The sequence below is a fragment of the Pelmatolapia mariae genome, linkage group LG6 (genome assembly GCF_036321145.2).
Source record: "Pelmatolapia mariae isolate MD_Pm_ZW linkage group LG6, Pm_UMD_F_2, whole genome shotgun sequence".
Lineage (NCBI taxonomy): Eukaryota > Metazoa > Chordata > Actinopteri > Cichliformes > Cichlidae > Pelmatolapia > Pelmatolapia mariae.
This window is the reverse complement of record NC_086232.1, coordinates 33388853-33459338: the sequence shown is the minus strand read 5'-3', so window position 1 is coordinate 33459338 and position 70486 is coordinate 33388853. Positions and strand designations below refer to the sequence as shown.

Here is a 70486-nt window from a genome sequence, read left to right as displayed (position 1 = left end):
TTATTATTATTAAACTGTTTACATCACTTGTTGAGGTTTCACATTCGCTGTATTTCCTCCATGTCAGGTTTAATGTTGAATATATCATCATGGACAAAATGTTTGAAGTTATAATACAATATTATTATGTGTCTCCTCGATGTTTTTGCAGTGATACAACTTCCTCTCCATGCAGGCACAATGCTGGTACATACTGTCGCACTTTTTAGGGAAATGAGACCCCAATATAAACCATATTAACCCCCGCCACAGACATACTATACACACACATACACACACTGCAAAGGGAAGCGTCTAAAGTCACGGAAACGGTGACATAAAAATACGAAGTGTAATATTTTGCAACATGAGTATCATTCCAATAAAGTTTTACTTGTAAAATTCTCCTGAACTCCCGCGTCCTCATTTGGGTGTGGAGCTGAAACGTGAAAGTTGCACGTTTGCCGAAAAGTGAGCGGATGCTGAGGTATTTAAAGTGTTCTCGGTGGGAGGTTGGCGTAGCCTTGAGGTGACATCCATCACTCCCGCCTGATGCGGGGTGAAGCCGTCATCCACCCATCTGTTGACCGCGCGGCTCACTCTCATTCGCCATAACGCTCAAAAATATAACACGCAAATACCCGGGGTGTCCTCGACGGAGGCTGCATGCGTGTTTCTTTGTGCTGAAATCCACTGTGCTGCTGTAAACCGTAGGCTGATCAGAATAAGACTGCGAACAAAGAACGTGGCTCTGAGCCACGCGAATGCGAGTCAATTCCACCTTAAATGCAATTTGCGTCTCTGGCGGCAGAGACCATAGGCGCCATCTTCGGTCCACCTTAAGCGCACAATGTGGCAAACGAACGCAAGCGTACCAGCCAGGCTTCCGTCCTCATTCTCCAGCCGGGGATCGCACTTTGGCTTCCCAGCTTTGACACAGCGTCACTTGTGAAACAACAGAGAAGGAAAAAAAGACGCACTCGGGCCAAACCCCATCCGCACCAGCAGGAGAAGATGTCCGAGCCAAACAAGTACCGAGAGTGGATCCTGGAAACAATCGACTCTCTCCGCTCGAGAAAAGCCCGTCCGGATCTGGAGAGGATCTGTCGAATGGTCCGGAGACGACACGGGTCAGACCCGGACCGAACCAGGACAGAACTGGAAAAACTGATTCAAGAGCAGACGGTGCTCAAAGTTAGCTACAAGGGGTCCATATCGTACCGAAACGCGGCGAAGGTGCAGAGGAAAAGCAGAAAGAAGAGTGAGTTTACGGCCGCTGGCAGCAGCAGCAGCAGCGCGGAGGCAGCGAGGGAGCGGACCAAACACGATCATCTGAACAACAACGGCGACAGTGCGCACAGCTTCACGGACCAGGAGGAGGCAGAGGAGGACTCGGAGCCCAGCCCAGATCCACACACTCAAACATCAGGCAGCACCACCGGCAAAAAGCTCAAGCCTGCCTCCAGCCCGAGTAGCGGAAACGGGTGCCTCAGTTGTGGCGCAACAACGGGCTGTGCTGTCGGGAGCGGCTGTAAAGAGGAGAAAGCGAGTGCACCGAGAGACAAGGGATTAGGACAGCAGGCGGCGGGGGACTGTCCGTCGCCCGGTTTCGGCCACAGGACAGGCGCACACAGCGGGGCTGACGGCGGCAGGACGGCTCAGAGCAAAGCCGATGCAGTTAGCGCAGAAAAGGAGTGTGCTGTGTCCCGGGCTGACACGCAGAGCAAAACTTGCCCTGGGAGCGTCAGCAGTGTCCATCAGAATCAAAGGCAGAAGCAGTCTGTGCCCCTCAAGCCCAAACTTCGAGTCGGAGGAGGGAGCACCAAAACAACGGGGAACCACGCCAACTCGGACCTGGGCGACAGATTAGTCGCTTCTGTTCGCAGCCTGTCCGAGAAGAGCCTCCGAGGGGGCTCAGCCGCTGTGACCAGAGGCCACATGAAGCCGCTTGGGCTGAAGGAGATCCTGGGTTATCTGAGCAGCCAGGAACGGCTGTCGGAGGAAAAGCTGACCCGAGGCAAAGTCAAAGTGGTCATGGAGAGAGAGGTGGCGAGGGGCAGGCTGCGCAGGACCCGCTGCGGGAACATTACTCTCCCTCTGAGGGGGGTGGTGGTAGAGGAACCGATGCCGAAGAATGCGTCCGCTGACAGACTTGCAAAGAGCGCACTGCAGGACAAACACGCTGTGAAAAAGGTGGGCAACGCTAACTTAATATTTTCGACACGTCTGGACTGTGCGGGGCTCAGCGAGCAGCTTTGGCTCGATGGATTGCCGATAAATTAATGATCGCGGGTTGAAACCGCACGCACAGCATTAGGACGCGCTTCCGTCGCCCGGCGTGTGCTTCGTTTTTTCTTCTTCTTCTTCTTGTCAAACCTCAATGTTTCAAAAAGTGTTTAAGGGGATTTGAGGAAATGCGTTATTGTCTCGGCTGCTTGTCAGCGGGATGCGACCGTGCCTGTGTTGCGTTTGTCCTCTGTAGCCTCGCCAAATGCGTGTCTCTGTCTGTGTGTGTATGTATAGCTCAGCTTCCTGCACAAAAGGTGCGGGTTACAGAGAGGAGCAGACAGCTCCGGAGCGGCTTTCCCCGGCTCCCAGGGCGAGAGCGCGCACCAAAGAGCGTCTGTGCGCGGCGCGAGCACGAGCACCTACAGATTTCGATTCCACTTCGCTGTTTTCGGGTCAATAACATCTGATTTCGTTCCTATAAACTTTAGCCGTGCACACCGGCGCGCGGAGTGTCTGGGCCTGCCGCGCAGTAGGCGGTGTCTGTCTAAACTTGAGACGTGCCGCTGCCGCGCTCCTGTGAGCGCTGCTCTGTCGCGCAGGCCGACGGAGGACTCAGCCCCATCGGCCGGACATCGTGTTTACTCATATAATAAAAGCGCCATTCTAACGTTTTTATTATAGCCTTCCCGTTCATGTCCCACCACCCCTCCCGTTTCTTGCTTCATTAAGTCCTTTGTGTCATTTCTGACAGCGCACTCTCCTCCCTCGCGCTCTCTCTCTCCCCTCTGTGTGTGCGTGCAAACTTGGCTATAGTAGGCGGCTATCGTTATTTCTGATGTCTTTCTCCAAGTGGGGGGTGTTTATGAGCAGCACTGTCTGCCCCGGAGAAGCTCAGCAGACCTGATATGCTCTTATAACCCTCAAAACTCAGGGAGCGATTAACTTAGCTTTAAACTCATCTCGAAAAGCAGTGCACCCCCCACCTTTTTTTGATTGCGTTTCTTCTGATACAACTTTATGTGTGCTTGCAGCCGCCGTCACCCTCTCTCCAGGAGAATGAGCCGATGGAAACAGCCAGTGAAGAAGAGGAACGGGAAGACAACGAGGAAGAAGAGGAGGAGGATGATACTCGGAGTTCTGAGGAGGAGGGAGGACTATCCCCGGTAGCCATGACAACCGAACCAGTGCTCATTGAGAAAATCAGAGAAGATGCTGAGATCCAGAAAGCATCAAAGCAGGAGAGCCCCCAGCAGGAGCAGCAGGAGGGAGGCAAAGGTGTGTGCACTGAATGGCTGTGTGTACTCAGAGGCAGCCTCATTAAAGAACTAGTAATATTCTCACGGTTGTATTAAATAGCTCTTTACTGACCACTGCTGCTGCTTCTTAAAACCTTTGAGTGGTTATTTGTTTTTTTCTTTTCAAACAGATTTCCAACTTTAAATTGGACTTTTTTAAGTTTTTAATTTTGCTTCAACAACAATTTCAAACTCCAGACTAATACTAATAACTAATAACTAATACTAGTAATTATTTAATACTTGAATAATTTTTCCTTTCTTTATGTTTTGCTATGAAAATGGGAATGTGGGCAGCAACTTATTGAACTTTGCAGACATATATAGAAATAGAGTTTGTACAGTTCTGAGGCGTTTCAAAGTAAATATTTGGCTTGACCACCTTTGTTCTTCAGCACAGACTGAACTTGCTTAGGTAAGCATTCCTGTTATTTTTTAAGTAGTCTTCAGGAACTGTTCTCCAGGCTTCCTGAAGGGCATTTCAAAGCTCTTCTTCAGATGTTGGCTCCCTTTTGCTCAGGTCTCTGGCAAGATGATCTCACAGTGCCTCAGTAATGTTGATGTCTTTATTTGAACCTGTTGCTACTAATTTTCAGTTCAGTTCTTATGTAATTTGCCGTGCATCAGCCCTTTCCCTGTTTTTCTTTCTTAAGATAAGCTTCTTGATAACCACCCTTCCACTGAGACCATTTCTTATGAGGTTTCACTGGGTCAGTCCATACACATTTTCTTTAATAACACAAAGAAACTGTGTTATCTTTGACATATTTTGTGAATTCAGCTAAAGGATTGGGAACGCATTATGTATTTTTGCAACTGGGTGCTGGTAATAAAGTGCCTACACATACAATTTATACATTTTTTACACTTAGGTCAGTGTTCTCTGTGTCCTCTGTGAATAGCCAGTTACCAGGACTGGACAGAAAATGAATGAAAAAGCAACCAATGTCCAAAAGAACCTTCAAAATACCTTCCTGGACTCAAGAGCATTTTAATAAATCAGAAGGAAGTCTGGCTCCTTGGAAGTAAAAAATATAGAAATGAGGAGTAGCTCAAGACTTTTTGACAGTACTGTACACAGTAGATTACATAAATAGTTGCTCCTATGCTACCATTAAACTATTTTCAGATATAGAATTTCCTTTCTTCAGTCTTTTTACCTTGCTTTGACTCAGGTTTGCCGGTGCTTGATTTCATCCCCGACACACCGGTTCAGGGAGCCTCGCAGTCACAGAGTAATGGTCCAGTCATGGAAGAGAGAGCTGGTTCCCCTGATCAGATACCAATGGAGGTGCAAGTGAGTGTAAGTACATGTGTCATCCACTTAGTTTTTGTTTTGTTCTGTTTTTTCAATCATTCAAAATGGTTTGACTGATAGTACACAAGTATTATAAGTCAAATATACTGGAGGATTAAATGTGAAAGTATTCTTTGTGTAGTAATGCTCTTTTCCTAGAGGAGTGGTCATTAGTGAAAATCCTAAATTACAAGTTAAATGTTTGCAAAAAACAAAAGATGTGAATTTGGACTATTTTAACCATGAATTGACATCTACTTTTATCCTCCATGATGCTGCCTATATGATGTCAACAACTCAGTGTCTGTATCTGCCGAAACCTTCTCAGACTTTTCAGTTTTCCTGGTCAGGAACTCGTTTTTCCGATTATTTCAGAAGTGTCTAACTGCCAACTAACATAAATATCTAATCAGCCAATCACATGGCAGCAGCTCAGTGCATATCGGCCTGTGGAGGACGATATGCACTGAGCTGAAGTTCAACCAGCTGAAGTTCAAGCTGAGCTTCAGAATGAGGAAGAAAGTTGATTTAAGTGACTTTGAACCGGGCATGGTTGTTGGTACCAGACAGGCTGGTCTGAGTATTTCAGAAACTGCTGATCTGCTACATAACCATCTCTAGGATTAACAGAGAATGGTCCAGAAAAGAGAAAATATTCAGTGAGCAACAGTTCTCTGGGTAAAAATGCCTTGCTGATGCCAGAGGTGAGAAAATGCTATCCCTTTATGATAAGGACATACCCACCTTCTGAGGATTACGTGCCATATCACAAAGCTCAAATCAACCAAAACTGGGGGGTATTTTCAACATGACAATGACTTCACTCAATTTGAATACCTTAATTCATCGACATCTTTCGCATATTTGATTTTTCTCAATTCCCTTAAAAGCGTTTTTTCAGCATCTCATAAGAAGGAAGGAGGAATCATCTGAAGGCTGAATCAGAGTTTTGTACTTACTTGGCTGATCTTAGGTTGTTAAGGAAATTTCTGTATGTTATTAGTCTGTTTAACCTCCTAGGACGTCCACATATGTGGACATCCCATTTTGGGTTATTTAGACCAAAATGCTCAATTTTGCTCTACAAGGGCCTGATATCCACTTACAAGGACATTATACTGTTGCTGTTCTATCGACATTTTAAACAAATATCCTCATATGTGGCTCTCATTTTTCTTAGAAACAAAAATCAGGTAAATAAAAATCTGGTAATTCTTTGTTTTTACATTCATCGGGTCCCAATCAGCCCAAATATCAAAGAGAAATTAAAAATGCATGCCGTGGAAGAGTTCGGGTCTTAGGAGATTAAATATACAAGCCAATTATTTTATATCAGAGTAAGGAAAGCTACTACTACTCCTACTACAAATATCAGTAGAAACCTTGAAATAAAAAACACTCACAATATACTTATAATAATAAATAAATCAAAACAGGAAATCCCAAAGTCAGCCTAACAAATAATCAAAAACTTAGAGCACAAGAATGGAAACAAACATTTAAACCCAAAAACTCAAAATCCTGCAACCAATTACAGAAAATCCATCTCATGCTTTTCCCCTGTTTAACCTATTAAACCAAGTTTAGCACACAGTTAGATCAGTTCAAGCAATATTCAGCTACTCTTAATGTTTATGTCCCGGTATTAAGCAACAAATCTGAGAGCAAACTTTAAGAAAACTCAATAATATGCACTAATTGTTTTCATTTAATTTATCTTAACTCATCAAAGAACCGTCTCAAATAAATATCTATCCATTCCATCTGTCCGTCCGTCCGTCCATCCATCTGCTTATCTAATTCAGGGACACTAATAACTATAAAAATAATAATTAAAAATATTAAAGATTTCACATTATATTTTTTCTGCACTGCTTTTAGAAGTTATTATTTAAATGGTTTTGTAGGTCTTATAGGTCTAACTGTCACAATGTAATTCATGATTGTGAAGTTACAAAACTTGTATAAAAATGTAAAAAATTAAACCTGATTTTAAGATAACCTCCTTGGGCAGTTCTGCACCACTTCCAACATTCTTGTAGATCATTCTGAGAAAGTTTTGTTACCTTTAATACTTGTGCCGGCGACACATGCTGGATTTCCAAAAACAAAATTCCACTGAGCCAAATCTGATGAGTAGATTTAAAAATAAATCTCAGGTACACAATGGCATGTTCCAAGAATCATCTTATTTTCCATTACTGTTCTCCATCAAACATGTCAGGGCATTATAGTCTGTGTTAACTGAACCTAGAGAACAAATTGTTGCTCTTAGTGTTGAAAAAGCAACAAACCTGCTTCTAGTTGGGTTCCTGATCTGATGAGTCACTTTATGGTCGCAAACTGTGGCCTCTTTAACTAAAACTGCTGTTTGGTCACTGGATTACAATCAGAGAACCAGCTCTGAATGGGAGTGATTATCCTTGAAATGAAGGCTGCGTCAATTTTTGACATAGAAGTCAGTGTTTTGCTCTCTGCAACAGTAAAATCTTAAAAGTGCAAGTTCTCCCTTTCACTGGAAAACCAAATATTACGTTATGATTAATGTTGAATGGCCAAGCTTTGTCACACTTTAGATAATTATACAATCAGGAAATGTCTTACTCTGTACTACAGGATATGCCCAATATGTGATTAAGAGCCTGATGCTGATTAACGGGTTATTAAGGAGGAACAAAATATTAAAAAGGGTGTAAGTACAGAATGAGCTAGACTGACATCTCTCTGACCCTTTCATTAGTTCTGTTGTCCTGATTTGGATGAGGGAGTTATACCTTTATCATGTTTTTTAACTTACGCAAAATAGTGCGTTTAAATGAGTATTCCTGGTAAGAGTTCTGAATGTCAGAAAAGAAGCCTCTAGCAACACTTTACATTTTTCAAGAGGTTCAAATAAATTATAAGAAAATGTAGCAGGCAGATTACTCTTGTTTAGTAATTATTTGATTACTAAATTACTATTATGATTATGATTACTATTTGATTACTACTAAAACTATGATCCACACTGATCTAGAAAATGTAATCAGAGTAAACAGCAGTTTATCACACACTCTTAACATTTCTCCAACAACATACCCAAACACTGAAGCCGTGTGCATGCTGGGCACTTTATATGAAAATGATTAAAATAAATAATTATTACCCAATAAAGACTTTATTAGGTATCAGTGGTATATATAGTATATGAATGTTGATATACACTGCTTCAAAATGTGTTAGACCACCACCCAGTGTAAGGTTTATTAAAGGTATTTGTAACTATGAAAATCTTTTCTTATGTTTCTATAACTGGTTAATCCACCAGTGTGTACATGCTCTTTAACTGAATTTTTAATTACTGTTGTTATCCACAAATTTTAAAATTTACTGTTTTACAAATGCAAAAAAAAAAACACTAAAGTAAATTATCATTTTTTTAATTAAAGATGCCAAAATACAGCTATTCACTTGCATTCCTGAACAGAAAAATTAGTTAATCAATTCCAGCGTGGCAGCACAAATGTGGTTTGCATAATGTGTGTATATACCTTTTTTTGAACATATACCATGCAATGCTCAACATAGCACTTATTATCCAAGCACTTCTTATGTATTGTGTAATGACAATGTCAACAGAGGAGTGATTTCAAATGCAATTACAGAGTTTTGTTGGTTAAAGTAATGAGAGGTTCAGATGCTACTGGTTAGTATGTGGAGGCATCCATTTATCTCCAGGAGGCTTTTCTATGCTTTCAAAAGTCGGGCTGAAAAATCCTATTACAAAAGCTGTCTAAGGGAGACTTCAGTTCTCCACCAGGGTGACTCATCAGCTTTGTCAAACTTCGCCCCCCCCACCAGTCCACTTCATACCTTTGCACATCATCATTTTTACTCCCACAGCAGATGGTCTCAATGTCCCACTGTGGTTTTGTCATGATGCATCTTCATGCTGCTAGCTCCTCTTGTCCTTCATTTTAGGCGGAGGTCATATGACTCTCTCTGTATTGCCCTGACATTCCCTCTTTGCATTTAATTTAACCCCCGTCTTTCTTTCCTCTCCATGCACAGAATCAGACACAACATGATGAAATAAACCACAGCTCCTCAGACTTTAACAGTGAGTTTCGTTTCATTGATAATCTCAAACTGAGTGCATGTTCGGGTTTCACGACAAGGAATCATACTTGCCTCCTTCGTAGATTTGGAGTGCAAGACAGAGGTCGGTGTGTCGTCCTGCCTGCTAACACCCACAGCCTCCCCGAGAGACTCCAGCCGATCTGAAGAACGAGGGATAACCGTTAGCAGTGGAGTGTGAGTACAGTAGAGATGTTGCAGATACTGATGCATGCATGCACACAAGCGTTAGAAAACTATGAACAAAAGTCAACAGCTTCTTTGTGTGAAATTCTGACGATACATACCAATATATATGTTAAAAATATCAATTTGGTGCTGATACAGATTTTATTTCTGCTTTGCTTTTTTGTGTGTTTGCTCCCTTTTTAATGTTTGCTTTTATGCTAGCAAAACAAAGAATTCCACAAACTATTTAAAGTTTTTCAGATGTTCATCAAACTGTCTTTCAACGCAAACATTTTCTCACTTTCCTGAGTTTTCCTGCCCACTCTCTGCGCTGTCCTGCCAAGTAAAAAAAACAAAACAAAATTAGACTGAAACTAAAACCCACACACTCACATTTACACCTCCCATTATTCTCTTTACAGGCTCTGTCTTATCTTGCAGTTTCTTGAAATACTTTGGAGTGATGCGTTGTCCTTCTCTGTATGTTGTCATTTTCTTCAAAACAATAATAATTTGAAAAAACAATCAAATCTTTCAAACAAGAAAACTATTCCTAAAGCTAAAAACTGTTTAGATAAAAAAAATATGAATTACAAAAATTTAATAACTCTGCAACAGATTTCTCACTGCAGTCCTGCACAGACCAGTGTGCATTGTAACATTTGACTGATTAAAATTAAATAAATAAAATTGAGTTTATTTCATATTTTGATTAATTTTAAATAGACACCTGGTCTTTAGCAGGTTCTAAAATTAGAACGTCAGATGAGCTACAAAACATGACATATTATACTGTGTTATTATTTATATCATTTATAACTAAATACAGAAGCAGTGTGTGAAAAACTAAGTAAACCTTGATAGGACTTAACAGGGTAAGAAGCAGCCAAATGCACTTGATTAACTAATCATCAGCAAGCGTGACTTCCTCTATAAAAGCAGATTTTTAGCAGTTTGCTGGTCTGGAACATTCAGGTGTGTGTTAACACAGTGCAAAAGAAGAAACACAGCAGCAATGATCTTGGTGAAGCAATTGCTGCTGCCCATCAATACAGAAAGGGTTATAAGACCATTTCCAAACATTTTAATCAGAATCAGAATCGTGTTTATTGGCCATGTATATGTGCAGACACATACAAGGAATTTGGTTCCGGTAGATGGTGACTCTCAAGCACAGCAATGTAAATCACACACACACACACACACACACACACACACACACACACACACACACACACACACACACACACACACACACACACACACACACACGTGTCTATATATACATTACACATGCATACACATACATACACAAAGCTGTGTAAACCAACTATAAATAACCAATCTAAACTTATATACATAGAATACAGGATGACAGAAATGAAATGAGGTGGAATGAATACTACAGAATGTACATAAGGTCCAGTTGCAGTCTGGCAGTCCAAACTGCCAGACTGGACTGCCAGACACATGAAAGTCCATCATTCAGCATTGAGAAGACAGCTGTCCATCTTCCCAGCTTGTTTCTGCTGTTTCTTGTTGTGTACATATTATTTATTAATGCTATTTGCAGTAAACTTTTGCACAATCTTAGTTTTATATTTTTAGGGTTTTTTTTTTTTTTGCTTTTTACTGTTCTCTACATAACATTTTTTGCACTACCTCTCATTATAAGACCTTCACTATGGGCCTCTGTCTGTGTAGATGTACCAGTAAATTCCTTCCAAGGTCAGACCCTGCAATGCTTAGAGAAATTGCAAAAAACCCCAAGAACTCCGTCTCACATTTTACAGGCCTCAGTCAGCATGTTTAATGTTAAATTCATTACAAGTCAATTAGAACAAGACTGACATGCGTGGATTGTTTGGAAGGGTTGTCAGGAGAAAGCCTCTTCTTGTTAAAAGAGAACATGGCAGCGCAACTTAGGTTTGCAAAGTTGCATCTGGAAAAATGACGAATCTAAACTGGAGATGTTTGGCCATAATGCTCAGTGTCACATTTAGAAAAAAGCAAACAGCGTATGAACACAAACACCTCAGACCAGCTGTCAGTACGGTGGTCAAGGGGTGATGAATTGGGCTTGGTTTGCAGCCACAGGACCTGGGCATCTGTCAGTCATTGAGTTGAGCACGAACTCCTCTGTATACCAAAGTATTCTTGAGTGAAACATGAGACTGTCTGTTTGACAGATAAAGCTTTTCCCAAATTGGATCTTGCAAGAGGACAATGATCAATGAGAACAGCAGCAAATCTACAACAAAATGGCTAAAAACAGAAAAGAATCAAGGTGTTCCAATTGCCCACTGAAAGTCTAGACCTCAACCTCATTGACCTCAACCACCTGTGGTGGGACCTTAAGAGAGCTGTGCATAAACAAATCCCCTCATTGAACTGAAGCAACGTTGTAAAGAAAAGCTGGCCAAAATTGTTTGACAGTGATGTGGCAGAGGTGGTTCTACAAGGTGACATTTATTATAATATATAAAACCCTGAAACTCAAGGACGGTGTACTTTCATTTTCACATGATTTTACATGTGAAGAACATCCTACATTTGTTTAGTGTCATATTTGATATTTGCCCATATTTGATGGACTCTTTTCAGACAATATGGATGTGACCACCCATAAATTAAAACTAAACAATTGTACTTAACCTGTGAGATCTTAGCTTCAATCTGCAGACAGGACACAAAAAAGTTATAATATTTTAACAGTTGTGTGAGTTTAATTTCAACCTTAATATCCAACTAATCACCACCAAGCACTTAATCACAGGATATTGTGTAGTGCAATATAAGCTCTTCCCTGATTACATTATACACTTAAAATAAAGTGAGACATATGATTATACCAACCGTGACACAAAAGTAATCACTGAAACACAGTAAGTCAATGCATATTATACTAGAGGGGAATGACTTCTGCAAGGTTAGACAAAGTGATCCAGATCAGCACCAAACTCTAATAGGTTTTTTTTCTGCCCCCAGCTCTCCACCAGTTTTATGAAATGAAAAAGCATTGATGGTTTTTCTGCAGTCATGCTATGCACTATAGAATTTACAAAAGAGAGGAAAAATAAATCTGGCAGCACTATAACTGTTAAAATTGACTATTTCAATGTCTCCTCCTGCATGTTTTCTGTTTGACCAACTTTGTTATTTTTGCAGGCTCATGAAGTCTGAGGGCATCAATGGGAGCCCAGTAAACTGGACAGTGTCAGATGTTGTCAGTTATTTCACAGCAGCGGGTTTCCCTGAGCAGGCTGCTGCATTCAGGACCCAGGTAAGGCTGTGATCTTCCTTAGTTGCCACTAGAGTGCACCATACAGAAGCTCAATGGCTTGCGGTTCACTTTAAACACTTGTAATCAACATGCACCTGCATGCGCTGTTTTGCTCTCTTCATTAGGAAATCGATGGAAAGTCACTTCTCCTCATGCAGCGTAATGATGTTTTGACTGGCCTGTCAATCAGACTTGGCCCCGCCCTCAAGATCTATGAACGTCATGTAAAGGTTCTGCAGAAAACACACTTTGAGGATGACGACTGCTAACAGCATGAATCAAATACAAGCAGACTGTTATGTTTGTATCTACATATAGCTAACGTAGTATAAAAATGCATGCATGATATACAGTACAATACACTTCACTTTTCATCTCATGTCACACAACACATGCAAACACAAAAACACAGGTACACACACACCGTTGTTTCTTATCCTCCTGCCTCTTGACATCAGATATGAGACTGGATTTTCTAGACAACAAGGATTTTCTATCAGAGCACAAGTGTCGGAGGGAGAAAGTAGAGCAGAGATTTTCAAACAACCATGCAATTTCTCCTTTAAGACAAACAAACAACAATTAAGCACTTTGCAATTGTACTGATTAAACTGTGCAAAATGTTTTTGTTTAAGCTGTCACTTCATGCTAACTTTTATGCACATTTTGAAAGCCGTATGGTTTTTTTCTGGGACTTGGGGAAGGGGTCATTTGCATTTTTGGGCTATGATCTGAGAATGTTCTTGTTGGTGTGTACCTTTCCTTCTACAAATAGACAGAACATGTTGAAAAGGACAGCAAAGAAATTAGAGGTTGACCGGATTTGAGACATTCCCAAAGCTGAAGTAGGCTGATGATGGCTGGCATGATGAACCTTTATATTGTTCTCTATGTTTAAAACAAATCCTGTGCAGGGTTATTGAAATTTTGGAAACGGTTGCTGGTCAAAGCAATAAACTGACTAAGATGTTTGAGAGGCTTTTGAACCATGTCAGCTTGTCAGCTGGTTGATTTTGTGTAACTTAATATCTCATATGGAAAATGTATTTTTTAAATCTGCTTGGGGCTATGCATCACCACCTCATATGCTGGTTTTACAGAGATACACTTTGATATTTGCTTTACATCAGACTTTACTTCTTTAATAGACAGCTAAAATCGCATGTCACATAGAACTGTTTAACTGTCTTATGTAGGTCCAATTTTATAGAAATTATATGTAAGCTGAGAGCTTTTTTCCTAAACAAACTAAATGGATCGATCTACTGGGAGTGATCCACTCATCAGTGATGACTTACACAAAGAGTGTAATTTTTAAGTGTATTTAAAAGTGTTTAAGTGTATCTTCAGTTATCATGACATCTTGGACCAGAGTTAAGATGTTGTGGTTTCTTGAAGACAGTTCATCCTCAAATCCAATTAAAGGGAACTATTTAGTACTTTATTACTAAAAGAGATATTGCAGCTCAGCTGAGGGGGATAATAGTCGCTCTCTTTGTAGTCACATTGAAAAGATTGATGGGTGTAGCTCAGTAGAAAGAAAATTGTTCCTAACAGAAACTGCTCACCCAAAAGCAAAGTGATTGGATTTTTTTAATGTTATTTTCACCGAGTCACTGCTGAGTTATTCCAAATGAATGACATTTGGACTCTGGACGCCTCCTCACTGATTTTAGATCAAGAAATCAAGACATGATTGAAGTGCAGGCCTTCAGCTTTAACAAACAAATTGGAATAACAGCTATTTTTGTACATAGTCCTCAGTTTCCAGAGGCTAAAAAGTAATTGGACAACTGACTGACAGGCACCTCTATGGTGATGCTGTTATCTTCGTTATTTCATGACAAAGTAAACAGATAAAATATTTGTTGCTGATTCCAAGTACCAAGTTTGCATTTGGTAACTGTTCACTGGAATTCTCATTATGAGGTCCAAAGAAAACTGAAATATTAATCAACCACTAATTAAGTATTTCTAAAGTGTACAATCGAGAGATGCCTTCATGAATGAAAAAAGGGTTTACAACAAAGTTCAAACTGCTTGTTATACACAAGAACAAGAAGGCTAGATTACACCAGAAAGTATCTAAAGGAGCCTGCAGAGTTCTGAAGAAATATTGCAAAGAATAACCAGAATGATGGAGACAGAAACATACCATACCACATCATCCATCAAACATGGTGAAGGCATGTAATGGTATGGACATGTGTGGCTGCCAACACAACTGGCCCTCTGGTGTTTATCAATATTGTGATTGCTGATAGAAGTGGCAGAATTAGTTCTAAAGTGTGCGAGGCATTGATCTCCGCTGAGGTTCAGGTTCAGCCAAAAGTTCGAAACTGATCCGAGAACCATTCAATTTGAAAATGGATAGTAAAGAAATGTGATATTCTTCAATGGCTAAGACAGTCACCTGACATGTTTTTAGTTATTAAATATAATATCGTCCAAATATTTATGGTTTTAGACACCAGAGAAAAAAAATATTTCAATTGGATTTCTGTATGAACTTCTTCTTTAATATGACAGCATACGTCAGATCATCATGAATCAACCACTAGCTTTAAATGTAAAGTCTTTTGTATGGTATTTTCAGCGTACACGCTTAATCGTTGAGAATGATTTAGCTCGATGTCTTGAAGACACTTTAGTGCTGTTCAATCAACACCAGTGTAAGATAAAAGTAAAACAGAATGTAGCAGCAAAAGGTAGCATGCCTTACATTAAAAAACAAACAAACACACACACACACACACACACACACACACACACACACATTTTATTGGCACTAAATATGTCTTTATTTAATGTAGGTTATTTATTTGTGTATTATATGTCAGTTCCAGACACATACTTAAGGTAATATTAACTTTGTTAGTTGCTTCTGTTAGCTAGTTACACTTGGCAGTTACTTTTTAATATTTAGTAAATAGATTTTAATTTTGTCATCCATAACTAGGAAAAGCTTGAAGGGACAGGCAGCTGGTTCAATCTTTTGCCTTCCTGGGTCTATGAAAAGACCTGATTGTTACTTTTAACAGGGAAAGTGCATTTTAATGGACGATGTAAAAAACATATGATAAAAAAATCCCAAATTTGAGCAAGAAACACTAAAAGCGCTTTACTTACATAACAAAGGCTCAAGTCTTATAGACATGCTTACTTCTTTTGTGCCTATAGATATTACTGATAGTCAGCATTTAAGAAAAAATACTGCTTTTGTGGCCTATTCAATTTAAAAAGCACCTAAGAAGCATCTAAATATCTCTGTGAAACCAGCTGCAGAGTCAAGTTCGGCTAATTGAACTGAAATCAACCGATAAGTCACCTCTGAACTATTCATGCTAATGTGAGTGTATATATATATGTATATGTATATATATATATATATATATGTATATATGTATGTATGTATATGTATATATATATATATATATATATATATATATATATATATATATATACATATATATATACATATACATATATATATATATATATATATATATATATATATATATATATATATATATATATATATATATATATATATATATATATATATATATATATATATATATATATACATATACATACATATATATATATATATATATATATATATATATATATATATATATATATATATATATATATATATATATATATATGTACATATGTATATATATATATATATTAAAACAAATCCATTTGGCTGATTGTTAATAACTAGGATTACATTCTTTACTGAGAAATGTTATGGGTAAGTCAGTCAATCAAGTGATCTCATATCACCAGCATTTTTTAATGGCTTTTATTGACTGATAACGACAAAAGGCGACCAAATGTGTCCAGTTGTTGCATAATTTATTTCCATCTGTCCTGTAACAGCATACATTCCATGTTTATGATACAAACAATGTAATTTTGTCTCTTTCTCTTATTTTTATTTCTTTTTTTTTTTCAGCATATCCAAAACATTTCAATGTGCACTGATGCGTAAATCAGATTCAGTGTTTCTTTGTGCATTTAAACCTCCTCTACCTCTCACTGTCTTTCCAATAACTGTGTTTGAAAGATTATTACCATTAGAAAGAAGAAAGTGTTCGATGTGTTGTTAACATCATTTCCTTCTTGTTCGTTAAATCTGTTGGAGGGAACAGCTCGAGTCCTGATTCTCACAGGGGGAATGTACAGTATGTTTAAGCCCTTGTCGCTTGTTTCCTTTCATTTGTTCAAACAATTTAGTAATAAAACATAAAAAATAAAAATAATCCACAGTGAGCGAATGCTCAGTTGTTTGCAAGCTGTGGTGGTGTTTTTGTGAGTGTCCTTGAGAGGGTGTGTCTATGTATGTGTGTACTAAACATAAATACACGAACGGCCAAGAGCAGCCGGAGCACAACAGCAGCTCACTTCAGTCACGGTGACAAGGAGTCGAAGGACAATGCTGTGTTTTAGAAAAGAGAGGACTCGTCCAGGAGATAAAACAGACGATATGTCAGTTCTTTTGAAAGCAGAACTTATTGTGACCCATAAATATTTCACAGCGTTTGAGGCTCGCTCAGCTCTTGCTTGCATTTGTTGGTTAGTAGCAGGAGGAGGAGGAAATATCACACTGTATCTGTTCTGGGACACTCTCCAAGGTAAGTGTGCATGGGAGTGTGTGTGAAAGTGTGTGTATGGGTCCACCCATGTTGGGGTTATAATAAGACAGAGAACTAGATGGACATATTTATACCTCCGCTGATAAACAGGCAGGCAGCACCTCCTGTAAACATGCTGCTTTTAGAAAACAGAGGAAAAGACAAAGGACTCTGACTGCTGGGAAAATATCTGAGCTTCAGAAAGACTAAAACCTGAACAGCGCTGGTCAGATCAGAGGGAAATCTGAGCTCTTTGGTGCTGATTAGAACTACACAAGATCAACTTTTGAATCTATGAGGGCAAACACCTACAGAAGACAGTGAGAGAGTGAACTCTGAGGGTGAAAAATTGAAGGAAATCTAAAGTGTGACAGGACAAACAGGAGCAGTCATGCCAGGCTCAGGAGGAGCAGAGTGAGTGAAACAGCTGCGTATGCACACAGTAACTTTGTGTATGCATGCATGTGTGTGTTTGTGCTTAGTCATGCATGTTTCAATATGCAGTAAAATATTTTAAGGAGTAAAGACATTTTATCCACTATGGATTTTTGTGTCATGAAACTTTGAATAATGAGAAATCACAGTGCAGCTGTTCAAGATCATAAAAATGTTAAAACTCCTGTACATTGAATTATTGATAATCAAATAATATTTTCATGTTTATGAAATCAAATAGTTGCTATGTGCAGAGCCACACAGATTCTAAATACAGCACAGAGTCACATGAGGAAATTAGAGCTTCACGTACATGTGAGAGTGCCATAATGCGTCTCTTGTTTGGAAGCCCAAAGGGAGAAGATTACTCCACTGCTATCCTGAAGCAGAAGCATAGACCAAACAGGCTCATTGTGGATGAGGCTGTCAGTGAAGACAGCAGCATTGTCAGCCTATCACAGGTGTGTGTAAGGTGTAAATATAGCCACACGGAGTCCTGTTTGTCTTCTTGTTAGACTGTAAGACTTATGTGTGTGAGTGTGTGTGTTTGCATTAGCAAAAGACAGAGGAGCTCCAGCTTTTCCGAGGAGACACCGTGGTGCTGAGAGGGCGGAAACGACGGCAAACAGTGTGCATCGTCCTGACGGATGACACCTGTGGAGATGAACGAATTCGGATGAACCGTGTGACGCGCAACAACCTGCGTGTCCGGCTTGGTGACGTCATCAGGTGCAGTGGACCTCATGCCTGTGGCTTTGAGTGTAGTGTGGAGCTATGATTTTACCATAATCCACAGGTGTCTGCTGATGTGCGTGTCATTACAGTATCCATGCCTGTCCTGATATCAAGTATGGGAAAAAGATCCACGTGCTCCCCATAGATGACACCATTGAAGGCCTATCAGGGAACCTCTTTGATGTTTTCCTCAAACCGTACTTTCTGGAGGCTTACCGGCCTGTGCACAAAGGTACAGCAACACCTCAGCTGCTAGTTATAGCACAATAAAATCAGCTGAGGTCACATTATAACATAAAACAGAAACTCAAAGAGCACAAGAAGCTGCTGTGAATGTAGTGGCTTCTCCTTTTCATTGTTAGGTGACATCTTCTTGGTGAGGGGAAGCATGCGAGCTGTGGAGTTCAAGGTGGTGGAGACGGACCCCAGCCCTCACTGCATCGTTGCCCCTGACACAGTCATCTACTGTGAGGGAGAGCCAATTAAGAGAGAGGTCTGTGAGAGATTAAAGAGTCTGCTTTGTGTGATGTTAGTGTGTGTTAACATTTAAAGAACTGTAAGAAAACCCTTTTATATCAAAATTCTCCTATCTGGGGAATTATTGCAAGAAGTATTGCACCAGTTTGTTCCAGATTGTAGAGCTTATACTCTAAAGTCCTTTATGAAACTGCAAATTGCATGTATCATATTGGCAATGTGTTGTTGTACAAGAAATAAATAACATTAATCAGACTGCATTTGGGCTCATTTAAAATTAAACTAGTAAATATTCTTCTCACAGATTTGTTAATTTTTTGTTAGTTCATTGTATAAACTGTTGTTTCATTTGTTGCATCATCAAAAATAGACATATACTTTCACTTATTTCCAGCCACGACTCACTTCTCTCACATCTATATTAAATTATATTACAGAGCAACTCCATGAATCTCTGTGTTTGCTTGTATTGACCCCAGTTTTAGTTATTTTGAACTAACAATCTCCAAATACTTTTTAGAATAAACATTAGATGAAGATTGTCACTACATGGGGTTTATTTAGGTTTCTGCAGTTTTTTTTAGTGTGACATTCATTCTTCTTTCATCCCATCTGATTTCTTCCAGTTCCAGTAAAAAGAAGTCTCTTTTGTAGAACCGAACGTCTGACTAAGGACAAATGACTTTCTTGTTTCAGGATACTATCAAATTTATAAAAGTGGCTTAAAGGGACCTTTGACGATGCAAAGATATACGTGCATGCTGTTATACATAGCCTGTTCAGATAAAATGAACTAATATGGATTCCTGAATTCTCATTACTAAAGTCTGAATGTTCTTCTAGACTTCGGTAATCCAGTTATGACAACCTCAAGCACCCAAAGAAATCTCATCGCCTCATCTTTTAATCATTACATACAGTAATAAACTGTCTGGCTTTCTGGTGCATGACAGGATGAAGAGGAGAGTCTCAATGACATTGGCTACGATGACATTGGAGGCTGTCGGAAGCAGCTGGCCCAGATCAAAGAAATGGTGGAGCTTCCTCTTAGACACCCAGGACTGTTTAAGGCTATCGGAGTTAAGGTATCATGCACACACACACACATGCAGTTCAAAAACAAATTATCATCCCAGCCACCAATAATAGTGATTGTTTCCATTTTAACATGGCATCTTTTTTGCATTACTTGGTGTGTTCTTCCCTTCTCTCTCAGCCCCCCAGAGGTATCCTGCTGTACGGCCCTGCAGGAACAGGAAAGACCCTGGTGGCCCGAGCTGTAGCAAATGAAACTGGTGCCTTCTTTTTCCTCATCAATGGTGAGACTTTTGTCTACTGAGGCCTGAAAATGCCCAAATCTAAAGCACAGAAGGAAATAAATGACTTTCTGCAAAGCAGAATATTATGCAAATAAATGCAGCAAACAAACAAAAAATACTAGTAATAAATTAATTAAAACTTTGAGTTAATATGGTTTTGCATTTCTTTACTTTTGTAAAAACTGTGCTCCAGTTCTTTTTCTGTTGAGTGTCTTGTGTCAATTAACCAAGAGATGTAATACGGATTGAACCTTCTTTGAAAGGTAAAACAGAAATGCACAGTAAATAGAAAAAGGAAAAACAACAAACGTTTTACACAAAAACTCAAAATCTTTAAAAAAATAAACAGAGAGAAAAATTAAAAGGGGAATTTATTTATTTATTTACCTTTATTCAACCTGGAAGTTCTACTGAGATCACATCTCTTGCCAAGGTAGCAGTCATATATTAAAAATCCATTAAATACAACATAAAGTGCAAGATCTGCAACAAACTAACAACACACCAATAACTGCAACAAAAAATACTAGTGACCTTTCAAGAAAAACTTGAAAGGTCACTAGCTTGAGCAGTCAGCTGAATAACGAGAACCTGATTAGAGGTTATAGTGGTAAATAGTGGTTCTCTTGTTCTTGGCCCTGTGCAAGAGATGTTTGTAAAGTATCATTCTGTGACCAGGTCCCGAGATCATGAGTAAGCTGGCCGGAGAGTCAGAAAGCAACCTAAGAAAAGCATTTGAGGAGGCGGAGAATAACGCCCCTGCCATCATCTTCATCGATGAGCTGGATGCCATTGCTCCCAAGAGAGAGAAGGTAAACATGAGGGGACAATTCAAGAAACCTGTTTCTGCTTGGTCAGATCAAAGTGTCTGCAGAAAACTGGCTTTGAGCAAGTCTTTACTATCGGGTCATTCCATCGCAAATCAGCATGGACCTGTATGTGTGTGTATATATATATATATGTGTATATATGTGTGTGTGTGTGTGTGTGTGTGTGTGTGTGTGTGTGTATGTGTGTGTGTGTGTGTGTGTGTGTGTGTGTGTGTATAAATGGTCTGTCAACCAACTTTCAGGCATTTTTTTGCACATTGAAATCTAAATCTACTGTTTGGATTTCTGAATACTGGCTAGTTAAAATATGAAAAAAGTCTAGTCCCATGTTTCAGCACAAACTAATAAAAACTCTTCACATTGCAAAAAATAATTAGTTAGTTTCAATGTGCGTGGAAAGGGCCTGAAGGTGGGTCAATGGACCTTTTTCGGACCATTACAATTTTAGGCAAATCCGAGTTGGTCAAGCAGAAAATGTTCTAAAAATTTGCTGATTTAAGACGGGAGTGACCTAACCCCCTGTTGTTCTCCTGTGTCCATGTAAATAACAGTTAAATGTTTTTGACCACGTGTGAGCCTGTGTGTATGTACAGACTCATGGTGAGGTGGAGAGGCGTATAGTGTCCCAGCTCCTGACCTTGATGGATGGCTTGAAGCAAAGAGCTCATGTGATTGTCATGGCTGCAACAAACCGACCGAACAGTGTGGACTCGGCTCTGAGACGCTTTGGTCAGGAGAACCACACACACACGCACACGCACACGCACACGCACACGCACACGCACACACACACACACACACGCATTTACAAATATTGCAATTTCTTTCCAGGCAGGTTTGACCGTGAGATTGATATTGGAATCCCAGATTCGACTGGTAGATTGGAGATCCTGCAGATCCACACCAAAAACATGAAACTGGCTCAAGATGTCGATCTGGAGAGGGTGAGCCAGTGGAAAATGAATGAATGCTTTAATATAAAATTAAAACTGAAATGGTGAGTTAAATAATAATAAATAAATCTGCTATTTTTTCATCAATCATCTTAAAGGCTCAAGCAAAAAAAGCCCCCAACTTTTTAAATTGTGGAGTTTGTGAACATTATACCAAAGCTAGTGGCTTCATAGTGTAGTAGTTTACACACAGTTACCAATCAAATGAAACATCCCTGAAGGGTGTAAAAATCTGCTAAATCACATATGTGGAGCTCTCTGCCGTGATGAAACCTTGTGACTAAGGGAACAGCTGAAAGCAGCTAGTCTGATAACAAAATTAATATCTTATAGCACTGTACTGGTAACAAGTCTAAAAATTAGCACTAGAAAGTTAAGGTGAGCATTTTTTGCAAGTAGAGCAACAAGAAGCACATCCTGTACCAAGGCCAGTGTCCTATTTTGCAATTATAAATAAACTAATCAGGATGAAAATGTGCATTTCTCTACCAAGGATCCACCTTGGCCCTCCTGCCCTGGCAGATGAATAAGGATCATTAGGTGCAGTAGGTCTTTTTGATATTCTTGTAATACAGCTTGAACTTATGGCAAGAGAGTATCATTTAATTAGAGTATTCCCCATAAATGTAAAGACTCTGATGATTCGTTATAACAGTTTTTACTGAAATAAAACTGAAATTTTAAATGGAATTTGTAATTAAATATGAAATCAAACATTCTGACAATGCCTCCTTTTGTTGCTGTAAGTTTTGCAATTTGTATTAGACTGTATGCATTATAATATCAATTGTAAACATAACCTTCTCTGAGAAGGGGCGATATAGGAATCTATGCAGCAAACTAATGATATTTATTCAAATTATTTTTTTTCAATTATTTTTTTTTATCAATATAGGGTCAGTTTAATTTAATATAGTTGAATGTTAGGGTGATATAAGCAAACTCACCAAATACTTAAACTTCTGAACCTTAAATTTTGTTTTCCTTTTAACTGATTTAATACTTTTATGTGCTATTTTCTTCTTCTGTAAATCCCTTTGTGATTCTTGTCAGTAAAAAAAATGTATATGAATAAATATTATTTGCATGCTTTATACTTAGCATGTTAATATTAATGTGATTTATTTAAAATACTCCAGATTGCCACAGAGACCCATGGCCACGTGGGTGCTGACCTGGCTGCTTTGTGCTCAGAAGCTGCTCTGCAAGCCATCCGGAAGAAAATGACCCTCATAGATCTGGAGGATGAGACCATCGACGCTGACCTGCTCAACTCAATGGCTGTCACTATGGATGACTTCCAGGTACAAAAGACATAAATGCACATGAATTTAGCTCTTTGTGTTGGTAGAACTATAAGAATTGAGTGAAAGAACAACATATAACATGAATGTGAGATGCATATCAATATTTCTTGAGGAATTAATAAATGAATAGATATGCATCTCTTTACCAAACGTCGCCCCACTTTAGTGGGCTTTAAGTCAGAGCAACCCATCAGCTCTGAGAGAGACGGTTGCAGAGGTGCCTCAGGTCAACTGGGAGGACATCGGCGGACTGGACGAGGTCAAGCGAGAACTCCAAGAGCTTGTCCAGGTGGAAGAAACATTCATGCATTAATTTTGCCACAATACTACAAACACAAGCTCAATCCATAATCTGTGAATCTTCATCTTGCTTCACCATAGTACCCTGTTGAGTATCCTGACAAATTCCTGAAGTTTGGAATGACCCCATCTCGTGGAGTTTTGTTTTACGGCCCTCCAGGCTGCGGGAAAACCCTACTGGCTAAGGCCATCGCCAATGAATGCCAAGCTAACTTTGTCTCGATCAAAGGACCTGAGATGCTCACCATGTGGTTTGGAGAATCAGAGGCAAATGTTAGGGATGTGTTTGATAAGGTAAGAGTGGAGAGAGAAAAGTGTGAGCTTGATACAGACTAAAGTACTCTATCAAATCTGTAGTTCTGGCTTTACACTTTAACCTTTCTTGACCTCTTGACCTTTTCCTTCTGCCTCCAGGCCAGACAGGCAGCCCCCTGCATCTTGTTTTTTGATGAGCTAGACTCCATCGCCAAATCTAGAGGAGGCGGTGCAGGTGATGCAGGTGGTGCAGCTGACAGAGTCATCAACCAGATACTCACAGAGATGGACGGCATGTCGGACAAAAAGAACGTCTTCATCATCGGTGCCACAAACAGGTGCCCACATTTTTGCGTGTCTGTATTGTACAGATGTTAATAAATGAAACTCTTTACCGACTTTTCTTCTCACTTTTATCCTTCCTCTCATCATCCCAGGCCAGACATCATAGACCCAGCCATTCTGCGGCCAGGTCGTCTGGATCAGCTCATCTACATCCCGTTGCCTGATAAGCCATCTCGCACAGCAATTCTTAAAGCCAATCTACGCAAATCCCCTGTTGCAAGAGTTAGTGATACACACATACAAAAACCAATTGCTCTATACAGTTAGATTCATAAGTTTTGTAAAATTACACAATTTTGAAATTTTACCCATGTACACCACCACAGTGGATATTAAACTCAATCGATGTGTGATTGAAGCGCAGACTTTCAGCTTTAATTTAGGGTGTTTAACCAACAGATTGCATTAACAGTTTCAAAACGGCAGCAGTTTTTATGCATAGTTCCCCATTTTCAGAGGCTCAAAAGTAATCAGACAAACTAAAATAATTTTAAATATAGGAACTGCTATTTGCTTTCAATGACTGCCTTAAGTCTAAAATCCATGGACCTCGCCTAATGATGTGTTTTTTCCCCTGATACGCTTTGCCAGGCCTTTGCTGCAGGCTAAAAAGTAATTGGACAATTAATCCAGAAGCAGTTATGTGGCCAGATGAGTCCTGCTCCCTGAGTATTCCATGACAAATTAACCAGATAAAAGACCTGTAGGTGATTCCAAGTGGTGACGCTGCAATTTGTTCACTGGAGCCATCAATATGAGATACAAAATGAGACATTGAGGCAAGTGAGGGCAGCTATAATCAGACTGAAAAACAAAATAAACCAAAATACATCAGAGAGAGCAAAAACTTTAGGAGCAGCTAAACCAACCATCTGAAGCATTTTTCAAAAAATTGAATTGAACAACAAATTCCCTGAAAAACCAGAGAAGACATATAAAGTGGATGATCAGAATGATTTCCTTGTTTGAGAGGAAAAACATCTTGATGCATTCTCAATCATCCAGGAAAGTAAATCTCCAAAAGTTGATTCTGTTCATCTGGACGTACCCACAAAACGCTACGTCCAGATGAACAGAATCAACTTTTGGGGAGAGGAAAAACAATTTCACAACATCTAGCCAAATCAAGAATACTCTAGAAGAGCATATTATTGCAAGTCTACAATCAAGAGATGCCTTCATGAATGGAAATCAAGTGAGTTTACAATAAGGTACAAACCACGTATTACAATCCAGAATAAGGTCGGATTAGATTTTGCCACAAGACATATAAAATCCCATCCACTTCTGGAAAAAAATATCTTGTGACAGATAAAGCCAAGATTGAGTTGTACCAAAATGATGTGTAGAGAAGGAAAGAAACAGCTCCTAATCAAAAGCGTAACACATCATCTGTAAAACATGGTGGAGACACCATTATGGCATCGGCATGTACGGCTGCTACAACTGCGACTGTAGTGTTTATAGATGATGTGATTCTGATCAAAAAACCAGGATGAAATCTCAAGTGTCTCCTCAGATTCAACTAAATGCTGTGAAACTGATCAGACAGTGCTTCAACCAAATAAAACATGCTTTTCAGTTACTGAAGACAAAACTAAAGGCACAAAAATAGCAACTGAATGTGGCTTCAGTAAAGGCCTGTCACAGCCTCTCTAGAGAGGAAACACAGCATTTGATACCCATTGGTGCAAGAGTTTGGAATTTTTCCTCATTATTCTGAAAAATCCCTGTATTTACAGTTATGTTAGTTTGTCAAATGAATTTGAGCCTCTGAAAATGAGCAGACTGTGGATAAAAATGACTGAAATTCCTAAACAGCTTCAACTTTTGTTGAATCCCTTGACTTCAATCACATCTTCACTGTTTGATTTAAAACCCACTGTGGGAGTGTACAGAAACAGAAGTTATTTTTTACACTGTCTTAGTTTCTGTCTTTTACTCTTCCTCTTGTCTTCAGGATGTGGATCTTGAATACCTTTCTGGTATCACAGATGGATTTTCTGGAGCTGATCTGACAGAGATCTGTCAGCGGGCCTGTAAGCTGGCCATCCGTGAGGCAATAGAGGCCGAGATCAAGGCTGAGCGTCAGAGGCAGAACAGACCAGGCGTCCCTATGGTCAGCTGCTCAAGCTTGTTTACACCAAAATATAATGTATTATAGAAGAAAATGCTAATTGGGCTTCTCTGGCTTTCTTTTATTATCTCTACAAATCACATCTCAAAGTTGTACCAGGCTGTGTGTGCATGGTACAGACAGAGACTGTGGGAGATAAAACGTTCCCTAAAGGGCGGCTGTGTGTTTTGTAACTTTCAGCCTTTGGACTGGGAACACACACACACACACACACACACACACACACACACACACGTTCAAAGTGTATTATTTTTGCATGAAATCCTTATCTGGGTTTTTTTCTGACTGCAGGATGAGGACTTTGATCCAGTCCCAGAGATCAGGAAGGACCACTTTGAAGAGGCGATGCGATTTGCCCGTCGCTCTGTTAGTGACAATGACATCCGCAAATATGAGATGTTTGCTCAAACTCTGCAACAGAGCCGAGGTTTTGGAAACTTCAGGTGCACATGCTTATCAAACATGTAGTTGTGGACAAGCCAGTCTTGTTTTAGTTGTACTTGAAACTCTTTTCTCCCCACCCAGGTTTCCTTCTGCTACTGGTTCCCAGTCTGGAAGTCAAGGCTCTGGATCTGGGAGGCCGAGTCTGTACAGAGATGAAGGCGATGATGATCTCTACCAGTGACAAAAACTGCAGTCAGCTACTGTGTACTGCTTCTCTGGAGGAATGAGACAGATGATTAAAGGAAGTAAAAAATTGTAAACAAAAAAAACAAAACAAAAAAGAAAGGAAAACTTTTTCAAAATTTTAATAAAATCATAAAACAAGAGGGTGAATAATAAATCATTTTCTGTATGACTTTATCAGTCTCTCACATCATTGGGAATTTTGGCCCACTCCTCTTTACAACATTGTTTCAGCTGTGCACAGATGGCATTACTTTTGAATACTTTGATACACAGCAAACTTCATGGGTGTCCAGGTCCTGTGGCTATAAAACAAACCCAAATCATGACCCCTCCACCACTGTGTCTGTCAGTTGATATGATGTATTGGTATTTGATTTGCTGTGTTTGTGCAGTATGGCTAAATATCTCCAGTAAAATCTGTCTAAGGATATTGTTCTAGAAGTCTTATTGATTGTTTGGATGCAACTCATGAACGTTAACATTTAACATACTAACTGAGGTCACTGTAGAGTCGGAGATGTAGCTCTTAGGATTTTATAGTTTGTCTGAGCATTGCACGGGTGAATTTTTTGGGTGACTGGTGTCACCTGAATGCTCATACCTGAATGCTCCAGACCAGCAGAATAATATTTGTTTTACTGTCCCCACGCAGTCAATTTATAAAACAAGTCTAAAATCTTGTTACCCTAACAACATGCTTTGGTTGTCACTGTGATCAGTTTGCACTTTTCTGTTTAACAGTTAAGAAATGAATAAAAACTTCTTCTTCTTGAAAATTTGTATTTTATGAGTAGCGTTAGCAGCAGTGAGTCTCTATATGACAAAGCTTGACTCAGCAAGCAGAAGGTCTTGGATCAAGCTACAAGCTAAATACAGGCTTATTTTAAATTCCTTTCACGCTCACTGGGAGCATCATGAAGATGTTCACACTGTGCTGATAAGTAGTATACTGAACGTGATTTGTACTGTGTACCAAATATTATCATATAAGAGCTTTTTCACACAAGTGATTTTGCCATGTTACAGTTTAAATGACTTGCATTTTTCTTTAAATAATAAAATGAATAAGTTGAAATGTGGGTTTACATAAATTTTACTTGCCCGAAGGAATTTTCTTGTGCTCTTAAGTAAAAAACAAAACATGTGTGCAAACACACAAGCACTGTTGCTTCACATCAACACTGGTTCATTTGTACAGTTGTTGTTAATTTATTTATTAAATGATCAGAAAGCCCAGGAAAATGATCTGCAAAAACAAATCTTTACTGCATACAGAGTGGCTGTACTTAAGTACATAGTCACCTCCAGAGCCCCATTCTTAGCCAGGAAAAGCCCCAATTTAGATACATTTTCAGGGTCTTTGTTTCATACACCATCACTCAAAGCTATATAGTTAACTAACATGACCATAAAAATAATAATGAATTAATTACAATTTAAACATTAATAATATTAGTTATATTAATCATTAATAATAATGAAAATGTAAGCTAGTTGATGAGGTTTCAGCTCTGGAAAAATTAACTTTGTCTTAATGTATGCTCAATTATCCATGTAAGGAAGTCCCAAAAAGTTGACTCTGTTTTTCTTGATGCAGCGTTTTCAGTGGGAGAAATGTTTTGTTACTCACAATTTCTTCAGTGTTAGACTGATTTATTTAATTTAATTTAATTAATTACAAATTTGAAACACTAAACTATGGTATAATTATGGAGGACCACAAGAGCCACGCGCATCGAAATAAAAAATTCTGTGCTTAATTTTAATAAACTGATTTTTAAAATGCTTTTCAAGTCTTCATTTCAAAAAACATTTTCAAATTGCACTTTAATAAACTGCATTTCAAAATCCTTTTTTGAATTGCACTTTAATAAACTGCATTTCAAAATCCTTTTTTGAATTGCACTTTAATAAACTGCATTTAAAAAAAACATTTTCGAATTGCACTTTAATAAACTGCATTTCAAAAACCATTTTCGAATTGCACTTTAATAAACTGCATTTCGAAATCTATTTCCCTTTCCTGTTCACTCAGGGATTAACATGTGGATTAGCAGTTGGATTAGCAGTTGGATTAACAACTTCATTTTAAAAATCCTGCTGCTATTCAAATTAGCCACACCGTGGGATGTAAGGAGCTCTCTGATTGGTTGGTCAGACACAGGCTGTCTGCCAGCCTGGATTTTTCTAGCTCATAGCTTCGCCCTGCTATGAAGCGTGTGTGCTTGTACAAAGGCCATTCAGCCTCGGGATTTACACTCGGCTCGACACGGATATGTGAAGAATGAAGGGATCCTGCAGCGAAACGGAGAGCGCAACCTCTGACTGAGTGCCTGTTTACGCAGTCTGACCACCTGTTGAAGGTAACGTGCTAACATGGCTAAGGCTAGCATCACCACACGTAGCCCCGTTATTTTAAGGTCATCTTAGCTTATGAAAGTTTTACGTCGCAGCTGTACGAGCTAGCTACGTGTTTTGTAAGCTGCTGTGCTCTTCACAAATAAAGCTGGAAGCAGCTCAGACCGTTAGAACCAGCACTGAGGCCTGTTACATTTATACAGTGTTAGAGCAATGGCTGCAACCTACAGCCTTTAAACTAGCGATTACAATGCTGACAGTAAACTCGTCAGTCCAAATGTTACCACATTACTTTGTGATACTTAGAGTTAAAACAACTGAGACAGGCTGATTAAAATAACAGCTGTCAGTTCTCTCATTCCTTATATCAAGACTGGAGATCACACTACTGATTTCAGTTCATTTAATATGTGAGTGCACAGATTCATTCTCAACTGGACATAAACGATGATCAAAGGTTGTATATATGATGAAGTCATCAAATCCCAGCCTCTAACACAGTGCGCTGAATCTTTGAATGTCCAGTATATTCTAATCAGTGCAATTTCAGCATTCACTGAACCTACAGTATCTACACCTGTGTGGCAAATGTGTGGTAAACATACAGATAATGAAATTTAATTATTAATACAATATACATCATGAGAAACGAAAGCTGAAATTGATTCAGTTTAGTACTTTTCTCTGTATGCTCTGTGATTATAGAGGGCTTAAATTCTGTGATATATACTGTAAATGATTTTCACAGAGGTCTTAAAGTACTTAAATCACTGCTGATAGTCTGGTTGTTTATATTTTCAAGTTTTTGTGTCTGTAGGGCTGTTTGATGACGATTTGGACTCCTCTGGGAGATGAGGACACACCCACATCTGTTCCATACTGCAGCCATTGATGGTGTTACGGCTCTGAGTCAGCTTTAGGCCATCAGATGCACACACTGGAAAACCAGCACCTGGACTTCATGCAGGAGAGACGGCCTCAGTGATGATGGACTCTGCATCCTCTACTTTACCTCCTAATCTCTTTCTCTTTAACACACAATTAAAATCACTCCAAAAGAGTGTAAACTTACTGAGGAAGTCTCTAACTTGTACACATTTGTACTTTTACTTGTTTTATGAGTTATTTTTAAGAAGAGTAAAGTTATTCACATAAAGTTTTTATTCTTCTGTATTTATTCTTTTGTATCATGTGCCACTAGGGCTGCCACGATTAGTCGACTAGTCACGATTACGTCGACTATCAAAATCGTCTACGACTGATTTAATAGTCGATGCGTCGTTTGAAGCTTTGTAAGATCCCAAAAGACGCAGGAATAAGTAGCAGGATTTAAGAGTGTAATAACGGACTGAAACAGAAGATGGCAGCACTGCATGTACAAGGATGCCAGCTGCCGTTAAACCCCGAAGAAGAAGAAGTAGCTCTGTCCCAGAATTCATAACGCAGCCCAGCTCAGTTGTCAACAATGGCGGCAGCTAGTTAGTTTTAATATTACTCTTATTATTCTTTCTGGGTCACAAAATAAACGTTTAACATATTTTCAGGCGAGAATGTAGCTGTGTAAACCTCAAATATCTGCTCAGTTTATCAAGACACCACATATTTTCAAAAGCGCTCCGACGTTTTCGGAGACGTCTGTTACCCACTAGCTCGATAGCTAGCCGGGGGCAAGGCTCACTAGAGCCGCTGAGAACACCGGACTCCCGGCAAATCATTTTCAAACCCACCGCCGTCTTTCGCTACTCAGGTTAAACATGCATAAGTCACTTAGATAACTTAAAAATGTTATTGTTTGGCTTTTTTTTAGTATTTTATTTGTTCCTGAGCAATGTTCCCTCTAATTTTTCATGTGTCTGAGCGAACACACAAACTCCCTGAGCGGTCCCTTGGACCACTGTGAGCGACATCAGATGTGTGCACTGTGGTCACGCCAGCATCTAGTCCATCCAAGTTACATGGTTTATTAAAATTATCAAATTACGGCATTTACATTTATGTTAGACTACTTTTAAACTGCTTTAGCCCATTTACAATGAAAATGTAAAAAAAAAAAAAATCTTGTTCATGACCTGTGTAGTATGTTAACACTATTGGAAGTAAAAATAACTTGAACTCCAATTTTGAAAACACAACTTTCTTTATTTTTATTTTTTTTTTATAAAGCTCTGACTTGTATTATGAGTCTGAGTCTGTGGTCTGTGAGAGAGTCCTGTAACTCTGTCTGCAAAATACAGTAAATAATGACCCAATGTTGGGCAATTAATTATATAGTTCTTCAAAAGAGTTACTCAGTTTGGGAAACAACAAAGTTTTTTGCAGCTATTTTTTTTAAATGCAGCCAATGCATTTTTAAATAAACATTTCAAACTATTTACAGAACAATCAGCTGTTCTGCATCAAACTTGATGCCACACAAATTATTTGTGCCACTCCAAAACATAATTTCTGTCCACTATGAGATAAAGGAGAACAACAGCCTGATACCTGCAGGCCTGACAACAGGAGATGTATCACTCCTGTAACACCTGTAACATTCAGCAGTCGCCTCATTGTTCTGACACACACAACAAAACTATTGACTACACTACACACTAACTACACAAGATTTGCGCTAAACGTCTCAAATCTCTCACATCTCAAAACACCGCCGTCACTCCTAAAACTTCCTCCCGTTTCTTAACAACTAGATGCCACGTTGCCATATCATTTTTTGATTGGTCGACATGGTACTTTTTTTGGACGAATAGGAAAGAGAGAGGGTTGTGGGGGTTTGCTTTTGCTCACAGGCAGGGGCGGATCTAGAGAAATTTTCTTAGGGTGGCATGAGGGTGGCAAAGAAATCAAATGGGGTGGCAAAATCAAAGCCTTTTTCCCCCCCCAAACACATATGCAGGTGGTTACATACATTCAAATGCAGTAAGTATACACTTTTTCATATAAATATGATCTATAACTTAATTGTTGTCTGTAGCCCACATAATTACACACTTTAGTTACATAAAACATGTGAGTTTTGAATATGTACTGTATAGCCTGTATAATAAATAAATATGTAGCCCAATAAGTATAAAATCCAGAAAGCTACACATGGGGCGGTTCATTTACAAACACAAGTCTAACTTAAGTTTCACACTGTTTTTTTTTGTTAGAAAACAATCACATTGTTACATGCTTAAATTACACAAAATGTCAGAAATCTGCACTGTCATGAACAAAAATTTAAACCTAATTTTTCATGATTTGTTGGATTAACCCACTGAGGTCTGAAATACAACCGGTCTTTTTTGACTCCTTTGAGTTTACGTTTGTATTTCCCCCTCAAATTGTTTCATTTTATTTTTTCCCCTTGCCTTGTTTGGTATCACTCTTTTCAGCTCAACTGAATTTAGTTGTTTTTTTCACTGACATACTGCATTAGTATTACTGATCTGAAATCACACAAAGAACTTAAAATCCTAGTAGTATTTTTTTACTGTAAAAAAAACCACAGACATGTTGAGTAAATTTTTATGAAATGCAAATATAAATTGTACATTTTGTAAACAAATACAACTATTTATCTAAGAATGCAGCCAATACACCTGCTGTTTTTTTCATTTTGTACAACCATTTAAAAATATTACTAAAACTAAAATGAGAGAACAATCAGGTTTCGCAATAAGATGCCCCACAAATAATGTGTGCCAGTAAAAAAAAGTTTGTCCACCAAAAGACAGAGGAGAACAGCACAGGGATAAACCTGCAGGCCTGACAACAGGAGGTGTATCACTCCGCTGGTTTTCTACTTAGTGACAGTGTTTACATTGCAAATATGCCTTTGTGACATTCATTAGTGCCCTCACTAACACACAAAACAAAACAACGACTACACAACAGAACAACTACACAAGACAACACAACACACTAAGTATACAAGACAACACAACACACTAAGTATACACTCCACACTAAACGTCACAAATCTCCCACATCTAAAAACTCTCTCTCTCTCTCTCTCCCTCACTCACTCACTCACTCGCTTGCTCTGTCTCGCTGCCGTTACCGTCACTCCCAAAACTCTCCCCTCTTCCTAAACAACCAAATCCCACGTGTTGACTTTTTTTTAAATTGGTCGACATGGTACATTTTTCCACCGACAGGAAATTGGTGGCTTTTTTTTCCCTTTATTTACTGTTTTCGCGCTGTCCTTAGAAAACGCTTAAAACACACACACACACAGAAAAAAACGTGATGACAGTATTTAGAAAAAAGCATGGCTTATATATATTATCATAACTCTGGATTTACTGGCCTGTAATTAAAATTTAAAAACGCTGAAGTCCGAACTTTCAATGTGGGCTGAAATAGAGACTCAGCGTGGCTGCAGCTTGTTGCTGTGTCAGCTTACATCAGTCATGTGATTTGGAGGTGCAGCGTGTCCGTGGACCACAGAGGGTTAATAACACTCACCTTCCTTCCATTTCCGGAGTGCAACAACCAACCACCTGTGTAAAATCCGAAATTCCCATGGTGTTGTTCAAAATGTGCTCTGGCACAATCATAAGCATCGCTTGCTACTGAAAACAAGAAAAAAGCCGGTCTGCACTATGGGCTGAACCATTTGTTAACGGTGGAGGGGGGGAGGGGGGGGGGGGGATGGGACACTATGCAATATATTCAGTTTTAGCATTTATATTCACTGTTGACTGTAACTACGCTCAAACTGTTAATGCTATCTTATTTTAATAAACAACACTGTTATATGCAAAACTGGGGTGGCACTTGGGGTGGCAAGGGATCATTTTAGGGTGGCACTTGCCACCCCATGCCACCCTTCTAGATCCGCCCCTGCTCACAGGCTTTCGAGCCTTTTTCCTTATAAAACGCCGTTTTTACCGTTTCTTCCCGCAGTAAATATAAACAACGATAGTATTCAGGAAGAAAACCAAACATTGCAGGTATTTTTATCATAACTCTGGTTTTACGTGGCCTATCAACACAATTTAAAAACTGGTATAAAGTCCACACTTTTTCCGTCAATTGTTCCGTCTGTCCTGCTCACCTCTCCAATGGTTGGACACGTTGTCGTTAACGTGGCTTCACTCCACATCAGCCACACCGCTTTGCTCGCTAAAACACCGGTGTCGGCACATAAGGACGCTGTCATAGCCTGTCAACCACATTGATTGGCTGCGTATATACGAATCTGAATCGCATTATTGGCTGGGCTATGGGATAAGGTGGCATCGTTCTAATCCCATATGGGAGCAGCCAGTCACTGACTGACTAACACTGCAAAACAGAACTGTTAAAGTTTTAATTTTAATTTCAATTCAGGTTAGATTTTTTTTTGTGCCCAACGCAGATTTTCTGTGCGCAGAGACCGTGCCAGCAGTGCGCAATTGCGCACGTGCGCAGCTTAGAGGGAACATTGTTCCTGAGTAAATCGGTTTGCCTGAGATTAAAGTTATAGTTTTTACACAGCTGAATAAACGTCAAGCAGACAACTGGTTATCAGAAGTGTGAGATGCTCGAGAATATACTCCGGTGTCCCGTTACATTTTAGATAGCAAGGAGTTTATTAAACTTCACCGAAACAATCTGCAAATTTCATTAAAATTTAATAAACTATCATCTTGTCTTTATTTTTAGTTAGCACATACTTTAAACACTTAAAGCTGTAAGCTAATGATAGTTATATAAGAGCAGATGCATGCTGGTGCAATAAGCTGTACGTTTTACGTCCAATGGATGCATGATCTGATTAGTCGACTAATCGCAAAAATAATCGGTGACTAGTCGACTATCAAAATAATCGTTTGTGGCAGCCCTATGTGCCACAGTCATACTGAACTTTACAGACCTGGCGAATTGCAGAAAAAAAGATCACACACACACACACACACATATATATATATAAACACCCATCTCGCCCCTGTGGGCGGTTTATCCTTCAAGCTCGGGTCCTCTACCAGAGGCCTGGGAGCTTGAGGGTCCTGCGCAGTATCTTAGCTGTTCCCAGGACTGCGCTCTTCTGGACAGAGATCTCCAATGTTGTTCCCGGGATCTGCTGGAGCCACTCGCCTAGCTTGGGAGTCACCGCACCTAGTGCTCCGATTACCACGGGGACCACCGTTACCTTCACCCTCCACATCCTCTCGAGCTCTTCTCTGAGCCCTTGGTATTTCTCCAGCTTCTCGTGTTCCTTCTTCCTGATATTGCTGTCATTCGGAACCGCTACATCGATCACTACGGCCGTCTTCTCCTGTTTGTCTACCACCACTATGTCCGGTTGGTTAGCCACCACCATTTTGTCCTTCTGTATCTGGAAGTCCCACAGGATCTTAGCTCGGTCATTCTCCATCACCCTTGGGGGCATCTCCCATTTTGACCTCGGGACTTCCAGGTTATACTCGGCACAGATGTTCCTGTACACTATGCCGGCCACTTGGTTATGGCGTTCCATGTATGTCTTGCCTGCTAGCATCTTGCACCCTGCTGTTATGTGCTGGATTGTCTCTGGGGCATCTTTACACAGCCTGCACCTGGGGTCTTGCCTGGTGTGATAGACCCCAGCCTCTATGGATCTTGTACTCAGAGCTTGTTCTTGTGCTGCCATGATTAGTGCCTCTGTGCTGTCTTTCAGTCCAGCTTTGTCCAGCCACTGGTAGGATTTCTGGATATCAGCCACCTCCTCTATCTGCCGGTGGTACATACCGTGCAGGGGCCTGTCCTTCCATGATGGTTCCTCGTCTCCCTCCTCTTTCTAGGGTTTCTGCTGCCTGAGGTATTCACTGAGCACGCTGTCAGTTGGGGCCATCTTCGTGATGTATTCGTGGATGTTTCTTGTCTCATCCTGGACTGTGGTGCTGACACTCACCAGTCCCCGGCCCCCTTCCTTCCGCTTAGCGTACAGCCTCAGGGTGCTGGACTTGGGGTGAAACCCTCCATGAATTGTCAGGAGCTTTCTTGTCTTTATGTCAGTGGCTTCTATCTCCTCCTTTGGCCAGCCTATTACCCCAGCAGGGTACCTGATCACGGGCAGGGCGTAGGTGTTGATGGCCCGGATCTTGTTCTTACCGTTCAGCTGACTCCTCAGGACTTGCCTGACCCTCTGCAGGTACTTGGTGGTTGCAGCTTTCCTAGCGGCCTCTTCATGGTTCCCATTTGTACTCCCTCGGCCAACGCGGATGCAGCCTGTGACACTCTCCACTCAGTGGTCAGCAGACTGCAAACACAATCTCCGAGAGCCCTCCTCATAATATCAGGGGACTTTAATCATGCCTCACTGGACTCCACACTGCCCACCTTCACCCAGTATGTGACCTGCCCAACCAGAGACAATAAAACACTGGACTTACTGTATGCCAATGCTGAAGAGGCATACAGTTGTCGCACCTTTCTGCAACTCCGTTAGTTGGCTAACCCCCCTCCGTGCGCGACAAAGAAGGTGCATAAGAAATACAGCAAGCTGTCCATACCTGAGGCCTTGGAAACTGCCAACCAAAGACTCACAGCCTTGGCCAGCCGCTTGAGGAGGTACACCAGAGAGATAGAAGGCAGGAGAATAAACCAGCTGTTCTCCACAGAACCAGCAAAGGTGTACTCTCAGTGGCAAGGGAACAATAAGAGAACAGCACCACCAAGGCTGGAGACGGAGCAATACTGGAAGAGCATATGGGAGAAGGACGCAACCCATAACGGCAATGCTCAGTGGCTATTGGATCTGAGGGCAGACCATAGCGACCTCCCTGAACAGGGTCCAGTAACCATCACAGTGGCAGACATCCAAGAAAGGGTCTCCAGTAAGAAGAGTTGGACAGCACCAGGGCCCGACATGGTTCACACCTACTGGCTGAAGAAGCTGACTGCACTCCACGAGCGTCTGGCAGCACAAATGAACCAGCTGCTAGTTAACGAGAGACACCCGGAATGGCTAACCGAAGGTCGGACGGTCCTGATCCCCAAGGACCCCAAGAAGGGACCGGTCCCATCCAACTACCGACCAATAACCTGCCTCAGTACTACATGGAAGCTCCTGTCAGGCATCATATCGGCTAAGATGAACAGGCACATGGGTCAATACATGAGCGGGGCACAGAAAGGGATTGGCAAGAATACCAGAGGCGCAAAACACCAGCTACTGGTAGACAGAATAGTCAGCCAAGACTGCAAGACCAGACTGACCAACCTGTGCACAGCCTGGATTGATTACAAGAAGGCCTATGACTCAATGCCCCACAGCTGGATACTGGAATACCTAGAATTGTACAAGATCAACAGGACCCTAAGAGCCTTCATCAGGAACTCAATGGGGATGTGGCGTACAACACTAGAGGCCAACTCCAAGCCCATAGCACAAGTCACCATCAAGTGCGGGATCTACCAAGGAGATGCTCTGTCCCCACTGCTGTTCTGCATAGGCCTGAACCCCCTTAGTGAGATCATTAACAAGACTGGCTACGGATACCGACTACGAAACGGAGCGGTTGTCAGCCACCTCCTGTACATGGATGACATCAAGCTGTATGCCAAGAGTGAACGAGACATCGATTCACTGATACACACTACCAGGCTATACAGCAATGACATTGGAATGTCGTTCGGACTGGAGAAGTGTAGTCGGATGGTAACAAAGAGAGGGAAGGTAGTCAGAACTGAGGGGATTGAACTACCAGAAGGCAACATTGCAGACATAGAGGACAGTTACAAGTACCTGGGGATCCCGCAGGCAAATAAGATAAGATAAGATAAGATAACCTTTATTAGTCCCACACGTGGGAAATTTGTTTTGTCACAGCAGGAAGTGGACAGTGCAAAAGTTATGAAGGACAATTAGAATAAAATAAAATAAGAATAAATACAGTACACAACTGTACAGAATAGAATAAAAATAGAATACTATATACAGTAGAATAAAATAGAATAAAATATACAATAGGATAAAAATAGAATACAAATGCTATATACAACAGAGTGAAAAATACAACGGTGCCAGAAAGATTATTGCACATTTGTGTTATTGCACATTTGTGGATGTGTGTGTATGATCAGTTAAAGTCTTTGTTGTGGAGTCTGACAGCAGTGGGGAGGAAAGACCTGCGAAATCTCTCCGTTCCACACCGTGGGTGCCGCAGTCTCCCACTGAAGGAGCTGCTCAGTGCTGTCACAGTCTCATGCATGGGGTGGGAGATGTTGTCCAGCAGGGATGACAGCTTAGCCACCATTCTCCTGTCACTCACAACCTCCACTGGGTCCAGAGGGCATCCTAGAACAGAGCTGGCCCTTCGGATCAGCCTGTTCAGTCTCTTCCTGTCCCCAGCAGAGATGCTGCCACCCCAGCAGACCACACCATAAAAGATGGCTGAGGCCACCACAGAGTCATAGAAGGTCTTCAGGAGTGGGCCCTCCACTCCAAACGACCTGAGTCTCCGCAGCAGGTACAGCCTGCTCTGCCCTTTCCTGTAGAGGGCGTCTGAGTTATGAGTCCAGTCCAGTTTGTTGTTCAGATGAACACCAAGGTACCTGTAGCTGTCCACAGCCTCAATGTCCATACCTTGGATGTTCAGTGGTTGCAGTGGAGGATGTTTGTGCCTGCGGAAGTCTACCACCAGCTCCTTGGTTTTACTGGCATTGATCTGGAGGTAGTTCAGCTGGCACCAGTCCACAAAGTCCTGAGTCAGTCCTCTGTACTCCTTGTCGTCCCCATCAGTGATGAGGCCGACTATAGCAGAGTCATCAGAGAACTTCTGCAGGAAGCACTGGGTGGAGTTGTGGGAGAAGTCTGCAGTGTAGATGGTGAAGAGGAACGGAGCCAGAACCGTTCCCTGTGGGGCCCCCGTACTGCAGACGACTCTGTCCGACACACAGCCCTGAGTCCTCACATACTGTGGTCGGTCGGTGAGGTAGTCCAAAATCCAGGTAGTGAGGTGATGGTCCACTCCAGAGTTCTCCAGCTTGTCCTTCAGAACCGAGGGAAGAATAGTGTTGAAGGCACTGGAGAAATCAAAGAACATGATTCTCACAGTGCTCCCAGCGGTCTCCAGGTGAGCGAGGGAGCGATGTAGGAGGTGAATGACGGCATCATCCGCTCCAATGCCAGGCTGGTAGGCAAACTGAAGTGGGTCCAGTGATGAGCTCACAAGGCGCCGAAGCTGAGCCAGGACCAGCCGCTCCAGGGTCTTCATCAGGTGGGATGTCAGAGTCACCGGCCTGTAGCTGTTGAGGTCCTTGGGGCGTGAAGTCTTTGGCACTGGTACAACACAGGAGGTTTTCCAGAGCTGTGGGACTCTTCCCAGCCTCAGGCTCAGGTTGAAGAGGTGCTCCATCACACCACACAGTTGGTCCGCGCAGGACCTGACGACCCTCGAGCTGATGCCATCTGGACCCGCTGCCTTCTTGCCATTAATCCTCCTCAGTTCCCTCCTAACCTGGGTGGTTGAGAGAGACAGTCTGGAGCCTTGTGTTGATTGTGTATTGGATGCTGTTGTTGGGGGTGGGGAGGAGTGAGCAGGGTGAATAGAGGAGGTGTGAAGTGTCTGAGGTGTCAGAGGTGGAACAGCAGCAGTGGGGGTGGTTGAGTCTGCAGCCGATGTTGGAGACTGCCTCATGGCTGAATCAAATCTGTTGAAGAAATGATTCAGTTCATTTGCCCACCTCACATCCCTCCCAGGCAGAGAGTTCTGATGTTTGTGGCCCGAGATGGTTCTGAGGCCTCTCCAGACTTCACCAACGTTATTTTGCTGAAGCTGGTTCTCCATCTTCTGCCTGTAGCTATCCTTCCCATTCCTTATCAGTCCCCTCAACTCTCTCTGCACCCTTTTTAACTCCTCTTTGTCTTTGGATTTGAAGGCCCTCCTCTTCTGCTTGAGGACAGCTTTAATTTCCGGGGTAATCCAAGGTTTGTTGTTGGAGAAACACCGTACAGTCCTGGTAGGTACGGTGTTATCCACACAGAAATTAATATAGTCCGTAATACATGTAGTAAGGCTGTCGATGTCCTCTCCGTGGTCGTCACAGATCACCTCCCACACAGTCGACTCAAAACAATCCTTAAGAGCCTCCTCGCTCTCCTGCGACCATCTCTGTACTGTGCGGGTGGCTGGTGGCTCCCTGCGCACTAAGGGCTCATACACAGGGACAAGGTGCACCAGGTTGTGATCAGATCTGCCCAGGGGAGGGAGAGGTGATGAACTGTATGCCTCTTCAGCATTGGCATAGAGTAAGTCCAGTGTTTTATTGTCTCTGGTTGGGCAGGTCACATACTGGGTGAAGGTGGGCAGTGTGGAGTCCAGTGAGGCATGATTAAAGTCCCCTGATATTATGAGGAGGGCTCTCGGAGATTGTGTTTGCAGTCTGCTGACCACTGAGTGGAGAGTGTCACAGGCTGCATCCGCGTTGGCCGAGGGAGTACAAATGGGAACCATGAAGAGGCCGCTAGGAAAGCTGCAACCACCAAGTACCTGCAGAGGGTCAGGCAAGTCCTGAGGAGTCAGCTGAACGGTAAGAACAAGATCCGGGCCATCAACACCTACGCCCTGCCCGTGATCAGGTACCCTGCTGGGGTAATAGGCTGGCCAAAGGAGGAGATAGAAGCCACTGACATAAAGACAAGAAAGCTCCTGACAATTCATGGAGGGTTTCACCCCAAGTCCAGCACCCTGAGGCTGTACGCTAAGCGGAAGGAAGGGGGCCGGGGACTGGTGAGTGTCAGCACCACAGTCCAGGATGAGACAAGAAACATCCACGAATACATCACGAAGATGGCCCCAACTGACAGCGTGCTCAGTGAATACCTCAGGCAGCAGAAACCCAAGAAAGAGGAGGAAGGCGAGGAACCATCATAGAAGGACAGGCCCCTGCACGGTATGTACCACCGGCAGATAGAGGAGGTGGCTGATATCCAGAAATCCTACCAGTGGCTGGACAAAGCTGGACTGAAAGACAGCACAGAGGCACTAATCATGGCAGCACAAGAACAAGCTCTGAGTACAAGATCCATAGAGGCTGGGGTCTATCACACCAGGCAAGACCCCAGGTGCAGGCTGTGTAAAGATGCCCCAGAGACAATCCAGCACATAACAGCAGGGTGCAAGATGCTAGCAGGCAAGGCATACATGGAACGCCATAACCAAGTGGCCGGCATAGTGTACAGGAACATCTGTGCCGAGTATAACCTGGAAGTCCCGAGGTCAAAATGGGAGATACCCCCAAGGGTGATGGAGAATGACCGAGCTAAGATCCTGTGGGACTTCCAGATACAGAAGGACAAAATGGTGGTGGCTAACCAACCGGACATAGTGGTGGTAGACAAACAGGAGAAGACGGCCGTAGTGATCGATGTAGCGGTTCCGAATGACAGCAATATCAGGAAGAAGGAACACGAGAAGCTGGAGAAATACCAAGGGCTCAGAGAAGAGCTCGAGAGGATGTGGAGGGTGAAGGTAACGGTGGTCCCCGTGGTAATCGGAGCACTAGGTGCGGTGACTCCCAAGCTAGGCGAGTGGCTCCAGCAGATCCCGGGAACAACATTGGAGATCTCTGTCCAGAAGAGCGCAGTCCTGGGAACAGCTAAGACACTGCGCAGGACCCTCAAGCTCTCCCAGGCCTCTGGTAGAGGGCCCGAGCTTGAAGGATAAACCGTCCGTAGGGGCGTGCTGGGTGTTTTTTTTATATATACATAGATATATATCTATATATATATATCTATGTATATATATATATATATATATATATATATCATTCAGCTTCAGCAGTATTTCTATTCATCTTATGAATTCCAGTCTAATGTCAATTCACTGTTTGAGTTCAGTTTCGGTCTTAAACTCCAGAGAATACCACCTGGTTCAACAATCTTTTTATCTGATTATTGGCAAAACAGTTTTCTTCTGAGAGATGCTCCTAGAGCTGAAATTGAGCCCAAAGAAACAACAACAAAGTTTAGTTCCTCTGGATTTTCCATGGAAAATTGTTTTATCACTCATCCAGGTGACTTCTCCAGTGTCACGGATGAGTGATGAATGTATCTCCCACTGGAAACCATTGTGTCCATCGACTTTTTTTAAGGAGAGTTGTTAGATGCTGTGCTCATGAGGACAATGAGTTTTAACTTGCAGCACAATACAAAGCTGCCATATTGGATCAACGATCAAAACACTTAATTGAGCAGAATTAAGGCAAAATGTAATATCCTCATATGATGACACATCACACACGACCCAGCATTGTTCTAAGAATGCAAACTTTCTTATTGGAAGTTTCCACAGCTGCCAGAAAGGGACAGATTTCTGGCTGGTCTTAATGAGTGGTCGTTGCTCTCTCATTTTCTCTGGAATCGCGGCACAGAGGATGTAACACCCATGATAAGCGCTGAGGTGTGTGTACTTGTCAGAAATCAGCCATCCTCAGTTTCCAGGTTAGGAAAAGTGGAACCAGAAGATATTCAAATACATCTCTTCACAGCTGCTGATGAATTCTACAAAAAGCAAAGTTTGTTAAAAACATTTGCAGGTGAATCACCACTGATTTATCACTGACATCCATTTACTCAAAAATTACTGACAAGTGGATAACTAGAATATATAGTTTATAATTTCAACAATGTACTGTACAAAATGGAACTGTATATGACAAATGTGGTGTGGTGCTTGTGGAATTTTTAACAAGGGCCCTACAAAACTTTACAGTACTCATGCTGCCAAACTTCTGATGACTAGGTGTGCAGTTCCTGCTTTAAATGCATTCACTTTTAAGATTAAGGAATCTAAGCGATAAGAGGCCAGAAATGTTTGAACTAGCTTATGAACCTAAATCACTGAGGCCGTCTCTCCTGCATGAAGTCCAGGTGCTGGTTTTCCAGTGTGTGCATCTGATGGCCTAAAGCTGACTCAGAGCAGTAACACCATCAATGGCTGCAGTATGGAACAGATGTGGGTGTGTCCTCATCTCCCAGAGGAGTCCAAATCGTCATCAAACAGCCCTACAGACACAAAAACGTGAAAATATAAACAACCAGACTATCAGCAGTGATTTAAGTACTTTAAGACCTCTGTGAAAATCATTTGGATTTTGAAATGCAGTTTATTAAAGTGCAATTCGAAAAAGGATTTTGAAATGCAGTTTATCAAAGTGCAATTCAAAAATGTTTTTTGAAATGAAGACTTGAAAAGCATTTTAAAAATCAGTTTATTAAAATTAAGCACAGAATTTTTTATTTCGATGCGCGTGGCTCTTGTGGTCCTCCATAATAATTACTTGCACTGAGACATTTAAATAAACAGAAAAACATTTTAATTATAGTTTAATTAATGGAGTTAAGGCTTTTCTCATAACAGACTCAACTATGCAACAGACACTAAAATAATAAAAACCTCTTTTACATATGCCAAAGCAAAAAAAGTCTTTTTTCGCAATTACATAGTGTAAAAGGACTTTTCGCAATATAATTGCTAAAACTGAGAAAAACTTTCATTCCTAGCGTCCTCTTCTGTCATATCAACCTGCATGTCCTCCTTGACTACATCTATAAAAAAAATTTCTGGTGTCTTCCCCTTTTCTTTCTGCCTGCCAGCTCCATCTTCAACATCCTTTGTTCAATGTATAGACTAACCCTGAACTCCACATGTCCAAACAATTTCAGCTTTGTCTCTAAAGCTGAGCCATCCCTCCTGGTCACTCCCAGTGGCAATCTAAGATCTTTAGCTCTGCGTCTTATCTTATTGTCATTGCCACCGTCTCCAAAGCGAAGAGAAATCCATATCTAAAAAACAAAACAAAAAGATTTCATTGAAGGCACCAGTGCAATGCTGGACAGCATTTAGGTAAGTGACAACTCTGCAGTTCTGATTGACAAAAGCACAAACTGTTTTGATGAGTTGTGAGATTCAAATGAGAAACTCATCAGTAGTAGTGAATTATATGTAGAAACAACAGTTTACAAATACAACGAGAAAGGTGAATGTGAGTGCAGTGACGGGGTAACAAGCGGAACCTTTCTCATTTATCTTGTTTCCCGACTGGCTCGGCTCGGCTGTTTTTTTCCGGTGACAGCCGGAAGTGGTAGCAGGAGGCTTGTGGAGGTGACCGAATGGCAGATAGCAGAGTAATTCTGTAAAGATTTCGTTAGCGCCAAAGAAAAGCGACCAGAATTTGTTGATTTCAACAGTGTACGTTTAGTCGGTGTCATGGGAGCCCACCTGGTCAGAAGGTATGTCACCGAGACGGACACCGAACCCGACCCGGCGAAGAAATTCGAGTTCGACCCGCAATTCGGCTTTGCAGAAAGGAAGGAGAGAGGTTGGTCTGCAGCTAGCAGCTCGGCCTCTTTTACAGCTGCATTATATATTTACTTATTTTTATTAATTGAGACTGGAATTGATTTATTAGCAGCTAGTTTGGCCTGTCAAGTGTTAGCTTACGTTAGCTTTGCGGTAATGTGTTGGTTAGCTTACCAGCTAACTGGGTTTGTTAGTTTGTCATGAGCTGTACCAGGATTTCGGCACAGATTACTCATAAAGGGGATTCTTATCTCCGCCATCAAACTAAGTTTCTATCACAGAAAAAGTTGTATTTTCATGGTTGCATTGCACAACTGGTTTAATCACTCACAGTTCAGATTAGGCTAGAAACTTTCTATGGACCTCTCTGCCAAGATACTTGGAGTCACATGTACAAAAGTACACAAACAAAGTACTGATAAATTATACTGATAAAGTCTACTCTTCTCAAGAGTTTAGTTTGAGCATTATCTCTTTCGCAACAGTTTACAGAAGACCTGAGTGTTAATCAAACTACAATTAGACATCCTGTCTAGAAATGGAGGAAATTCTCGATTCTCATGGTGAATGGGCGTCCCAAAAGCAACTTCAAAATGCCTACCTCTGACTTGCTTAACCTATATTTATGTATCCACTGTAATAAAAGTGACAGAAGCCAGTGCAACATTGCAGAAGTCCTCTAGGAAGCTCCTCAATACTACTTTGGGGAGATGAGGCAAAGCTATCTAAAATACACAGAGAGATCCTTGGTCGGAAAAAATGACTTTTCCCAGGATACTATATTTAGCAGAGTTACATATTCATATAGCAACAACAATCATTTTAAGGAACTTTTTAATGCAGCGTAAAGAATCTGTACATTAAAGAGAACCCCAATTATCCAGCAGGCCACTTTTGGCAAACACTTAGCGACGGTGGGAAAAAGAACTCATTTTTACTAGGAAGAGACTTCCAGCAGAACCAGGTCCTTGGAGGAACTTCTGTCTCCAATCGCCAGATGGGGGGGTGAGGGGAAAGGGTAGAGAATAAGAATGAATTTCCTGTTTGAAAAACAGTTCTGACCTCGACCCAGCTGGCATGTTTTTGTGTGATATTGAAAAGGCTGTAAAGTTAAATCACCCCAGAAACTTTGAGAAAATCAAACCATTTTGTGCAAGCAATGGTTTGAAAAGTGTCAGAAGCAGCTACTTTTCTGATTCACTTAGTTTTTTCAGACTGCACTTTAACTGCTTTCTCAATATTTTCAATCAAGACATGAAAATGTTTGGTGATATTAGTTTAGCCATATTGTGTTTATCCATAATTGTGACTAAGAATAAGGTCAGACCAATTACTTTTTATTGCAAGCTTCTATATCATATTCTATTTAGCACATCAGGGTGTTTTACTTGGTAATAGAGCTGGGCGATATAAGATTTTTTTTCATATCACGATATGTTTTTTTCATTTCAGGCGATAACGATATATATCACGATATAAGCCAAATAACTATATTTGTAAGATTTAAATGTGCCATTGCTCACAAGTAAAATGTGAAATAATCTGCAGCTTGTTTTGATTTAAATATTTATTTCCCATAATAAGTTCAACAGGGTAGATGTACTTAAGGAACATGAGACTTCAGTTTCAGATAAATAAAGGCAAATATTGCAAACTACACAAAAGGCAGCCGCTAAAGCGTTTAAGTTTCAAAATAGAACAAACAAAACAAACTACTAAATTGTCAATTCCACTTAGAAACAAAATATTAATTCTAAAAATAAATTTTAGTTTGTTTTACAGAAGAACAGACAAAATTGACTAACTTTTGTCAATATCAAATAAACTGAGAACTAAAAGGAAATTCTCAATCTCTCCTTGTTGTATAACTTAGCTTTTCAAACAGTTTTAACAGTGACTTTAGTCTGACAAAAGCCGAATGACAAATTAGCGCTTTAAGTCAGAGAGTGAGCATGCACCGGTTTATTGTATTTCCAGACTTGCTTTCAGCACAATTTACAGTGCGCGCTACTCTGTTTTTTGTCAGACTTGAAATAGCCGAAATACCTTCACACTACGGAACTTCTATGGCCCTTCCGTTCGACAAGCTCTCCGGAATTGGAACCATCATCGGTTTTTTCTTCGGTAACCTTCGCTCACGCTCTCGGTTGATTTTTCTCTAGTCGGCAAACTCATTTCCTTCATTACCCGGGAAGCCCGGCTGCAAAAACAAATACACATGTGCGCCTTGGCACTTGTGCTGTACGTAACAAGTCACGTGACATGACGCTGCGGCTGTGATTGGTTCAGCTCTGCGCTACTTAATTTGGATTGGCTGTTCTTTTTTTTTTTTTTTTTTTTTTTAAGAGGACAAGCGAGATGAGGTCTATCGCAATAGTTTAATTTTCCTATCGAGAAAAAGTTATTTCGCAATACATATCGTTATCGTTCTATCGCCCAGCTCTACTTGGTAGTGATTCAAAATTTGTGTCCCTTTGTCAGAGATGATTGCAACACAGGAGCAGATGAACTTGGCCCAGTTGCCTTTGGAGCAGAGGGACTACTGTGCCCATTACCTCCTGAAACTCATGAAGTGCAAGAGGGACAACTGGCCCAACTTCTTGGCCTGCAAGCATGAGAGACACGACTGGGACTACTGCGAGCACCAGGAGTAAGTGCTTACAGTTTTATAGACATTGCTGTTAGTGCTGCAATGTAAAACAATAAATAATAATTACACTTAAAAATAAAACTTAAAAATATATATATATATATATATAAAATGAAAACTGAGGTCTGCTCCTATGAGTAGATGTTTATTTATGGTAGATTCACTTTTTTAAAACTATTGATATTGAGGAAGCATGTATTACTGTCAGATGTAAGTAAATCTTAGCCACACATGATTCATATCTAAAGTAATTATGAAGTCTAAGAAAACAATCTGGTCATGTGGAGTCTAAAAAACATAAGGTCCATTTAGCTTTCCTTTAACCTCCTAAGAGCCGAACTCTTTCATGGCATGCATTTTTAATTTCTCTTTGCTATTTGGGCTGATTGGGACCTGATGAACGTAAAAACAAAGAATGACCGGATTTGTTTGGGTTTTTTTTTTTTTACCTGATTTGTTTCTGACAAAAATGAGATCCACATAAGAGGACATTTGCTTTAAGTTTCAATATAACAGTGGCAGTATAATGTCCTCGTAAGTGGATATCAGGCCCTTGTAGAGCAAAATTTAGTATTTTGGTCTAGACAACCCAAAATGTGATGTCCGCATATGTGGATGTCAGGTCCTAGGAGGTTAAATTTCTTGAGACCCCCACCAAAATGTTAAAGTTCTTGAACTAGCTGTACCAGAAAGTGGAGCACATTGGGGATTTTAACATGGAAGTCTGTGAGGATCAATTCACATTTGAAACTGAAGTTTCTTGCACTTAATTTTTAAGCCTCAGAAATTCCTGCTCGGTATAAACAGAGCAACTAGCTTTCTTCTTTGAATATCAAAGCAACACAAAACCCCAGATTTCATCAATAAACTTCACCCTGATGCTTGTGTGTTTCTGCCTGCAGCTATGTGATGCGTATGAAAGAGTACGAGAGGGAGAGGAGGCTCCAGCTGAGGAAGAAGAGAATTGAGGCTCAGGCTCAAGCGGCATAATCAGTTCATCCTCTGATTCTACTTCTTTGTATATACCTGCTACTGTTCACATTAAACAATATTGTTTAAGCTCTACAGCCAGCATCTTATTACTGAAAATAACTGATGTTATAAAAGACAACTCAGCCTATTCAGATGAACCATTTCACCATAAAATGATTTTGATTTATTTGATCATTACTGTTTTAAAAGGTAATTTTCAAGTAGTGTAGATGTCATGAATTAACCTGAAATGACACAACCACATGTTGGTTTACTTTTTTAATAAATTACATCAGACATTAACAAATTAAGTTTTGTCACGGTTTCAGATTTGGATTTATGGAAATAAAAACTGAGAACTATGCTGAATATCACCAGGTGCAAATTCAACCCCTAAACAACAGTACTGGATGAAAAAAAAGGAACTGTGGTGTCATATATACACTGGTTAGTTTAAAGGTGAAAACTGCTCTGGGAAAGCAAACATACATCAAAACTCAATTTACCAATCAGGGTTTGTCTGTCTTCAATAAAAAAAATTTAGAGCAATACTAGTGTTTTACATTCTCACACAAGACAAAAGGGGACAGATTACAGGAAGGGAAAACAAAGGTTGAACATCATTGGGGGAAAAAAAAAAAAAAGGCTCCTTTTTCCCAGTCCAAGTTCCGGTGTAGATTTTAAAGCAAGGAAAAGGGGAGGGTTTGATTCCTACAAACAGGCAGTGCTGACTAGTCCTCTACAGGATGAAAGGCAGGATGGGCGAGCGGAGAGGAGGGTAGTCTCGGAACTCCTTCAGGTAGCTGCGGTGCTTCCCCTTTGCCCAAACCGTCATCTGGATGAAGCCCACCAAAGTAAAGAAGGCCACTGGCAGACACTGGGTCATGAGGGTGAAACCAAGCCAGGAGCCCAACTGCAGGAGGAAGGAGAAGGATGTGAGACATAAGCTTTCCTTTTCCCCTTATCTGGTTCCTTTGTCACTACACTCCTACAGAGACGGCTGTCAACAGTGAGCTGTACACTGAGTTTTCAGATTTTTATGAATCCATATACATGTGATGGAAATGACTTTTTTTTCACTAAAGATTAATGAGGTAACTACACAATGGATTTATTTTACAGTCAGATTAAAATCTGGTGGGACGAACAGATTTTTTTTTTTCACCAATGTAATTGACCTAACTTCCAGACTTCAGATTCCAATCACTAGATTATCTGCTATAGATTGTCAGACAGAGCTCCACCAATCCAAGTACAAGTCCAAAAAATCTGTTGTAAGACATCAAAGGTCCTGGGTCCATAACCTGACCGATGAACAAAAATGAACAATGTATAGTTCTCTCAAGGAGAAAAGCCAGTTATGTGATAAAGATGTACTAATGCCACCAGAGGGCAGCAAACTCTTTGATTAATGCAGCAGTTCTGAACCCTTCAGACTTGCTCCCCCTTGAGAAGAAGGAAAAAAGCTGTTAACAACAAAAGGGTCCGAGTTGAATTAAAGCACAGACCTATACTGGCTCACCCCATAGTTTAAAAAACTGAACATAATTCAATACAAGTGAGACACTACAATTTATATATTCAAGTGAGACTACATTCAGCTGCATGGTTAAAGCATCAATGACCCTCTTAAAACTCATTTGTTACTACAGTGGACAGAAAACTTTAGCCACCAAAGTCATTAAACCTGTTACCTCATAGGTGTAGTTGGGACAGGAGACCAGCAGAAAGATCCAGGTGAAGGGGTTCTTGGTTGGATAAGGAATCTTCCTGGTCTTAGAGCCTGGATTTAGGGTGGGTGAATGAAAATTCAAAATATTTTCAATCCATGCAGTCATCTTTAGTTTTATTATTTGTTGACAGAATAATGTTTTGTTTAAAACTACTGAGACTGCAAAGAGACCACAATTTTATTTTTCAGTCAGATTTGGACTATGAAAATAGCACGCGCGCGCACACACACGAAAACAGGGTTCTATATGAAGTTTCTATATGAAGTTTTTATTTTACACTGAAAATTTCAGTGTCTAATGTCACATATTATACTTCATTATAACTTATCAATATCTTGAGGAAGTCACTTTTTGTTCATAGTCATAGGTGTAGTTTGAGTTTTTGTCATTTTCTATTAGGAAATATTAAAATCATACATTCAGAACAAACTTTTTCTAAAGTAATACTCTTCAAATATTATTTCTAGAAAGAGAAGAAAAGGTATGGAGATATTGATGTACAGATTTGACAGGTGTGTTTACCTGGTGGACGAAGGTTCCGAAGAGCAATGTGGATGGAGAAGTTGCCGATCTGACAGAACTGGAAAAAGAAACCATGTCACTCCTAACGTGTTAAATCAAAACAAAACAAAAAAGTGTTTTAAAAAATCTGAGCGTAGAAATGTTCTTACCAAGAATATGATGAGGGCAATTCTGATCTGTTGCTCCCCATAAACTGCAAGAGAGGCAATCAATGTAATCAGCAAAGGGGAAAAAAAGAGTTACAATGACACACTGGCACGTGTGAGCGTTGATTGTAAGAAATTGTAGCTGCATGCATACTCACTGGGTGGTGTATATAGCGGGTGGTTGATGTAATAAGCCATCCATGCTGCAAAGCCCCAGTAGTAGGTACAGTTCTAAAACAGAATGTGACAGAAGCATTGTCAGCCCAACATTTTCAGTCAGAAAATGAAACACTTTTCATCTTGTACTGTATTTAAATCAGATCTTCAAGACACATATATTTGTATGAGGTAAGGTAACATGGATGAATGTAAATTATATGCATTTTTAAATCACCTTGAAGATGTTGCGTAACGGCATTGTTCCATGAGAGAAGCGATGGACAAACAGCGTCTCCAGGAGTCTCTTAACGTAGTGGAAAGAGTGACACATACAGGCAAGACTGGAAAAATATAGGCACTTGATTAGCCTTATTACATTTTTTTTTTTAAAAATAACTTAGAAAATATTGGCGGCTGCTAGTATTTTTTAAGCCTTGCTGCCTCCCCGGCAGGGTGACAACAATAACCCATCAGCCTTTTTAAAATAAATGAATAAATAAAATAGGCGTCCTTCATTAAGTTGCAAACAAAGCAATGCTTCTTTTAGTTTAGATTATTTAATGCAACTTTCTTTTGACTGCTTACAGCAAGTTTCTGGGGTTTTGTCAGACTACAGACTAGTTCACATTTAATAAAATCCATTTATAAACCGATGAACACAGTTTGTAGTCTACATCTAAAATTCTGGCAGGTCATTAGTTTGATCCTAAATGTGCAATGTTCACACTATACGACCACATTTGACACCTCTGAGCTAAAATAAGGCAAATACTTTAATGTCCGCTTATCAGTGTTTGTATTTGATATACAATTAGGGATAAAACTCATCAGAAGTGTTTACAACACTAAGCTTACAATGTTGTTTACTACAGCTAAAGCTTTATATTTAGATGACAGGCACAAGAGTGTTATCAATCTTCTATTTGAGCTGCTGAGATGGTCACAAAAGAGGACAAGCAGGCTCTGTTTGACTACCTAAGTGTTCTGAAAGTGTGTTTGAGACACTCACTGTACAACCCAGTGTTTACTGGTGGTAAAGTCATATTTGGGTGGGTAGATGAAGGGAACCCTGAAGTAGAACAACAGATAGATGACCAGTGGACCGGTGTACTCTGTTAGGAAAACCTGAAAAAAAACCAAACGAACAAGAAAGTAGAACAGATTATTCAGAACTTTGGAGACTCAAACAATGAACATATACTCTCAGTCATTTTAACCTTGGTCATAAATTATTTCCCATCTGCTTGTCCTGCATCTCCCTGCACAGTCAAAACAACCTTCACTGTCAAAGTGGACTTCTGTGCAGCAAATTAACCTCAAAGTTGGGTCTAAACGTCTGACTCACAAACACACACTCAATTTATACACACAGGGAAAACTCTATATAGCTCTGCTTGATCCCACTTGCACTGATGTATCTGGGCTTGACAGGGCTGTTGGACCCGTTCATGGCAGCACAATATGTTCCTGTCTTTGGAGCTGTCTTTGTGTTGTACTCACTGTGACCCAGCTGATCTGAGCTCCCAGGTCTCTGAAATAGAAGGTGGCTGTAGTCCCTACAGGAAGATGCTGCAGAACGTCCTCGTCCTTCAGAGACTTCCCCTCTGAAAAACACACGTTACTTAATATGAGATTTAAAATGTATTTGAAATAAATAAATTATAAAAATAAATGATTTAAAGTCAGAAGGAGAACATGGATTTAAGTGGACCTACTGGGGTCGAGGCGAATGGACTGTCGGGCTGGGTACCACTGAGGATCTGAAACAAACAAAAACAGATCTTCTTAAGACTGTTTTGAAGTATTTATCTAGGCTACGTTAGAAGATTTCCTTGATCTTGACTTAGATTTATGAGGCTGCAGACAGATGGCACTCACGGCTTTTGTGGAACATAGACTTGATCTCCCCGATGGTGGCATTTGGCTCAACCTACAAATAACATCACAATAAATAAGTGCAGGGACGTGTACACACAAAGGAACAGATAATAACCCTGTTTTCCATTCATGATGGTGATTAGGGGTAAATTTAGCTTTGACTGTGTGCGCACACCCCATGGATGTGAGCTATTTAACAGCTGGTATTAGGGTTTCAAAGAAACTTGGCACAGAGACACACAGCCAAAGTACACAACCTCATGCCAGGCTGCCAGCAATGGCTCAACAACCCCCCAATATAAAAAAGGAATGACGACGAAACAGAAACACGAAGAGCGCACAAAGGTAAATATGGACATGAACAGTTGTTACGAGACAACAAACAGTGAAACCCTGGGGAATTAGCTTGAATCTTGTTGTTTAAAGTAATAATCACTGTCACAATTATTTGAACAAGTGGTTTTATCTGTTTAAGCTAAGGAGGCATGCATTCAAACAAAATGAACAACCAAAACAAAACTACAGTCTTAAAAAAGCAGGCTGCTTTTAGCAGGTTGACAATGTGGTGAGTTCTGCTAATCTTAAGGCACATACTAACTTCTAATGTTATCTGTGATATGATTTATTTGGAGCAATGTACAATTAGGCAGAAATGAATTTAACATCTTTGTGTCATCTGACTCCAAGCATAGTGCCATTATAAAATCTGGCACAGATACAGTGGTCCCTCCCTATAACGCGGTTCACCTTTCGCGGCCTCGTGGATTTTTTTAGTGCAATTATGCCTGTTTTTCTTTCTTTCTTTTTTTGCGCATTGTGTTCTCCACCCTGATTGATTGACAATGGTCTACAGCCAATCTCGTGCTGTGTCTCCTGCACAGTATAGAATGCATTCACCTTGTTAAATTTACATAAATCTTCGATCGCTAGCAGTGTGACTCTGAACTGCTGTACTGTATGTAAGTTTTCTCCCTAACAAACACAACAATATCCACGAAACGTTTTGCACCGTCAGGTGCCTTTGGTTTCATTCTATAATACAAAGGTTTGAACTTTCAGAGTGTTTAAACAAGAGAGAAAAGTGTGACAATGTTCATGCCTGTCTGAGAAAAGTGTATAGTGAGGGGTTTTACAGCCTTAAAACATCTATAATAACTGTAAAAAATAAAGTTGGCTACTTCGCGGATTTCACTTATCGCGGGTTATTTTTAGAAAGTAACTCAGGTGATAAACGAGGGGCCACTGTATACATTTCTACATGACAAAAGTGTCATATGATATTGTTATTCCAACAACGCCATACATTTGATATTCTGGATATCTATAATTGAGCTATTTGTAAATATTAGAGCTATTTCTTACATTTTGTAACTTTATAATATATTGTCTTATTTAATTTAGTTCAGTCTGTTACTGTTCTTATTGTCTTAGAGCAACTGTAACAACATATTTTCCTTGGGGATTAAGTATTTGATTCTGATCCTGTTCCACTTACTAGTGCCCATAAAACTGAGACAAGCCCGGGCAAGTCTGACAGCGAGAGCTGTGCGTCAGCCTCTGATTTATTTACCTTAAAAGGGAGGTACTTCAACCTCCTCTAACAAATAAAACATACAAGAAAACTGTTTCTGCTGAAGATGGAAACAACAAACTTCTCTCACCAGTTAAGGTGAAAACACCATCAAGTACAACCAGGCTATGGAGGAGGAGATGGCAGCAACTGGTGGTCAGTGACCTTAATGTAAACAAATGACCCCAAGAATTGCTGGAGCACTCGCTAACTGCGCTGAATATGACAGGAAGAGCAAGCAGATTGAAAATGAAGGTTTTAAGCAGCCCAACCCAAGCTTCAACTTCTTGGTACAAAATATTTTTTGTGTTTTACTATTTGACAATATTTTAAACCACGATAAGGTTAAGTTAATTTAAAGACAGTTGTTTTATACTTCAACTTAAAATTTCCAGGGAAAACACTACCCAAGCTAAATTTGTGCTTACATTTGGTTTATAATATGTCACTGGATGTACTGCTGGGTCACTTCTATTGTACTATAACGCTGCTGCGGGCACCTTTTTCAGTAGACTTGCTCTTTGAATTAGGTACGGTCTCATAAACAGCAGTAGCTCATAACAAAAGGAAAATGTCTTTCATTTACTTTAACTTGCTAAAATGCTGCTGTTTGCAAGCTGTGAGTATCAATAACACAACCCTCGATGAACCTGCGTTTCTTTCCATCTGGGAACCAGGGACCTTTTTTGCACATTGGGTGATTGTGAGAACCACTACACTAAGTTAAGACTAAAATGCCATTACAATTTCTTAGCCAGGCCAGCACTTTTCAGTGTAGACAGTTTAGCAATGGTAAGCCATCTCTGCAATTGTCCTTAAGCAAGGATGGGAACTATTTTTTAAGCTTTAAATCAAACTTGCATTGTCTTGCTGATTGCTTATTTCAGTGCTCACAAGGAGTGTAAGGAGATACTGCTTTACATTCTGTCATCATCTGCCTGTTGAAGTGTCGCTCCCTCGTCTTGGCTTTCAAAGATCGTGTGACAAATCAGTAGTAGACTGAGCAGGTCTGCTGCTGTAATTGACTTGGCTTCTGTTCATGTCCCCCTGAAGACCACATGCCATTTTCAGCAGGATGACATCACTATGGTTGAATTAGATGGATCAACCACCTCTCTGAACTCCCACTCTTTCTGCAGGCCTCATTTAGTATGAAGTCAGTCAGTCATATACACACACCGAGCCAGACATAATACAGAACTTGATTTTTATTTAAATGTGTCACACAGCTTGTCAGTTTAGCTCCATTAGCCTACTTTGGAGGACCAAACCTCTCTCCCAAAGGGCTTTCTGTCCAGATCCAAATCTATATCTGTCACATCTGTCAAGCTGCCTCCAAAGAGGTGATAAGATTGATGATGTTATCACCATAGAAACTCTGCTAAGCTGACAACAGAGCATAATCCAATAAGGATACAACCTTATACTTTGCGGTCCTGAGGAGTAGCTTTTAATAAGCCGAGTCTGCCGTGGCTGATCACACCGTGAATTCGTCTAATGCAACTCTACACTCACCGGACTCACAACAACAATACACTAAACAGTTCTAATGCAAGAGCAATAACCTGCAGGCTGAACACTAACAATTTAAATCTGTCAAACATTACAATAACATAAGCACAGGGGGAGTAGAAATAACTGTAAATATGCCTGATAAAGTTGGCTTAAACATCCTTTCAAAGTAAATATGGCTAATGCAGTGCTGATACCCACTTAGTCCCAACTGTAAACACAACTGAAGTCCATCAGTCAACACATTGGTCAAATGTAACAGTGGTGTAAATGGTTTGTTGTATTGCAGCAGTGAAACAGGGCACACTTCAAAATTAAAAAGAATTTTAAAACTGATGTTAAATGTCAATGAATGTCAAGTCTAAAGCAATCTTGTACTAATTCTGCTTCTGTTGTGATGGATTTTATAGCTACTAAAGCTGTTAGAGTTAAACTGATGCAATCAACAGACTATTGTTCCTATTTTTTGTCTTAATATCTTGTGTATCTTCAAACAGGTTCAATCACATTTTGGAATAAACAGCACAAAAGCAGAAATATTTACATTTTTCAAAGACTGTAGGAGTGGTTAAATAGGGCCAAACCTGAATCTCATACATATACACACACTTTATATATAAGATCAATATAATTGTCATGATTAATACCACTGACCAGACAGTGACAAACAAGGAGTAAATCTGAAAAACTACATATGTGCTGCAATACTGTAGTGGCTGCTCAATTTAAGGTGTATTTCTATAGTAGAAATCATTCTTTTGCTCTTATGCTGCAGTCACACTGTGGAAAACAGTGGTTAGAGACAACAGCTCCACCAAAATTACTGCAACGTGTGCAAAACTGACTCCAGGTCTGTGAACACCCACAGTTTGTAGCCTTCTTTAAAGTTTCTTATGTGTGCATAGATAGCAAAAAATAGCAAAAAGATCGATTTAGTCTGCTATTGAAAGGACTCGTGTTGGCAATTATACACAATCTGTTCGTGATAAAGTAGCAAAGATTGCAATGTGTTGCTGTCTGCATACATTGATAATCATATTAGCTACCTTCAGCCAGAATCCAGCCAGAAGCACATAGATTTGAAACAGAAATTCCTCAACAGATAGTGAAATTGTTGCTGCAGGACCCAGAATAACCAGAATACAACCAGTTGGCAACCAGTTGAATCAAGTCTCTCGCTGCAAAGCGGTGAGTTGCAGATGAGTTACGGTCATCGACTCAGACTGATTCCGAATGATTGTAACATGCTGAAAATCTGTCTGTGTCTAGAAATTGCACGGCTACTTGCAATCCATTGCCAATATGCAAAACAAACAGCAGTTAGTCTGAGTTGGGCTGTGACTGTATGGAGACAGGATGCCTCCCACCAGGTGTCCTGTAACCTCAAAAGTGCTTGCCCAAACGTTGAGTGTGTTGCATGTTGAACTTCTGAGCAACCAGCTGTTCGTCACACCTACTTGTGATTGTTCACAATCACCAGGCAACCACTCAAGTGTGTTTCTGGTCATATTTTATAAAGTGTCATAGTGCAACATGGGAATGCCTTGAAAGTGTCTAGCAATATTTAATCATACATTATCAAAATATTTCACTGCACATAAGCACATGCATGTCTGAGGCCATGCACAACTGTGACTGCATTTATATTGTAATGCCCAGTGCTTTAAGTGAACCATCTGTCCGACCCCTCCAAAATAATAAATGTGGGAAGAAATACAGGCTACAGATGTAACACAAGACTGCATTAGGCTGCAGTTGTTACTCTTATTTTGTACATGTCTTCTTGTATGTGCGTCAATAACCTCTACCATATCCAGATAAATAAAACCAGTAGTGCTGTGCTGTATGTATGAAAGGCACTTCAGTGTGTGCACCATTTACAGACAGCAGCACTCAAAGGCTGTGCACACCCACTGACAGACAGTGGGGACTATAGCTATAGCAGCTTTTCGATGTTCTAGAAAACACCTGACTTACATAAAAAGACCATTCTACTGAAGTATAAGGAGAGAAATATTGGATCTACTGGACTGAGCAGAGAAGCAATGATTACATGTGCACAAGCAGTTTTTAAAAAGATCAGGTATCAAAGTAAGTTAGGTGTGAAAGTAAAATTAAAGTTGCATAAATACTTAAGAAAAAAAAGGTTCCACAAATGTGTAAAAAAAGAGGACTGACGTCTTACCTTGTCCAGGAAGCAGAGCTTGTCCTTGGTCTTGGCGTCCAGAATCTCCACCTCAAAGAAAACAACAGCCTTTTTAGTTTTTTTGGCAGGTTTGCGTTTACTCTGGGCTTGGACCGGCAGCGGGGCCGGCACTACTGCCCCGTTAGCCACCCTTTTGTTGCCTGTGGCCTCTAATGCTAGGGCATCCATGTCCACAGTTCTTCTCTTGCTCTTGGTTTATTCCCGTCTTCCCCTCAGTTCTCTCGTCACTCTCCACCTCTCAAATGTTTATCTCAGATGCAGGCTAAGCTGGAGAAGAGAGAGGAGGCTCTCAGCTGTGGAAATAAATCTGTCTCTCCCTCTTCCTCCTCCTCCTCCTCCTCTGCCATTCTTTTACTCTCCCTCCCTCCCTGTCTGCACCCCACTCATTCCTTCACTTCTGTTGTGCCACTTTAACTCCCAGGCGACCCCTGCAGCACAAACATATGCCGCCTGTGTGTGTGTGTGTGTGCATATGTAGGAATGCCCAGTATTCCCCAGCTGTCACCTGTGTTTATCATTAAAGAAACTTCAGGAGCTGAGAGCAGTAGCTTCCTTTCAGAGCTGCAGTGACTTGCATTTGAAATATAACTCGTTTCTAAAAACAGACGCCTGATGACCACTGACACTTCTCAACTCCCAGCTAAGTAGGATGATGAAGGAGAGGTAGAGTGACAACACCCCTTTCTAGTTAGACCCCCCCAGTCTTCCTCTACCCAGCTAAATATAAAACACCTCCTGCTAAGTCCACATAACCCGACCTCTCCCTACAGACCCCACACCCATCTGTGTCTATTTTGTGATGTCACGCTCTTACTGTTAACCATACTATGCTGACATTCAATCAGCTCCTAACTTCAACCCCCACCTCCATCACTAAACACTGTGACACCAGTTTAAGGTTTCACTATCACAGCCTACAGGAGTTTTACAGTATGAAACCAAACCGAACAGCCAAACGTCTCAGTCACATACGACTACAGTCGCCTATTTCTGCCACCTCAGGGTGATAATACCCCCACCCAAGTCTGAGGGCTTAGTCAGGGCGTTCCCCTTGGCAAACTTCGCCATTCCACTACCTAGGAACGAAGACTTGGGATACAATTTCAAAAAATGAATGAAAGACATGCAGTCACAAGTGGCAGCAGGATCAGATCCGAACTTGGATTTGGATGTGTAAATGCAGACCATCTTATGTAACGAATTACCCGTATGTCCACTACATGTATCCAAACATCAGATTTAAACAGGGGCTAAATTTGAATGTTATTCTGGTTAAAAAAATAGGTGAATAAATAAAAAATAACTTAGTGTCGCTCATAATTTACTATTCAAGTTTTAAATGTCAGAATTGTGAACACTTGTTCACCTTCACACTGCTTTGATTTAATGTACAACAAGACTCAGATGACGCATTGACCATTGTTTTGTCATTTTTGCAAGGCAGCCTGTCTGATTAAATGAAGTGATTTAATTAGTTTATTATTGTCCTGAAAAAGGTAGTCACATAGATTGGGAAGAAAAAAAAAACGAGGCAGACACATGACAATGCTGCGGAGACTTTGGGGAAATAATCCTATCTCAGTTTCTGTGTCAGGCATACCCTCTGCCTGAGCACCTCCCCCCGTCTCATCTATCTATATAAAAGCTCTGGCAGTGACTGTGCTGCTAATACACTCTGGGGTGAGAGTGGGAAACAGGGAGCACCAAGCTTAAGTGGACTTGCATAATGACTACACAGAACCTATTTATTCAAGGTAAGAGATCATTTTAAAATATTTTTCACCAATCAAAGTAGAAACATTTTGGTTTTGTATGCATTTCTAGATACTCATTACATGTTGATGACTGTCAAGTTGCTCTCCAGTGCTATCTTGTGTAAATGCATTAAAACAGAGATTAAACTGTTAAAACCAAAAAGTCACACTAATGTTTTGGAAGAATCATGAGCTATAACACCTGCAGCCTAATTTATTTTTATCTTCATAGGTTACTCTCTGAGGAGGCAGTTAACTAAAATATATACATATATATGTAAAAGTAGGACAATAACATCAGAACAGATTGAATTTAGGATTTCGTGTTATCCAGTTAACTTCAGGGTAAACCTGATTTTTCAGGACTACAAAGGTGGTTCACTTCTTACTGGGCTACATCGCCATAGTAACTTATGCTGTGAATCTAACCTGCTACAGAGAAGGTCATGTGCCAGAATATTTTATTTTATACTGGTTGATCTCTAGAGTAAAATGTCAATCATATATATTTAATCTCTGTAATATTCTGGATATTTGTAATTGAGCTATTTGTATATATTTAGACTCATGTCTTATATTTTGTAATATATTGTATTATTTAATTTAGTTCAGTCTGTCACTGTTCTTATTGTCTTGGAGCAACTGGAACCACATAATTTCCTTAGGGATTAATAAAGTATTCTGAGTCATATTTTTATATTACAGTTCTATCTGTAAAAATCAGCCTTTCTGATGGCCGTACACTTGTGAATGTTTGTAATTTGTCTGCCAATGCTACCACTTTCGTGTGAACGCGCAGGGGGAACCTGAGTATTAACTAGTTAATATTCTGCTTCATGTGACTGCTTATCCTGACTAAGTGAATCTAGATAACAGAAAGATAGCCTGGGTATGTTGAATTCACTTCATCGTACAGAACCCAGGATGTGTTGGACTGATTTTAGCTCAAGTCAAGTTAGTCAAGATGACAGAGCGCTCTGAATCCAGTTTAGCTGTTTGGTTTCCAAAAGAGACAAAGAACCACAGATATGATGTTAATTAAAGTTTAACATATGCATTTTGCTTCAAACGTCAGTGAACAACCATGCTTAATATTTATGAATACTGACCAATTTAATAGGTATTTTTGCCAAAAAATCTGAGTCATAAATGTTAGTATAAACACCTGGTGTATTTGATTCCATGTGGCGCCGTCATACATCTGGTTATTACACAGTAACTCCATGTACACATCTAAAATGTTTAGAATTTTCAAATCCAACTAAAGGGCTTGTACACAAGTTCAGGAGGTGATAACTGACGAGATAAGCTGAGTCAGGCAGCTTGATCAGAGATCTTAAGAGATAGTTATGCCCCATTGGCCAGTCAAGTTTTTATCCTGTACTGAGGAATGTTTGGCACCCTCCCATACTGGTTTTAGCCAGAGTTAGAAGAAATCACCAGAAATGTAATGAAGTACAATAAGTAGTCATAAATCAATGACATGTATATATGTCTTTAAATTAACTCAACATAAGGGCTGCATGCCCTAGCGTGCTGTAGACAGATTGTAAGCATGGAAAAAAGCCCTTACAGTGCAAATAAAGTTGATGCAGTGTGAAGAAGACGAAATTGTTAAATTAAACCAATGTTTAATAAATGATTTATTGTTTTATAAAATTTAAAAGCATACAAGTATGCATTTTACTTCAGAGATAATCTAATGGAGTTTGTTCTTAGATATTTTAAAAAATCATTTTCGGTCTTTTTTTCTTCATTTAAATTCTAATCCTGCCAACAGGTCTCAAAAGCGACACCTGGAGAAAGGGGAGCCAGAGCAGTTACTGGGTGGGTTGGTTTCTGTCAGACTGCTTCAGATCCTGTCTGATGGGTTTTTTATGCTCATGAAACTGTTAACATCTGGAGAAACGTAAGGTGCTTGCACAAGTAAAACGGCTGCTTGAAACAGGAAGCTTTTCACGTTTGCGATAAAGCAGTAAAGAGGCCTTTATGCACGTTTTTCCTTCTTAATATACAAATATCTCATTAATTTCACTCATTCCACCTCATTTAAAATGTATTTTTATTATTTTTTTTAACCCACAGTTATACTACAGGGGTTAATTTAGAAGTGCTGAGATTGTGCACTTGACCGTTCACCTGCATTGGGTAAGAATAAGATAAGAAGCGCCATGAGTCACTCCGGCCAGAGATGGCGATGATGCCGAGCATTATCCTACCTACACCCAGTTATCAGTCTTCAGCTAACAGAGAAGTAGCCTACACTTTACAATGAGAACTTATCAAACGCTCAGCGTAAGTATAATTAATCATATCAGCGGGTGTTGTTTGTGTTTCGGATATAGGATTTGCCAATTAAACCGCGACTTTAACGACAACAGGCCACAGCACCTCGTTCATATAGGGCACAGTATATGAGAGGCGGCGATGCAGCAGCGTGCTATTTTCACTGCTCACGTTTAAAGCTTTAAATTTGAACCTCTTTTCGCTGATTTGGAGAATCGTCTGGGAACTTGTGGGATTATTTAATTAATTCATTTGTAGCCCCACTGACGGGTAAAGTTTCATAGATACTACTTACCTCGTAGTGCTTCATCTTGGCAGTTTGCACCCCTTCCTTAGTATCCCAGATGAGTGACAGGAGAGCGTCCAATCAGCGAAGTAATACACAACTGCTGAGGCACAGAGCCGTGCACCATAGGTCAGCACTGCGATCGCGCTGCAGCCAATCAGCTCCCGCATCAATTGCGCGTACACACCCGGCTTATCAGGGATGTAGCCAATGGGACTTGCGCATTGGGAGCGGTCGCGTCTACGCCGATATTGTTGGATTTTTTGTAGTCTAAAGGGCAGCTCTCTCAAGTGAACAAGAGATTGTAGAAAACGGGTTTTCCCTGCAGTCACCCGTTCTCAATTATCTTGTACTTTTTATGTTTAATTGCTTTTACTTTGGATATTTTTTTGACTGGAACTACATCTTAAATGATGTAGTTCAAATGATGTTTGCTTAGTCTTTGGGTCATCTAATCTAGTTAATGGGTCATCTTATCCTTGTAAATTAAGTGTTGTATTAATAAAGTTTGATTTTTTAAATTACCTGTCATGTGTCACTTCAATGTCTCAAATTTAATGCATTAGTGTCTCTGTATTTTTTTGTTTGTCACATTACTGGTGGACTCTTTTGTCACTCCATTTCCTCTTTCAGAATCACTTTTCAACCACTCAACATTTGACCAATGGACAGCATCCTCCAAGTCGAGCAACATGCAGTTGGGATTTGTGCTTAACGTATGGTAGTGCGATTGTGTCAGTTTGCCACTGTCCATAGGTAAATACACATTATTTACCTATGTAACTTATGTTTACCTATACCTATTTACCTAGTTGTTTTCAATAGGTGTAAAAGTGCTTCTGTGCAAGCCTCCAAAATTCTTCTGCATGCTGCTCAACATGGATGATGCTGTGGGTTGGTAATAAGCAAAGGGAATTACAGCAACCCCCCCCCCCCCCAAAAAAAAAGGTTTAGGATTAGGTTAACTGGTGATTCTAAACTAGCCAAATCTATGAGTGTGAATGGTTGTCTCTCTCTACTCAGTCTGGTGTGTTGTTAATCTTACAATAGACTGGCGACCTGTTCAGGGTGTACCCTGCCTCTCGTCCTATGAGAAAAAAAAAAGGAGACTGCTACATTGATTTGGGTGGGTCTTTCTGTTACCACCCTTTCAGTTTGTACTGGCAGCAGCACTCGCCTGGAAAACAGGTTTTCCTTCACATGACGAAGAAGTTTATCTTACAAATCGGAATATATTACTTTTATACAACCCAGTGCTGTCTTGCACAACAGCGAATGAAACTGAGGAAACCCACAGAGTGCAGACAGGAGTCTTGTAATAAAAAAAAAAAAGATTTAGTCACTTTTTAATAAAACATAGTGAATTATATATATAGTATGGTAATGAGGGGCTATGTTACCATAAACTCCGCTGTTGCTCCAATGCATCGTTATATTAAAGTCTCTGAAACTCAAGAGAGATGGAGGCCCGTTTTACCAAGGAATATCACAGCATTTGGTGTTTTGATGATGGTGTCTGTATTAATTTGTAGTGAACCTTTCCTCTAAGGCAGAGGTTCTCAAACTGTGGGTTGGTTACCCACTGATAGACAAAAATGTTCACTCAATATGGTAGATTTCTATTGAGTAAATAATAAAACTTGAGTTTGTTGATGCTATTGTGTGTTTTGTACTTAAGTCAGATTTAGCTTGGATCCTTTTTTAAAATAGGTGATTAATAATAATAATAATAATTATAATTATAATAATGAAAAGGTGGTCTTAGCAGTGGCAACAAATCATTACATTTATGTATTATCTAGCTTCAACATTTAAATCAGTTTGTGTAAAACAGAGATTTTAAAAAAATGCAGTTTAAAGAGATGAAAAAGTGGGCTTCCAGATGCGGCTACATGGTAGAATACAGCCAAGTTATGCAGTTTAATCCCATCAAACATGGCAGTTACTGTATCTCTTTCACATGTTTCTTGTCTGCTTTCCTCTGATTGAGGTAACAGGTCTAAAAAAGGCTGATCCCTCCTGATGGCACAGTGTTATTGTTACATCTTCCTGTTCACCACTCTGCCAGTCAGTAAGCAGTGAATTTATTTGTCTTAAATCTGGGCCGCACCCAAGCGTGTAAATTCCTGCCAGCAGTTCACTCAGCTTCAGATTGCATTTGGTGTGCCAAGCCAATAATCCCAGGGGACATGTAGGAATGGATTTTTTCTAATGTTTGAAATATTTTGGAATAATCAAGAGTAGTCTTGTGATCTTGTTTTGCATCAAAATAAACCTAAAGTTATGTTTATCAAGACAGCGAGGGCTGTCAAACATACCAGAAACAACTTAGTCATGGCTTTGCAGAATCTGGGGTGTGAAAATTGAAGAAAAGCCCTGAAATAAAGTTTTTCAATGAAATGGTATTTTAGTTACGTATTTCCAGCATTGCTACACAAGAGCAAAAATGTATGGACATAAAGTACTATGCCCTTTACTTACAAATACTCTACATATAAAGATTTTATGCTTTTAAGTAATTTATTTATTTGTACAGTGCTTTCTGAAACACACAGTTTGTAAAAAAGAACAAAACTCCATATTAAAGGTAAGTGTATATGTTCAAGCATACAGACACAAAGTCAAATAGACCTTCTTATGTTCCAATTCTAACATACACACTTGAATGCACACATCAGATGTAAACTATGGCCAAAAATAATAGGACAAGGATTCAGAAAAGGCTGACCTATAAAAAAGGGTTTTCAGCAGTGCCTTGAAACAGACCACTGATTCAGTTGCCCTGACAGGGTGAGGAAGGCTTCTCCAAAGTTTTGGCACTCCAACCTCAAATGAGTGATCACCTCTGGTTTTAAAATAAGATTGTTGAAAAAGACCCTGATCAGATGATCTGAGAGGCCATTTGGTATTATAAAGCATACATACATATACATACACGAGTCTGACCATATGGGACTTTATATGTCATTAATATAATTTTTAATAAAAACAAATTCTGCTTAATTAGCAGAAAATGTTTTGAGTAGGTTGTTCTGGAGTACTTACTGGAGTACTGATCTGGCCCTTTTGAAAGCAAATTGGGCTGTGTGTGGCCCGTGAACTAAAATATGTTTGACACTCTTGGATCAGGCATGAAACGTAGGTTAAGAAATATGTCCGACAGCACATGAAGGCATCATGGCGTGACGTCCCGCTGGGCGTGTCCCTGCCGCAGCGTCACCGAGGAGATTGTTCAGGCTGGTTATGGAAAACTCTGGAAGTTTCCACACTGTTTATAAAGAAAATATGCGGGGCTGAGCGGACCGAGTTGAGACAGGACTGAGGACGTGCGGCAGAAGTTCATCACCAGCAATTTACCAACAGCTACAACAGGTTAGACCACTGGTTGGTCGAAATGGGTAAAGACTACTATGAGATTTTGGGGATTAAGAAAGGAGCATCGGAGGACGACATCAAGAAAGCTTATCGTAAGCAGGCTCTGCGTTATCATCCTGACAAAAACAAGTCACCGGGAGCCGAGGAGAAATTCAAGGAGATTGCTGAAGCTTACGACGTTTTGAGCGACCCTAAGAAAAAAGATATATACGACCGTTTTGGCGAAGAAGGTAAGTTTTCTAAATCATACAATATTGTGGCACCGTCAAAATAACATTTAAGACAGTTGGAGCTACGAGCTGTCAACAAGGCTGGGTGGAAACAACAGTTCTGAACATGTGTAGACTAAACTGGGATAATCCTGTGTGTCATGGCGCTGTCCTGGCTCTCCTCCTGTCCTCCGACCTTCAGTCAGTGGCTCTGAGCCAGGACAGGAGAGCTGGTCTGCTGACGGCAAAACTCGCATTGCATGTTTTTGCAAGAACTTGATGAAGTACGGAGAGAAGGTGGAGGGTTCTGCATCTGACGGGACAGGAAAGGGGCGGGGGGCTCGGCTTTTAGGCCCTAACGATGACTAGCTAACCTCGGTGTTGATATTTTTAGTTCACGAAAACCTGAAATGGTGGAAGCTTCTACTTAAGTATTAGCACAGATGTTTTAACATTACAACAAGCCAAAGTGCCACCCCATGCACCCAACTGGACATATCCCAGCTACTCTCATGGAATACTTAAGTTACTCCTAGTAAAACCTGGTAAAATTGTGAAAAATCACCTATCCAGTGCACTCATGCAGTGGAAACCTCAGTTATCCCCAGGGATCACAGCATTACACAAGCATTCATGTTGTATTTCTTCACATTCTTCTTGGTACCTTCTGGACTGAGAGCATTTCCAAATAAGGATGCTGACAAGTAATATTTTGGCACACAGTTAAACAGCAGCTGCTGTATAACTTTGGTTATACAGCAGTGGTTTCTGCCACTTTTTTGGGGGGGAGGGGGGGTATTAATTCTAACATGACAAATGTGTTTTAGCCCTGTTTCCTGGCTGATTTTAGTGTTATGCTAGTTTAACATCTGCTTTTGTACTTTAAAGGGTGTTTGCAAAATCAAAACACAAAATAACTTCGTTCATACTATTGTTTAAACGAAAAAATATGGTATAATAAAATTCTCGTTATGCCAGCATTCACGTGAACCTCATTAGTGTATGGGATATTTTAAAATCATTACTAATAAAAATCTAAAATTAGTAATTTGCATTAAATAAGTTGCACAAAAGTAAGATAATGATGACTAACAACTGTTTCTTACAAGAATAAAAAAACCAAAAAACAAACTTACTGCAGTGTGCCAAACCCAAACTGAATCCTTTTAATCTGATTGTTTCTACTACGCTTCCAGGACTGAAAGGCGGAGGCCCTACTGGTGGTGGTGGTGGTGGTCCTGGCACCTTCAGCTACACCTTCCAGGGCGACCCCCATGCCATCTTTGCAGAGTTCTTCGGTGGACGTAACCCATTTGAACAGTTCTTTGGCGGGCGGAATGGAGGCATGGATGAGGAAATGGACACTGATGACCCATTTGCCCGCTTTGGGATGGGTGGCAGCGGAATGGGGGGAATGGGTGGGTTCCCTCGCTCCTTCAGCTCTGGTATGGGCGGTCACACTAGTGTGGTAAAGAAGCAGCAGGATCCTCCTGTAGTTCACGATCTCCGGGTGACCTTGGAGGAAGTGTTGTCAGGTTGCACCAAAAAAATGAAAATCTCTCGGAAAAGGCTGAACCCTGATGGCCGAACATTAAGGAAAGAAGAGAAAATCCTAGAGGTGCAAATAAAGAAAGGCTGGAAAGAGGGCACTAAAATTACGTTTCCTAAAGAGGGAGACGAGACTCCTACAAACATTGCAGCTGACATTGTATTTGTGTTGAAAGACAAGCCACATCCAGTGTTCAAACGTGACGGCTCTGACATCATTTACACCGCCAAGATCTCACTCAGAGATGTAAGTTAAGAGTACATATAACTTTAAAAATACTTTTTCAATCTTTTTTTTTTTTTTTTTTTTTTTTTTAAATCAATTTAAATGTTAACTAAATGACATATGAAGTTAACTGGAAATCCTAATGTTTTTCTTCTCTATCTTATCTTCTGATCCACCAGGCTTTGTGTGGCTGTACAGTCAATGCACCCACACTAGATGGCAGAACAGTCACTGTGTCATCAACAGATATTGTGCATCCGGGGATGAAGCGACGAATTAGTGGAGAAGGGCTACCTTATCCCAAACGACCTGATCGTCGGGGAGACCTAATAGTAGGGTATGAGGTCAGGTTCCCAGAGCGACTCACTCAGAGCGCGCGGGACACAATTGCTCAGGTCCTTCCTCGATCTTAAAAAAGACAATCATACCAACAAAACTTAAACAAAGCTGCCAATATAATTTTTTTTCAAAACTCACGTGGTTACTCGTGGCGGTTAAACTCACTCCAGCCAATATAGGACAAACTGATGTGTCAGATCATCCTTGGTCTACTTGATCATCTGTAGTGTCAGAACCACCTTTGGAACACGCTTACCTGAATGGGTGAAGCAATTCACAGACTAGAATGTAAATATATGACCAATACTGTGTGGTGTTTGATTTACTGAATATTATATTTTGATGACACTGAGTGTATAATATATAAAATTCATGTGCACTATTCTGCGGGAGCTCTTGTTCATTCTAAAAGTCTCATTGAGAAGTTTTTATTTTTATTTTTTTGTAAGAAATTGCAGCAGGAACGTTTGCATTGCAATGTTTACATAGTATAGAGGTCCTATAACGTTTCTAATGATGGATAAAAAGTTTGGTTTTCTGAGAGACTTGCTTCTTGACATCAAGAGATTTTATGTGTGTTTGAATGAGTGGTGTTGCAGTTGATGCTGTAAGGAGTGACATTTAAATCACAAGTGTTGCGCTATCTTTGGACAATAAAGACATTAAAATTGTTTAATGTTAAAGAGAGTAGTCTTGCTGTTTTTTTTTTGCTTTTTTTTTTTTTTTTGCTTTTTTTATTGCTCTGTGAGTATTTCAAATTAAGGTCTGTCAAAAGTGATACTGTTTCCATGTAATGGAAGGAAAATTTAAAATTCAATAAGGGCAAATTTTACCTCATGATTTTCTTCCTCTGGTGAATGTCTGCTATTCGACAGAGATGAAAGGGACACTGAGGGGAACTGTCCGAGTCTCCTACATTCACTAAGTGCGATGTCACTTTTGACTAACAAGGTTTAAAATTCAAAGTCTTGTCTGCTGCCACTATAAATACACATACTTAATTCTATAATTTAATCTCATTGAACTTCAGATACTGAACTGGAACTAAATATGAGGTCTAAAAAATATTGATAAAAGTTTTGAAAGCCACTATTAATCTGAATCCAGAGAAAACCTAGCACATTTTTTTTTTCATCTTAATCATTTTAAGATGTTTTTTTTTTGTAATACTAGGATGGAAATCAAGTCTACAGCTGATGTCAAGAACCCAAAGCTTTGTTTACACCATTGTGGTTCCCAACTCGACTGGGATAGGCTCATGTGATTGACTTCTTTTTGAAAAATACCATTTCTTTGCTTTAAGAAATTTTTGTGTTTCTTTTACAGTATGTTTTTATCAGTTTGCAATGTGACTCACGACCTGATCAGTTTTGCAGCATTTGGCTGAATCTGAGTAGAGTATAGCTCTGTACACATCAGAATTCATCCTGCTGTCTCTATCAGCAGTCACATCATCAGTAAACACTAGTGACCCAGTTCCACTGGCAGTCATACATCCCATTAGATTACCTTCACCAGAGGCCTACATAAGTTAAACAAGGATATCTTTCTGTTATCTGGATTCATAAGACAAAACTACACCATGATAAAAATGTGAGCAGGTTAAACACATAATACAGACTTAAAGTAACACTGCTGTAGGTGAATCAGAGGCATGAAGTTCACTCTGACGCCTCTCTTTCTAAATGGAGGGACAGTAACTGCATGTGTATATGTAAGTGTGTAAAAAAATTATAGTAAGATTAACAGCAACAGTATTTTGTCTATATCTGCCATTGTAGAAATTTTATCTCGTGAACAATAACGTGGCGCACAGCATGACTTCAAAAAGGCGCACACCTTTGACGTTTCGTGACTCTGGCTGTATCCCAATTCAGGTTCTGCAGCCTTAAAGTACGCAGCCTTAACGGTCCACAAGGGCCGCGTACTCAAAGACCGCTAAGGCCGGAAGTGCGAGGCTTGTAGGCTTGTGAAATGGGACGGTCTAGACTCCGTCGCGCTGCCCAGGTTGCCTAGCAACCATGATACTAACCGCTGGAAACGTGTCATACAGCTTTGTTTGACAGAAATGAAGGAGAACATATTTTGTTCATTTGTTTCTACACGAGCTTTGTGTGATTTGATAAGTATCTGAGGCTGAGACCACGGGACTGTAAAACATGATTGTTGGGCTTCATTTCTGTACTGAGCAGTCATTTTAAGGTTAGTTAGTAAATAACAATTAGTTAATGTTGTTCATGAGACTAAAATCAGTGTAAATATAATATGGCCAATATTATAGTTATTATACTAATCATTATTAGTTATTACAGCAGTGAACTTGAACTCTCAAATCAAATCACTTTTATTGTCACATCACATGTGCAGGTACACTGGTACAGCACATGTGAGTGAAATTCATGTGAGTGAACTCTGTGTCAAATGCTGAGCTTCAGTAAAGATTCAAGTTGCATTTATTTATATTTCCTATCACCTTAAATCTTCACTCAAAGACAAGTATCCTTGACAGTGTATATATAGATGTATTATACAGTCAGGTCCATAAATATTGGGACATCGACACAATTCTAACATTTTTGGCTCTATACACAACCACAATGGATTCCAAATGAAACGAAGAAGACATCCTTTAACTGCAGACTGTCATCTTTTATTTGAGGGTATTTACATCCAAATCAGGTGAACAGTATAGGAATTATGACAGTTTGTATATGTGCCTCCCACTTCTTAAGGGAACAAAAGTAATGGGACAATTGGCTTCTCAGCT

General features: G+C 40.3%; 6 protein-coding genes across 7 annotated transcripts in view; 5 read left to right on the top strand and 1 right to left on the bottom strand.

The window, feature by feature from the left end:
- LOC134629372 (cAMP-dependent protein kinase catalytic subunit alpha-like) overlaps positions 1 to 384 on the top strand; it is a 21450-nt gene extending 21066 nt beyond the window's left edge. Inside the window, exon 11 of the mRNA XM_063476658.1 lies at positions 1 to 384. This exon is cut by the window's left edge and continues 3064 nt beyond it. The gene's annotated coding sequence lies outside the window, so the exon portion shown is untranslated.
- A 465-nt stretch (positions 385 to 849) lies between these two features.
- On the top strand, positions 850 to 15715 carry LOC134628692 (sterile alpha motif domain-containing protein 1-like). Its single transcript, XM_063475439.1, has 7 exons — positions 850 to 2172; positions 3240 to 3483; positions 4679 to 4806; positions 8851 to 8899; positions 8982 to 9093; positions 12253 to 12367; positions 12493 to 15715. Exons 1-7 carry the CDS (start codon positions 994 to 996, stop codon positions 12634 to 12636), a joined length of 1971 nt encoding a protein of 656 aa, XP_063331509.1. The 5' UTR covers positions 850 to 993; the 3' UTR covers positions 12637 to 15715.
- A 2295-nt stretch (positions 15716 to 18010) lies between these two features.
- On the top strand, positions 18011 to 27667 carry LOC134628691 (transitional endoplasmic reticulum ATPase-like). The gene is made up of 16 exons (XM_063475438.2): positions 18011 to 18177; positions 18273 to 18415; positions 18546 to 18676; positions 19614 to 19745; positions 19877 to 19979; positions 20658 to 20791; positions 21403 to 21538; positions 21641 to 21753; positions 22902 to 23066; positions 23236 to 23358; positions 23451 to 23663; positions 23784 to 23962; positions 24062 to 24191; positions 25930 to 26088; positions 26398 to 26549; positions 26632 to 27667. Exons 1-16 carry the CDS (start codon positions 18125 to 18127, stop codon positions 26729 to 26731), a joined length of 2166 nt encoding a protein of 721 aa, XP_063331508.2. The 5' UTR covers positions 18011 to 18124; the 3' UTR covers positions 26732 to 27667.
- A 16439-nt stretch (positions 27668 to 44106) lies between these two features.
- Positions 44107 to 48063, top strand: LOC134629371 (NADH dehydrogenase [ubiquinone] 1 beta subcomplex subunit 7-like). The gene is made up of 3 exons (XM_063476657.1): positions 44107 to 44367; positions 46830 to 46998; positions 47901 to 48063. Exons 1-3 carry the CDS (start codon positions 44256 to 44258, stop codon positions 47986 to 47988), a joined length of 369 nt encoding a protein of 122 aa, XP_063332727.1. The 5' UTR covers positions 44107 to 44255; the 3' UTR covers positions 47989 to 48063.
- Positions 48064 to 48173: 110 nt separating this feature from the next.
- On the bottom strand, positions 48174 to 62272 carry tecrb (trans-2,3-enoyl-CoA reductase b). Of its 2 annotated transcripts, XM_063476656.1 has the most exons (12): positions 62032 to 62272; positions 57676 to 57726; positions 52409 to 52460; positions 52246 to 52290; positions 52031 to 52134; positions 51540 to 51655; positions 50766 to 50871; positions 50530 to 50602; positions 50375 to 50418; positions 50226 to 50283; positions 49665 to 49753; positions 48174 to 48883 (listed from the first exon to the last, which is right to left on the bottom strand). In XM_063476656.1, the coding sequence occupies exons 1-12, from the start codon at positions 62044 to 62046 to the stop codon at positions 48710 to 48712; spliced, it is 927 nt and encodes a 308-aa protein (XP_063332726.1). In that variant the 5' UTR covers positions 62047 to 62272; the 3' UTR covers positions 48174 to 48709. The 2 variants fall into 2 exon arrangements, with proteins under 2 accessions (XP_063332726.1, XP_063332725.1); XM_063476655.1 differs by lacking the exon at positions 62032 to 62272 and having other exon boundaries at positions 57676 to 58019.
- A 2947-nt stretch (positions 62273 to 65219) lies between these two features.
- Positions 65220 to 68376, top strand: LOC134629369 (dnaJ homolog subfamily B member 1-like). Its single transcript, XM_063476654.1, has 3 exons — positions 65220 to 65627; positions 66803 to 67401; positions 67560 to 68376. The coding sequence occupies exons 1-3, from the start codon at positions 65417 to 65419 to the stop codon at positions 67791 to 67793; spliced, it is 1044 nt and encodes a 347-aa protein (XP_063332724.1). The 5' UTR covers positions 65220 to 65416; the 3' UTR covers positions 67794 to 68376.
- The last annotated feature ends 2110 nt before the right edge of the window (positions 68377 to 70486 follow it).

What these genes read in the sequence shown, in the direction of transcription:
- LOC134628692 (XM_063475439.1), top strand. Translation starts at nt 994, where the DNA reads ATGTCCGAGCCAAACAAGTACCGAGAGTGGATCCTGGAAACAATCGAC. An exon ending in CAATGGAGGTGCAAGTGAGT is followed by an intron (nt 4,807 to 8,850) that starts GTAAGTACATGT and finishes CTCCATGCACAG; the next exon opens with AATCAGACACAACATGATGA. An exon ending in CAGCTCCTCAGACTTTAACA is followed by an intron (nt 8,900 to 8,981) that starts GTGAGTTTCGTT and finishes CCTCCTTCGTAG; the next exon opens with ATTTGGAGTGCAAGACAGAG.
- LOC134628691 (XM_063475438.2), top strand. Translation starts at nt 18,125, where the DNA reads ATGAACCGTGTGACGCGCAACAACCTGCGTGTCCGGCTTGGTGACGTC. An exon ending in TTAAGGCTATCGGAGTTAAG is followed by an intron (nt 19,746 to 19,876) that starts GTATCATGCACA and finishes CTTCTCTCTCAG; the next exon opens with CCCCCCAGAGGTATCCTGCT. An exon ending in ACAGACCAGGCGTCCCTATG is followed by an intron (nt 26,089 to 26,397) that starts GTCAGCTGCTCA and finishes TTCTGACTGCAG; the next exon opens with GATGAGGACTTTGATCCAGT.
- LOC134629371 (XM_063476657.1), top strand. Translation starts at nt 44,256, where the DNA reads ATGGGAGCCCACCTGGTCAGAAGGTATGTCACCGAGACGGACACCGAA. An exon ending in TGCAGAAAGGAAGGAGAGAG is followed by an intron (nt 44,368 to 46,829) that starts GTTGGTCTGCAG and finishes TCCCTTTGTCAG; the next exon opens with AGATGATTGCAACACAGGAG. An exon ending in GACTACTGCGAGCACCAGGA is followed by an intron (nt 46,999 to 47,900) that starts GTAAGTGCTTAC and finishes TTCTGCCTGCAG; the next exon opens with CTATGTGATGCGTATGAAAG.
- tecrb (XM_063476655.1), bottom strand. Translation starts at nt 57,864, where the DNA reads ATGGATGCCCTAGCATTAGAGGCCACAGGCAACAAAAGGGTGGCTAAC. An exon ending in GTCTATGTTCCACAAAAGCC is followed by an intron (nt 52,291 to 52,408) that starts GTGAGTGCCATC and finishes TGTTTGTTTCAG; the next exon opens with ATCCTCAGTGGTACCCAGCC. An exon ending in CGTTACGCAACATCTTCAAG is followed by an intron (nt 50,603 to 50,765) that starts GTGATTTAAAAA and finishes ATTCTGTTTTAG; the next exon opens with AACTGTACCTACTACTGGGG.
- LOC134629369 (XM_063476654.1), top strand. Translation starts at nt 65,417, where the DNA reads ATGGGTAAAGACTACTATGAGATTTTGGGGATTAAGAAAGGAGCATCG. An exon ending in CGACCGTTTTGGCGAAGAAG is followed by an intron (nt 65,628 to 66,802) that starts GTAAGTTTTCTA and finishes CTACGCTTCCAG; the next exon opens with GACTGAAAGGCGGAGGCCCT. An exon ending in CCAAGATCTCACTCAGAGAT is followed by an intron (nt 67,402 to 67,559) that starts GTAAGTTAAGAG and finishes CTGATCCACCAG; the next exon opens with GCTTTGTGTGGCTGTACAGT.